The following is a 72,089-nucleotide window of genomic DNA, read 5'->3' on the forward strand; positions in this document are numbered from 1 at the left end:
TGAAGTCAAGAGGCCTGCGCTACCTATCCAGTGAAGAAAGTGGTTACAGCACCCTGCCCGAGGCAGATGGAGAGCTCGGCATTCACTTACCTAAGGTGAGAGCGTTAACCTTTGGGGGTCTACAGGAGAGGAGAAGAGGAAAGAGATAGGGACACCCCAATAACCCCAGTTCATTAACCCCATATTTTCTATCTGCAGACATCTTACTCTACACGTCAGGCATACAGTGCACAGAGGTCCAGCCCAAAGAGCCAACCGGGTGCTACACATCACCTTTGAAGATACGGTAGTCGCCCAGTCAAGACCGGCGCCTCTGCGAGAATCAGGTGAGCGTTACAATCATCTTCGCCCTCTCCGTGGAGCCGTTGGCCCAGAAATTACGACATGATACTGAAGTAGCAGGCATGCATCTGGGGGAAGAGGAATTTAAAGTAGCGCTGTATGCCGATGACCTACTTCTTCATGTGATGAACCCCACCACATCCATTCCCAGAGCATTGTACCTCCTGGACGAATATGGCCAAGTATCCGGGTTCAAGGTCAACAAATCTAAGTCCACACTTTTCCCCCTACAGGGCTCATCGGAATCAAACACTGAAAAATACCAGTCCCTGGGCCTTATGATTGAACATGAAAAAATGAAGTACTTAGGAATACAGGTCACAAGGTTGCTAAAAGATTTATATGAAGCCAATTTCCCAGCGCTTCTCCAAAAATTTCATGCAGACCTCGCCAGATGGGACAACCTAATCATATCCTGGTTGGGGCATTTAAACGCGATAAAAATGACCTGTCTCCCGAGATTCTTATACAACTTTCAAATGCTCCCCATTCAGATGCAACGCCAATTATTTACCGAAGTCAAGAAGGCGATTCTGAAATTTCTATGGCAAGGGAATAAGCCCAGGATTGCTTACTCCAACTTGACATTACCGACAAACAAGGGTGGAGTGGGCCTCCCAGACATCCAAAAATATTACAAGGCGGCTCAATTACGAATCCTTATTCCCCATCTCCGTAACCAAAAATTGCTCCAGTGGATCTCTATGGACAATCATTATCTGTCCCCAGCAACAATCTCTGAATGGCTATGGTCCCCTAGATGGAGAGTACTGAGGAAATCTAAGGCACACCCGATGTTCGCAACCATATGGGATATATGGCGGGAGGGGGGAGATATGGGGAGAATTACATGGCCATCACCATTAAGTCACCTCTGGTCACCGGGCATTAACAACAAGATCCCTAATGTGGAGAGGTTTCAAGCTTGGTATGAGGAAGGCCAGGAGAGGGTGGGACAGCTCCTAAGGAAGGACTCCTTCATCACGCTTCCTGAACTAGAAGAGGCACTCGGAATAGGTACACTTTCAGCATTCCACTTTCTGCAGATTAAGGGAGTTCTGACAAAACCAGAACGGAAGGATAAGCTGAGCAGGGAACTTACCCCATTTGAAATCATACTCGACTCCAGGACAGAAACAAAAGGGTTGATATCTGTTTTGTATAAAACACTAATGGAAGCTGGAAAGGGCACAACAGAACCACTTAGGCTAAAATGGGAAAGGGACATGGGCGAGGATATCGACCCGGAGACATGGGATAAGATATGTAGGATTGCGCCCAAAGCCTCGATCTCATGACAGTATAAGTTGCACTCGATTAAACTGCTGAATAGGTGGCAATATGACCCGTGCAGGCTCCCTAAGATGTACCAGTCGTCTAGTCCAATGTGTTGGCAGGGATGTGGGTCCACAGCGGATTACTGGCACATGTGGTGGGGTTGTCCTCAGATCAAAATTTACTGGAACGAGGTGCTAGGTTAGATTAGGGATCTAGACGGGATCCAGCGAACAGCAGACCCCTACCTGATCTTATTTGGTCTCGAGAAAATCGAGGATGAATTGAGAAGGGTCACAGACATAGCTGCACCACTCTTACTAGCTGCAAGGGCTCTATTGACCACAAAATGGAAATCCCCAGTTACCCCCACAGAAAAAGAATGGGTTAACGTGGCCTCCAATATGTGTGTTATGGAAAAAATCACATTATCTATACATGGGAAAGCCACGCAATGTGATATCTTATGGTTGGAGTTTGTCAATAAATACATCCCCGGAATAGCTCACTAACGCCTAACGGACGATCAGTGCCATGGGTAACGAAACATCATAATGTCCTCCCGAACAAGGTAGGCCTCAAGGCCTGACAGACCTATCAACCAATCTCCCAATTGCTAGACAATACATACCTTGGCAGCAGAGTATAAAGTCTTGTGGAGTAGAGGGAGGGGGGAGAGAGGGGAAACATGGGAGAAGATTAGTCAATGTTTATTGACGCTGTAAAGAGGAGCTACTTATTGATAGGACAGAATACAAGAATTTTGCTGCAATGTAACACTGAATCTTAAACGTGTTCTCTATTTTACTGTAATACCTGCTTCTATGTTATGATGGTTAATTTTGGATGTATATGTTGTAATCTGTTTGATATAAACTCCAATAAAACTAAGTTTAAAAAAAAAAAGGTTGTGTGAATCGAAGCAAAACCATTGCCTGACATACAATTGACTATTGTCCATCATTATAGATTGAAACAAGAGAAAGACAGAAAGAACGCTGAGGAAAGAAAGATAGAGGAAGCAAACTTAGTACAAAAGAAATTATTGAAACAATGTTGTCCAGGAGGCACAGCAAGCACAGCCAGGGTCAAAAGGAAATGTTGCAGGGAGGGGGAAAAGAATGATTACCCCCCAGGGATGAGGGTTTGCACTCAGAGGTAGAGGGTTTGGATTTCAAGTTCAGAAACGAGGAGGGTTTAATGGGAGGCCACCATGATTTGGAGGACCGTCACAATAGTGTTGGACATGCAGGAAAATGGGGCACATCTCACTTGTGTGCAGAGTTTGGGGGAAAATGCAACAGAATTGGTCACAAGTAGACACAAGAAGGGGGCCATCTTACCCCCACCATATAACAACCAACATATTATGCACAGGATCACATGAAATATCAGGCACAAGCCCTGCAAATGCAGCAGATGCACTAGGGGATGTTACACCAAACTCAGCAAACACCAATGCAAACACAGCTAGTGTGATGCAGACCCCAGAAGCATCAATGCCAGCACAGGCACCAGCACAATATAATGCAGTGACAAATTAGCCATACCAAGAGTGAAAAGAGCCAAAGGTGGAGGGGTAAGCTACCCTCGGTCATGGTAAACCAATGGAACACCCTTCCCATGGAGCTCAGAGCACAGGAATCTTACCGGGCCTTCCTGGGCCTTCTGCAAAGCACTGAAAACTTGCTTTTCGTCTAATCCCTGATGAGACACTGACAATCGCCTAACCACCTTTTATAATGCTGGCTGTCTATTTGTCTTATGCATTGAATGAAGCTCTGCATAATGTAACTGGTCTACAAAAGTGCCCCGATGTGTAAGGGCTTAGGCGCTTTACAAATTAAATAAAAAATAAATAGATTGTGGAATGCAAACATAATACCGCAGGTACCTACACGTAGAATAGAGGGTGTGACGGTAGTAGAAGGGAATCCTTTCACTGGCACAGGACTGAACATATACCTGCTATAAAACAGCCCACAGAATGACTTGATGTGTCCCATCTAATCAGTTACACCAGACTCACAAGAGAAACCAAGAGTCGAAGTAATAATAGGGGACAAAACATGTTCCTTTCTAGTAGACACAGGAGCCACCTGATCCTGTGTTAAAGAGCGAAAATTGCCAATGTCAGGTATATCCATGAACGGACAAGGACTTTCAGGGGCAACGACTAAGGTTCCATATAACCACAGGAGCAAATGACATGGCTGTGCCATTTTATGTTCCAGCAAGATTCCAGTTTACATATTGGGGAAAGACTTGATGAGTAAACTAAACATGACAATACCATTTACTGACCAGGGGATATTATGCTCTCTATTATGACAATATACAAGAATTCATAACAGCATTTATGGTCAGAAAGCACAGAGAAGAGTTCCACTGGACCAAGAAGTATTCCTTTATGGGGTACACATATTGCTAGCATGGCTCCCCGAATACAAAACAAATTATTGAGGTTACTTACAGAATTTGTGTTTCAACCAGAAGTTCCCATGGATGTGGAAGAAGGGCATATAATTACCATCGAGCTAGAAGCAGCCACAGCAAGAGAAGACAGAGTGATTTTACACAGAGTAGATGTTGAGGCGGTGAGTTGATGCACAGTGATAGCACTTGACGAAGCGCCAACCAATTACCTATTGTAAATATTGGGCCTCGTTACAAGTCAGGCGGCCTGGTAAAAAAGTGAAAGTATTTGCGGATACTGGCACTTTACCGGACCCCTGGACTACAGGTTTGCCGGTGGGGTGCCTGGGTTACCTCCAGCTAAAGCTAAAGGTAACCCAGGCGCCCTACCGGCAAAAAAAACCCTCATAACCGGTGCTGGTAATGATGGCAAATTCCCTCATGGAGTTCTATCGGATTCCATGAATGGGGATTCACTCCGTCCTTTGGGCACTCGCAATCCGGCATCAATACTACTGGACCGAGTGCTGGAAACAGTAATAGCCTTTGCTGGTATCCTGACAGGTCCACAGCCAGAATACAAGGCTATAGTGAGGCCCAATGTATTTTTACCTTTATCAATTTAGAGGTGGTCCCAGGTGGAGCCCTCAGATTGTTGTAACCCAATGAAATGTTCTACACTTATAGAGTCTATATGTAGAAGCCACCACTAACCTAACCCCGTTCCCCATAAGCTTTTTATAAAATGTTTGAGAGCCTCAAGGTTTCAATGCTTGTATGCTGTCCCTGCTTTATTTGGATGATAATAAAGCTGTATTTTGCCTTGCACTTTGTCTATTCCATTTTTGAGTCTGGTTTGGATTGATTCCAAGTTCTCTCAGTAATTTGGAACTTTCCTTGCCCATCTTAACAGGAACAACTGCAGCTTACATCCTCTGAGCGCTGTAGGAATTGGATAGTCTCAATTTGTGCTCCTGAGTGTAGCAAGCTTCTGAACAGTGGCTGTAATTAACGGTACCTTAAACCTCTCGGCGCAGTAAGAAATAGGTGGTCTCAAAGTATGTTTCTGAGTCTAACAAGCTTTAAGACAGTTACTGGAATCAACAGCAACTTAGACCTCTGTGCGCTGTAAAAAGTAAGAATTCTGTGTGCCGTCAGAGTTAAACAGTCACAATGTGTGCTTCTGAATGCAGCAAGTTTCACACAGTGAGAGGAATTGGCAGCAGGTTAAACCTTTGAAATGTTACAGAAATCAAAGAAAGAAAGCAGTCACTGGCCCTCATTACGACCCTTGCGGAAATCAACCGACCGGACCGCCATAGCGTAAATAGCGTTTCCGCCATTGCACGATGGAGCAAAGTGCGGCTCATTCCGACCCATCGGGCACGAGCACCACGCCATGGCGGAAGTGCAAAGTCCGCGATGGCGGAAATGACCCCAAAACGGCCCACACCGCCGCCGTACGGCGCCCTAGGTGTAATACCACCACCCATCTCAGCGGACACCGCAGTGAGCGCCAACCGCAAAGTACGGTGACCGTAAATATACGGAAACGGAAGTAAAAGCATGGTCCCGGAACGGGAAACATCACGCCGTACACCTATAAAACCACAAAATCCACACAACCATAAAAAATACTACCCTGAGACACATCCCAACCCGTCATCCACCCTAGTGAAACCAAGAAAAATGGGAAAAGTAGCGAAGAAAGCGTGCGACCGCAAGCGGCAGGTCCACTTCTCCCGTGAGGAACTCACCGTGCTCACGGAGACCCTCCAGGAGAATGCTGCCGTCGTCTTCTCCACGCAAATGACCAGGACGACACTTGCGAACAAGAAGGCCATATGGGCCCTGGTGGCACAGCGTGTAAGTGCGGTGGGGACCGCACCCCGCAACCCACAGCAATGCAGAAAGCGATGGGACGACCTGCGGATACGCGTCCGTAGCATACTTTCTGCCAACCGCAACATTGCCACAGCTACCGGGGGAGGATCGGAATCACCCATCAAGTTGACCCCCTGGGAAGAAATCTGTGCCTCCACCATTGGAATGGAGAGCATAGAGGGAGTCGGAGGGATGGAGAAAGGAGTGCAGACATCCGAAGATTCAGGTAGGTGTCCCAAATAAAACAATGCCAAAACCACAATGTCCAATCATGTGAAGTACCACGTGCCCACATAGTGCAACAGGAACACATGTCCAGGAGAACGTCCACATACATAGGCCTGATAGCACACTTTAAAACTCACATCAAATACATAAATAATTAAAAATCCTAAAAACACCCTCTACACGTGCAGCAGGCACACCCTAACTGCAGGCTGCCAAACAACTGTACCCTCACTCCACACACAAATGAAACCACCTCCAAGGCCCCGACCCAAATCACCCTCAGGTACCACCCCAATGCATGTGATACATTGCCATTCCAATTCCCACAGACCCATTAATAACGCTCGCCCTCCTTTACTCCACCACAGGGTCCGATCCAAACGACGAGCTCCAGGACACCCCTACCAGCACACCTGCAAAGAGGGCCAAGACCAACGGCCAAAGACCCTCCACCTCAGCTGCACGCATCAAGACACGGCAGCAGCACAAATCAAGTGACAGCACACAGGAGGGAACTCCAACAGGCACCCCAGCAGCCAGCATGCCCACAACACCACCACCACAGGTCCCCCCAATGGATGCCACAGTAGGCACTGCTTCTGGTGGCAGCAGCACCATAGGTGATACTGCATTAATGGCAGCATGCTCCGACACAGAAAACGGGGATGTCGAAGTTAGATCCATCCATGACCTGTCACAATCCCCCTGTCTGTTCCATCCCGTACACCATGAGGATACCACGCAGGGGCACCCACAAGACGACGACTGGCCATCCCCCACAAGCCCTGTGGCAAGGCAACATGAGGTGATCAGCCCCTCTGTGACACCACCGCAAATGGCCATGGCCCAGCAGAGGCAACAGTCCCTCGACCAGTTAATCGTGCAACAGCAGCAACTGGCCACGCTCCTCAAGGACCATGCCGATGAATGTGGGGGCACTAAGGCAGACATAGAAACATCAACTGAGACACTTAGGGCAGAAATGGATAGAAGTACAGAGACACTAAGGGCACAAATGGAGAGTAGCACCGAGAGCCTGAGAGTACAAATGGAGAGTAGCACCGAGAGCCTGAGAGTACAAATGGAGAGAAGCACCGAGAGCCTGAGGGGGGAACTGCATGCGACGTCCAAAGACGTATGTGCCGAACTTGCCGCAGTGCGCCGTGTGCTCACTGAGCTCTCACAAACCCTTAGGGACATGCATGGACGTGAGCAGGCAGAGACATCATCCGTTGCAAGTTCCGTCCAGGGCAGCCCCCAACGTAGATCTGGGAGGAACCTGCGCTCCACAGGCAGGGGTGCCCCTGATACCCGCAGAGGGGGCTTGCAATAGCGACAGCCCACTGACAATGAGCATCTTTGGACACTGGTGTTCGAGGGGGAGGTAGGAGGGTGGAGGGGGTGTGTTGGGCTCACTTGGGTGGCGGGTCGATAGGGTGTTTAACATGATATCACATATGCCATGAACAATGCACGATCATGCAATGAGATGTGTGGACATTGATCTTTGTGTACGAGGCCATTATAGGCGTACAGTCCATATTGTGCATGTACCAGACACACACAGTGCCACGAGTCCCGTGTCCATGTATCAGCCACCAGGCGTGAGTGCTAGAAGCATGCATCTATGAGATGCTGACGAATGTCACGGCCCTCCTGTGCCTCGCAGACTCCTTGAGGTGCTGCCACATCCCCACCCTCATCATGACCATCATCAGGTGCTTGCAGTTCTGCGTCAGGGGGCATGGGCACATTTCTACGTACGCACATGTTGTGGAGCATGACACATGCCATGACCATCTTTGCAACCTTCACATGGCGGTACAGGAGTGCCCCGCCAGACCTGCTGAGGCAGCGGAAAGGAGTCTTCAGTAGGCCGAATGCCTGTTCTATGACTACACGGGTACGTGAGTGGGCATGGTTGTAGTCCTCCTCATGCTGGTCCCGTGGGTTCCGGACTGGTGTGAGGAGCCTTCTCTTCAGTGGATACCCGGCATCACCTGTATGTGGACAAGAAAGGAATTTTGAGGAATGCCATTGCTACGTACGCACCCCCCTCCCCCTTCCTGCCAGGTCATTGCCGCATCACATACCCCACATCATCATGCATGAAATGAGACTCACCGAGTAGCCAGGATCTGTTCCCTGCGTGTCGCTCCATGTAGCGTGGTATAGTAGAGTTCCTCAAGACCATAGAATCATGGGTTGATCCAGGGAATCTGGCACAACAATGTGTAATGATCCTGTTGGAGTCACACACCATTTGTACATTCGGGAATGAAATTGCTTTCGGTTGCGGTACTGGGCCTCCATGGCATGTGGGACGACCAATTCCACATGGGTGCAGTCCATGGCACCAATGCAACCCGGTATGCCGGCAAGTGCATGGAATCCCACTTTTGTGTTGGTAATTTCCTGCTCCGAGCGTGGTAGAGAGATGTAGTCGTCTGCGTGCTTCAGGAGGGCATCGAGCACTTGCAATAGTGTCCGTGAGAACAGTGGCTGTGATATGCCATGCAACTGTCCGACTGTGTGCTGGTAGGTGCCTGTGGCCAGGAAGTGTAGTACAGACACCACCTTCAGTAGGGGTGGGATGGCGGTTGGGCTATCTATCATGCTGACAAGGTCAGCCTGTGTCATGTCCACAATGGCGGTTATGGTGTCCCGGTCCAAACGGTAGAGGGTGTGGATCTGCTCATCAGTGAGGTTGAACGGATGTGCTCGGAGGCGTGGGATTGCGGGCTGCCTGCGTGGTGGTAGTGGCTGTGCTGGCGGCCCTTGCTGGCCCTGCCTTGGCCTCCTCCTCCTCCTGCGTCTCCGCCGTGCGGCCGGTTGTAGTTGGTGTTCGTCTTCTTCTTGAAGTTGGAGTACTTGCAGTGCTATCAGGTCCCCCAGGGCCAACATGGCTAGTCCTGCCGGTAGCATTTCGGAGTGGGTGTGGTTGTGGGAGGAGACTGGGTGTGCAATTTATGTGTTTTCAGGCTGTATGGCCTCCACCTGTGGTGATTCATTCCACCTGTGCAAGCTGCACTCCCCTTTGGGCGAGCACGTCCCGCACACAACGCTGCAATTCGACGAATGGCATCTTGCTATTGCAATCATGTATTTGTACCCGATGGCAGTGTAACATTGGTTGATATGTTCATTCAGCTATGGTCCCATTGTTTCACATACAATCTTTGCAGTCGCGAACAGACTTGTGAAGGGTCAGTGGAACGTAGTACTCGAGTAACGGTGGACCCTCATGCAACACTGTACCGAGCTTCACCGACGGGCGGGGCGTTCCATTTGTGAGTGAAGGCAGTTGCCATTTTCACACACAGCCGCACTAGATGGATTAATTTGTGGTTTCAAGCGGCCACAGATGCCTTTTCGACTTGATGTTGCAAATGAGGAATTCGAAGGGCCGCGCTTTCGGTTTTCAGCTAGCGGCGAGGAGATGCCCACAGGTCTGACTGCAAATATAACGTTCTATTGTTCAATGTCCTTGGGACAGGAGCCATGGCGAGGATGCAATGATTGATATGAATAGTATGGGATGCGCAATAGCGACGTGGGCGATGAGGCCGGACGTTCCCAAATACATGTTACTTCACAACACTGGAATAACGGGCTGGGGCACAGTGGATTTTGCAGGCTGCATAACGCACAGACTCAATGGAAATTTCACATGTTATGTGAGTATGGAAACAGGCGTTTTCATTACGGGATGAGGGAATGATGTATGGATGCATGGACAGATGATTTGATACAGAGTTTGCCATGTACAGGGCTTCTTGGAATCTATCCGCCTCCCCTGCGCTATGTGATGCAGGGCTGCCATAGTGGGGCCATCGTCTATCTGGCCTTGTTGAGCCCTCCCTGTCTCGACGCGCCTTCAGACACTTGTGTCTATGCACGTTACCAATCCCATCTGATGGATTCTGTTTTAACAGACGCATGCACAGGTACACTCGTTGTGATAGTGTTTTCACCTCGATATAGATAGTTATGATTCGCAAGTGGTTTTTGGGTGGTGATGATCCTTTGGAGTGGGCTAGCATGCATATGGCTGTGGTTTTGGTGTGATCATTGAAGTGAGTAATTCAAATGTAGTTCTGATGGCCATACTATTCTTTTTCATTTCATTTGGTTGACAGGTATCTCCTCCCCTTTTGCCACTGCCATCTGTATGCCACTCCTGCAGATGGATTTTACTCCCGACACCTGCTGCTTCTTGTTAATCAGTGGAGCAGCATTACGATCTTATGGGACGATCGCCAATGGGCCACATGCCCTTACGCAGTACTAGTGGCTAGGAGCAACATTTCGGCCTTTCAGCTGGACTAGTGCCTCCCTATTGGGACGGCCCTGCGGTTCTAGGCGCTTCCATGTTGCCTTTTCGTACGGGAATGTAGCCCCTGTGTACCATGAAGGAACAGGGAGTCACACAAGAAGTAGCTGGTCATTTATTGCGGATGCAGCCCACAATAATGAAATATATTTTGGAGTTCATGGCCTAATGGCTGTATGGGCTTGGTGAATTTGTTGTGCATTAAATTTCTATTCTGATATGAACCGTGTAGCGTTCTTCTTTGCGAGTGATGTGGCATATTCCTATTTGGGGAGCGATGTATTGTGAGGAGATCTGCATTGGGTTCCAGCTTCGGAGTATAGTTGCGTGGTACTGTGCTGGGCGCGTTTGCCTACGGAGCCCAGTGAGGTCAGGGATAAGGGCTGCCATTATGACTGTTTTGATGATGTCATGCTCAGGGGCGGGGGATTAGCTTTTGTGTTTACAGATGCCGGTCAGCCAGTTGGATTGGTGGAATGATGTGATTATCGGAATATTGCTGGTCACAGGTGCCTGTGTTTGCGTGCGTTTCTTGGTGGGAGACTGAGGTCATGTCCATTTGTATAGCTTCTGTATTCGTGCCATCTGTGCCCTGCAGCTCCCATTGGGCCCTCTTGAGATTCATTTGTTCGTTGGCAGGCATGGATGACTAGTACATTTCACTGGTTGCATTGTGTGACTTCATTGCACCTACGGGGGGTTGTACAATGTGGCCAGGGAGCGGTGTACAAGCACTCAGTAGGGCCGTTTACGGTTGGTTCGCGATGCCGTACTTCTCACCATGGCGGAATGGTACTTTCCGCCGTGCTTGATGGCGTTAGGTGCATGTCCGCTAGGGTCGGAATTCGCGTACCGTTGCGCCATGGTGGTAATTACGGTTTGGCATGGCGCGCGCGCGCGTACTTGGTGCAGTTAGCGTTGGCGTTCACTACGGTGTCGCTAATGGCATCGTACTTTGCGGTGACGGGTCATGATCGCACCGAGCGCTATTCGATGGCGGTATTGCATTTCCGCCATCGTTTTTCGATTTCCGCAAGGGTCGTAATGAGGCCCGCTGTGTGCAGCTTTGAGTGTAGCAAGATTGAACCAGTGGCTCGGACCAGCAACAATTTAAACCTTTCAGCGCAACATAACTTAAAAAAGTCACAATGTGTACTTGTGAATTCAGCAAAATGTAAACAGGAAAGAAATCAGCAGCACATTAAACTTTTGAAACATTGCAGAAATTAAAGCAGTCACTGTGTGCAGCTTCGTGAGTTGCAAGATTTAAACAATGGCTGGAACCAACAGCAACTTAAACCATTGTGTTCAGCAAGGATTAAACCAGTCACAATGTGTTCTTCTGAATGCAGCAAGATTTAAACAATGAGAGTAATCAGCAGCAACCTAAGCCTTTGAGCGCAGCAGGATTTGAAGCAGTCACAGTGTCTAATGTTGAGTGTAGCAAGATTCAAGATTCAAACGGTGGCTGAGACCAACAGCAGTAGTAGAAGGGGCCCACTTTTGCAAAATGTTAAATTATGATTGAAGGCCATCACAGGAGCCAGCTGTATGCTGAGCTTAATTTTAGATGTTGGTATAACATATAGGAAGCAGTATGCAGGAAACACCATACTCTGCTTCTGTTTCATAAGAAAAATGGCCTTAGTCCCAGGAAGCATATGCAAGCTGAACTTAATTTTAGATGTTGCTATAAGACATAGGAAACAGTATGCAGGAAATACCGTGCTCTGCTTCTCTTGATAATAAAAATGGCCTTGGTGCCAGGAAGCATATGTAAGCTGAACTTAATTTTAGATGTTGCTATAACACATATAAAGCAGCATGCTGTAAATACCAGGTTCTGTTTCTGTTGATAAGAACAATGGCATTGGTCCCAGGAAGCATCTGCGGGCTGAACTTATTTTAAATGTTACCATAACACATATAAAGCAGTATGCAGGAAATACCATGCTCTGCTTCTGTTGATAAAACAAATGGCATGGGTCCCAGGAAGCATCTACAGGGGTGAGGGTATTTTCTAGATGTTGTTATAACACATAGGAAGTGTTATGCATGAAATAGAATGCCCTGCTTCTGTTGATAAGAACCCAATTTCTACAAACTAAACAGAAATACATTAATCTGTGCATTGTTGATAATTATACAACACTGGGCTTTCTCCCTTTAAAAGGGGTTCTTGGAGGCCACCAGGGGGTGCAGGCAAGATGTCTGCCTGAGCCGACAGCTCCGCACCCAGCCCCGGGAAACTTGCAGAGTTTAGCAGGAAGAAGGAGCCCATCTCTCACAAGTTTCTCATAAAAAGGCCATGTGATCCCCTGCCCACCCAGGGGGTCCAAACCAGGAGTTTCTATGACACCCACGGGCCGAGTTCGGCCGCCCGAGGTCTCCGCGGTCCCTCCCCCCGTGGTCCTGAGCAACACGCAGGCAGTGCGCGCCAAGGCACGCCAAGGCCGCAGCAGAGCACAGGAGTGGGGAAATACCGCGGCCGCCTGCGGTCGGTGTATCCACTTGGAGCGAGGAGAAGTCGGAGGTGGGGGACCCCCGAGGTTCTGCCGTGCCCCGGGGCCTCTGGCGGACCGCACGCAGGCGTGGCAAGGGGGTGCAGGGCCGACGCAAGGCTGCGCTCGACATTGAACGAAGACGCCTGAGGAGATGAACGCGTACCACATCGCCCCGACATTCCACCCACCCACGGGGTTGAACGGGCCCACCCAACTGCACATCAGAACTCCCCAGCCCGGGCCGTCGCGGGAGCGCGCCCACACTACATCCGGCTGGGGGACACTGGAGAAGGCACGTTCCAGGTGAGAGGCCCTCGGGCCAGGACTTCATGAATTGGCCCCCACGAACGCTGCTCGACTGAAGGGGCCCCCCATACCCCTACCACGGGGGTCGCCACTGAACACGACCAGCCATCTAGTGGTCTCCCTAACCACGGGGGGGATAGACCCGCTTTCCCACTGGCGCTGAAACCCTTGAGATATTCGGCTGGCACAACCATAGACAGTCACTCTGAGGGCGCCTCCCCCACCGTGGTTGGCCCCAGACTCTCCCGGCCTCTCCCCATACACGAGTCCTACCGCGGCTGTGGGCCCTGCGGCGGTCAGTTGCCACACTCTGCCGCAACCAGCATCCAATGAGTTGGAAGGAGGCCCTTTCCAGGTACCAGTTTGCGGCCGGAGGGGACAAAATGGCCTTCAGTGCCACCTCCCGACCTGGGAGCCATCCAAAATAACATCCAGATGATCTTGGAGAAGATACGTGGGATTCGAACCGACATGGGTGCTAAATTGGCCGACCTTACCACTAAAGTCACCGCCCTGGAAGACCGCGTGGAGGGAGTCGAGAACAACCAGCTCTCCACGGCGATCCTGGAGAAGCAAATGGAGGCCAGGTTCCAGGAGGTACATCGAAGGGAGGAGGAATTACGGTTCAAGGTGGACGACATGGAGAACAGGGAAAGGAGGAACAACTTGTGTATTTTTAGCCTTGTGGAGTCCGAAGAGGAGAGCCTGCAGGCACTGGAAGGCAAGGTTCACGATATCATAAGAGTCGTCATGGGGGCAGAGGCCGACATCGAGATTAAACTTCACAGGGTGCATCGAGCCGGCGGAGGTGGTAGAGGCCCGAGGTCGGTGCTGGCCTGACTGCATTACTATAAGGTCAAAGCCAGGATCCTGGAGAAGGCGAGGAACTTCGGTGATATCCAATACGGAGACTCTAAGGTGGCAATCTATCAGGACCTCTCGGCTCTCACCCTCGCAATGAGAAAGAAATGCGGAGCCCTTACCAGATGGTTACAGGTTAAGGGGGTCAGATATCGCTGGGGCCACCCCTTCTAACTGGCATTCGAGTGGTCGGGGGAAAGACACCACCCGGTGACGGAGGAGGACATTCTGCGTGCCACTGGCGACCTGGTGGGAGACCGTGCCTGTCCATCCGGCGGATCTGGGGGTGAGGCCAGGAACCCACCGCGGGGCCTCGACAGACTGGGACAACCCAGTGGCAAGACCAAGGTCAAGGGGGCACGCAAGTTCCAAAAAAACAGGCACCCATCGTCGGCCTCTGAGGACCACCTGAAGTGACTGTAACACCACTTCACCATCTGAGCATGAGATTTCCCATTGACCATGGCCGCTGGGGGCTATGTCGCTGGCTCTCTAGGGCCGGGGCCTGCGGGCCACATGGAGGAGCGCCACGTTGGTGCCGAGCTAGGCCCGTGGGGAGTTTTCGGTCTGTCCACTGCTTTTCTTTCCATAATGTTTATTATTTGGTTCGATGGACCTGCGCGTCGGGTCCGCGCCTGGGAACACGGGGGGAGGCGGGGGACCTCGAGAGCAAGGTTACGTCTCACAAGTTTGGTTTAAAGGTTCACACACGTTCATTCTGATTGAAAGAGAATGGGTTATCCACACGTTCACACTACCCGGGGCTTTGGTAGAGTCCTTGGTGGTGCGTTGACCGTCCCCGAAGGAGATCAGGTGACATGGACGAACGCTTCAAGACGGGGAGGAGGGGGGAGGGGGAAAGGGGCAAGGGAGGGGGGAGAATGACCATCATCAAGGTCGAAATGGTAACACTTAGAGGGGTTAACGGGGGGGTGGGGGGACTAGCCAGCCCGAACAGGAATCTTCCATTTTACAGCAGGTCGCACGCAAGCATTATACTACGGTGAAGTTAGAGATTGACTACCTAGACGACAATGGTTGAAGGCAAGATAGGCACACGCAATGTCAACGGCCTCAATTCACAAAACAAGAGGTCTCTGACCAGTAATATGTTCCGCAAACAGCAGCTAATGGTGCTGTTCCTCCAAGAAACCCATTACAGACAGGGGAAGGAATCACCCATCAGGGGGAAGGAAATCGGTGCCAACATCTGGGCCTCCCACAGGAGCTCGAAGAAGGAAGGGGTGGGGATTCTCTTGAGCAAAACACTCCACCTTACTAATACAGAAACCAAGAGAGGCTTTGGGTGGAGGTTCCTGGGGATTAAGGGTACTTACGAAGGAGAACGCATAACCCTAGCCACCCTCTATGCTCCCAACTCAGGCCAGATAGGTTTCCTAACCCAGATCCTAGGGGTAATGGATGAATGGGCTGAAGGGGCCATGATACTGGGGGGCGACTTCAATCTCATAATAGATCCCGGCCTGGACTGGTGGACGGCAAGGGCAGCCGAACCGAAAGGGATAACTAAAGATAACCTAACGTTCCAGACCCTGCTGAGGGAACACTTCTGGGAGGACGTCTGGCAAGTGGCATACTCGGAGCCCGGGGGATACACATTCTTCTCCCCCCACACCACACCTACACCAGAATTGATTTCCTTTTGATTTCTAAAGAGGGGAGTGGGGTAGCTACAGCCCCAAGGGTTGAGGCAATAACGTGGTCCGACCATGAGCTTCTTGTGGCGGACTGGTCGCTCCCCCTGTCCCCCAGATCAGCCCGGTGGAGGTGTAACGACATGCTCCTGAGGGACCCGGTCTTCAGGGAATTCCTGAGAGGCGAAATGGAGGCGTATTTCGAGACAAACAACAATGGGGAGACGGATATGGTGACAGTGTGGGAGGCGGTGAAGGCCACCTTTCGTGGTCTCCTTATAGCCGAGGGTTCTAGGCGTAAGCGGGAAAGAGGGCTCATTGAGGCCAAGATACGGACGGAACTCAAGAGCCTGCAGGGTAGGCTTACCCAAGAGGGGGCTGACAAGGAGTCCCTCCTATCGGAAATGCGCGAGAAACACCAAGCTCTGCACACGGTCCTCATAGGGGAGGTGGTCAAGAAACTGAGATACACGCGACAAAGGTACTACGAAAAGGGGGATAGGGTGGGGGCCCTACTGGCATGTAGAGCCAGGGGTTGTAGACTGGAGAGGAGGGTTGGACCTATTAAAGATGGGGAGGGTATGGTCCTCAATAAAAAGGCAGAGATAGTGGGCTCCTTTGCAACCTTTTATAGGGACCTGTACACAAAACAAGAGGGGGAATCGCCGGAGGAGATCCGGGCCTATCTGGAGGAACACCAGCTACCCCGCTTAATGGAGGCCGAGCTGCAGGGCTTGGAGGGGGACATAGCGGTGGAGGAGGTGGAGGCAGCTATCAAGAGACTTAAAGCAGGGAAGGCCCCCGGGGGAGATGGGTATACGGCTGATTTCTACAAACAATTCCAGCCCATGCTGACAGGACCCTTGGCCAAATTGTTCAACCAAATCCGCAACAAAGAGACGATCCCCCCACATTCCTACAGGCCCTCATCTCGGTAATCCCCAAGCGAGGAAAAGACCCCACAGAATGCGGCTCCTATAGATCCATCTCCCTCTTAAACCTTGATGCTAAAATATTTGCCAGGATCCTGGCCACTCGCCTGGAGAAATGCTTGCCCCGCCTGGTTCACCCAGATCAGACAGGCTTCATATTAAATAGACAAGCCTCGGACAACATGCGCAAAACCCTCCATGTGCTGCACTCAAGGGAAACCCGGGATGAGCGGGTCCTCCTGCTGTCCCTGGACGCAGAAAAGGCCTTCGACCGGGTTAGTTGGGTTTTCATGGGGGAGGTCCTCTCAGCAATAGGGATGGGTCAGAGGTGGTTGGGATGGTTGGCGGCGCTATATTCCACACCCACGGCCAGGCTGGCCACCAATGGGCTGGAATCAGAAGCCTTTCCCCTAGAGCGAGGAACGAGACAAGGTTGTCCACTATCCCCCCTGATATACGCCCTTGTCATGGAACCCTGGGCGATCTCGGTGCGTAACAACGAGGCTATCACTGGAGTACAGATGGGCGGCTCTCACTGTAAGATCAGCCTGTTCGCCGATGACGCTCTCCTTTATGTCACTAAACCGTCACTGACGATCCCTCATGTGTTGCGGGCACTGGAGCGTTATGGGAGCCTCTCGGGGTACAAGGTCAATCTGGGCAAATCTGTGGCTTTTATGGGGGGTCGATTACGGGACACCGAGAGGGAGTATGTGGAGGGTCTTCCATTCCAATTGCAGAGAGAGGGGTTCCGGCACTTGGGAATTCAAATCACACCTGACCCAAAAGACCTCTTCCTGAGCAATTTCACCCCTTTGTGGACTGAGGTCAAGAGAGATGTAGAGAGGTGGGCGGTCTTGGGGTTCTCATGGATGGCACGACTCAACTTGATCAAAATGGTGGTACTTCCCAAATTCCTATTCCTCTTCCAGATGCTCCCCACTCAGGTCCCCGCCGCATTCCTACAGTCAATGAAACGCACCGTGCTCAAGTTCCTCTGGGCGGGGGAAAAACATAGGATCTCCTACAACGTCCTAACGAGGCCCAAGGAAGACGGTGGGGTGGGATTCCCAGATTTTGACACATACTACAGGGCCTCCCAGCTGAGGATTTTGGTCGACCATTTCAACCCTGGGTCAGAAAAGCAATGGGTAGCACTGGATAATAGGCTACTCGCCCCGGTCACGCTCGATGAGTGGTTGTGGTCCCTAGAACACACATCCCCAGGCGGGTTCTGGACCACCCTGTATTGGGCGTTCTGTGGTCTGTCTGGAAAGAGGGGGGTTACTACAGATGGCTCACAACCTGGCCTTCTCCATTAAGTTGTATTTGGGCGCCACCATTCCTAGCCAAGGTGGCGGAGCCGGCTGCGTATCAGAGGTGGTACGAGGCGGGCCTTGTTAGGGCATGCACTTGTGGGTGGGCGGCTCCTTCATGCCCCTTCTGGACCTGGAGGAAGCCCTGGGGCTGGGCAAGCTTTCACCTTTCTGCTACCTTCAACTGAAGGGAGTCCTCTCCAAACCCTCATGGGGGGACACACTCAGGAGGGAACTCACGGACTTCGAGAAAACAATCATCTCCACACGAGGCTCCAGGGGGGTCATATCCCGTTTGTACAAGCTCCTCCTGCTCTCGATACCTAGGGATCCCCCGCCAGCACGGACACAATGGGAAAAAGATTTGGGCACGGCAATAGATGATAAAAGGTGGACTAAAATGTGCATCCGGGCCCACCGCTCAACGACCTCCCCCCAGTACAGACACCAAGCTCTAAAGGTTTTACACAGATGGCACTACCCTCCACAGTTGATAGCCAGAATGAGCCCGGGTTACGACCCACACTGCTGGAAATGCTGAAAGGAAAAAGGGGATTACATGCACATGTGGTGGTTTTGCCCGAGGGTGCAGTCATATTGGGGAGAGGTCCTATCCTGGATCAGGTGGGTGGACGGTGTTTCTAGGCCCCTCTGTCCCTGGTTGCTTCTATTCGGCATCAAGGTGGGTGATGACCAGGAGGACACCCAGGGCCACATGTTACAGGTCATGCTTGTGGCGACCAGGAGCTGCTTGGCCCAGAAGTGGAGGAATCTGCACATGGCTGAAGAGAGGGAATGGGTTGCGAAAGTTCGGACGATATACGATATGGAATTTTTGGCCCATGTCCTGGATGAATCCAGATCTAACATTGAGGAACTCTGGCTCCCCTTCTTTGAAAAGTACGAGCTGCCAACCTGAGGGGTGAGCCCTTGATCTGTTGGCCTGTTTGGGTTTTGAGCCAGGAGGAATTTGGGGACCTCATAGGTATCCAGTGTACGAGGCACGCGCCCCCTCACGGGGTGCTGCTAGGTTGAGCCCTAGACTATGTGTGCATTAATCTATTTGACAACCCGAACTTAAAAAATGCATGATGCGTCCCTGCAAGACAAGTTTGAAATCGGCACCTGTTTACTGGCTAGGGTAGGTTGGGGTGGGGGCAAAGGGTTATTGTTTGAACGTTTTTTCTGGGTATGGTACCGAATTGAAATAACATCTTTGTTGTAATAACCTTAAAAATGTTAATAAGAAATATATTTTTTAAAAAAAAGGGGTTCTCTGATTACAGCAGTGGTACTGTCAACTGCAATGTCAGAACACCTGCCTGATGATATCCTGCACTGGCAACTAATTGACTTGGAAGAGGTGATTGTAGCTCTGCCCATGTGTGCCTTGCTTCTTGGCTGGATTTGATCATGTGTCTATAAACACTGAGAGGACTCCTGCAAAGCCTGCTGATTGGAATCTGGGCCAGCTGTTTATTCAGAGTGTTACTTCAACAGCAGAAAGGTGAGTTTGGGGGTATTTCAATACTTTAATGTATTGTTGTTGTGCTTTTTACAATTTATGTGGATTTATTCAAGCTTAATAAGGCTTTTTTAATGTGTTTATTGAAAGGCCGGCCTTTTTGAGACAGGCCATGAGGCAGGCCCCTTCTAAGACAGGCTGCTCATTTTTAAACTAAACAGCTATGTGCTTTTAATGATGTGTTTGAAAATGTATAGTTTGCTAAGAATGCTCTGTGGTTTTGCATGGCGGCTAGGATAGCACATAGATGTTGGTTGCACCGGATTTTATTTCTATGCATGGAACTTATATTCTAGAACTGTTATTCAACACTTTAATGTTTGTTTGTTTGTTTATTTATTTGTAGAGTGCACCGAGCCCTGCGGCATCTGGGTACTTTTGCTTACATGTTACATAGTTACATACATTTATCATTACAATTTACAAAGTTGGCATGCATGTAGAGAAGAGCAGCAATGGTACAGTGGGTTATATACAATGGTATAGCTGAGTTTGGCATTATCATATACAATGACATATTTTTACAAATAGTTAGGTATAAAAAGAGCTGTACAGATCATGGTTGTCTGCTTACGAGGCAGTTTCAATATAGCCAGTTTCACAGAGAGCTGCAGTATTCTTATTCATGCAGCTATAGCTTTAAATTCTTTCTAAACATGTGGTAAGAGGGTTCATATCATAGTGTTACCGGGAGGGTGTTCCAGCTTTTGGCTCCAAATACCGGGAAGCTAATCCCTCCTGCCCTTTGTAAGTTGTACATCGGGATCTTGAGGCAGTGTGTCTTGGCGGATCTTGTGGGTCAGGCAGATATGTTACATGATATGCTATTGGTCAGATATATGGGTGCCCAGTTGGTGAGGCACTTGTGTGTAAGTGAAAAGGTTTTGAGGATGATTCTTTGCTTGATGGATAGCCAATTCAGAATGCGTCTGATTTCTGAGAGGTGTTGCTATCTTGGGAGGTTCAAAGCTGATCTGATGGCATTATTTTGAATGATTTATATTTTGTTTAGATTCTGTTGGATGGTTCCCAAGTATAGCGCATTGCAGTAGTCAAGTTTTGACATGACTAAAGCTCTGGCTATTGTGATACAGTTGGCGGTGGTGATAAAAGGCCGGCTGGCAGTGATCAATTTACATGTATAGGCTGAGATGGATGCAATTGCATTGGTTTGTCGTGTTAATGTAAGAGCAGAGTCGATGTCGACTCTGAGGGTTTTTACATCCTTGGAAATTTTGATTGTATTACCATCAATGATGAATGAGGTAAATTGGTTGTCTAGTTTGTTAAGATGCGATGGTGACCCTAAGAGGAGCAAATGTGTCTTATTGCCATTAAGACAGAGTCCATGGTTGGCCATCCAGGCTTGTATGATGAGATAGATGTTATTGAGTGTATTGCTGTCAGTTGCATAGTCTCCAGGGATGGGGATAAGTATCTGGGTGTCATCGGCGTAGATGGTGTAGGTGACACCCAGATAGTCAAGATCGTCAAACAGAGGCTTTGTGAACACATTATATAAGGTGGGAGACACACAAGAGCCCTGGGGGACTCTGCAGGTGACAGGTGAAGGCTGTGCTGACTCTGACGGTGCAAGGATCCTCATAGATCTGTTATTTAGGAATGACTGGATCCAAGCATTGCCTTTGTCTGAAAAGAGCACTGCAGACTTTAAGTGGTTACATAGGACTTTGTGATTTACTAGGTCAAACGCTACAGACAGATCTAGTAGTAGGAGAAGGGCTAGTTTGCCTTTGTCCTTTAAGTCTTGTATTTGGGTCTCGAGGTCAATTAGTGCGGTTTTGGTCCCATGTCTGGGTCTGAACCCTGATTGTCTGATGCCAAGAAGGTTATTCCTTTCTAGGTGATGTGGAATCTGCAGGTATGCTGCTCTAGCCAGGACTTTTAATAGGAATGGTACTGTGGTGATGGGTCTGGAGTTTGATGGATTATTTGGATCTAGAGTGGGCTTTATTAGTAGTGGAAGTACCCAAGCATTCTTTAGATTATTAGGTACAGTGCTGCAGCTGAATATTGCATTGATAAGGGATGTGATGAAAGGGCGAGTTCCTTAGCTGCTTCCTTAATGATGGGAGCAGGGCAGATATCTCCCTGGCATTTGGAAGGTTTTAATTTCATGGTGATGTCCTCAACCTCTTTGATAGAGAGGGGGAAGAAATTAAATAGATTGTGAGGTTTTGCGTCTGGAATGTGAGGTGTCGGGGGAGAAGGTTTATGAGAGGCTGTAGCAGTAGTGATGTTGAGTTTGTTTGCTTCTATTTTACTTTGAAGCATGGAGTTTTTGTCTTGTAGAGCATTCTGAATATTGGTGCACCAAGAGATATCTTTGGTGCATGAGTCTGGTGGCGGGGCGGGTGATTCTAACTCTCTGAGAATTTTAAAATGTTCCTTGGTACTGGAATTGGCTTTGGTAATGCGGTCGTTGTAGTTATCTTTTTTGGCCAGGATAATAGCTTCTTTGTAATTGAGGGATGCTAGAAAGAAGTTATCCTTGTTGGCACTTGACAGTAGGCTTTTCCAGAGGGTTTCTGCATTTCTTTTTATTTTACGTGGGGTTCTAAGGTGCGGATTGAACCAAGAGTCTAGGTGCGCTTGCAGTTTAGATTTACGCAATTTTAATGGTGCTAGGGTATTGACAGCATTAAGTAATGTGTGATTCTAAAGGTTCACTAAGGCACATGGGTCGTTGAGTGTCGTAGAGGGGTTGATGATAGGCTGGAGTAAGGGTAGTAGTTTCTCTAGCGTAATGTAACATTTGTTTCTAGTATTCATAGGTGGAGCAATGGTTTGTTGGTTAGGCTGAAAATCATCTTTTATGATGAAAGAAATCATGTGATGGTCTGACCAAGCACAAAGAGAATTGGAAATGATCGTGGCATTACAATTGAGGTCAGCAAGTCAATCTAAGGTTCTACCTTTATTATGAGTTGGTTCTGATATGCAGTGTAGGAAACCTAATTGATAGTGTTGGCGCGGGCAAGTGCCTTGGCATCTTTGGGGTCCTGAAAGCCTAGATTCATATCACCCATGAGGATGACTTGTGAGTTAGTCCTAGTGTTGGATGAAAGGAGGAGAGAGATGTTGTCTTCAAACATGGTGTGGGACCGGAAGGTCTATAGATGAGGTGGTTGGTGATTGTACGGGAGGGTGCTGTCGGTAACTTAATGGATAATAGTTCAGCTGTAGGGGGGGGTTTGACTGGTAGCAATTCTTAGGCTTAGTGATGTTTTAGAGATGAAGGCGATACCGCCGCCTTTGGTTAGATTGGATTCTCTATCTCAGCGGATGATGCAATATTTGTCTGGGACAGCAAGATAGAGTGAGGGCCCTGAGGCAGTATGGGGCCAGGTCTCTATGACAGCTAGGAAGTCAAGGTCATGTGTAGCTATGTAGTCAGCGATGTCAAGGGCATGGGCTGGCAATGACCTGGCATTGATGAGAGCCCCTTTGATTGATGAGTGGGTGTTGTTCAATTTGGGTTTGGATTGTGTGGTGGGGTGTTTAGGTGAGGGTGCATTGTTTGCTGGTTTATTTGAGAGGTTGACTGAGTTGGTGGAGTATATGTAGTTATGGGGAGAGTGTCACAATGTGAATCTTGAGCCTAGTCTAGTATTTCTACTTGTTATTTGACATGGAGCGTTGGAGCTGGGTACAGTGGTTGAATGAGTATGCCTGGGTTTATCAGATGGAGTTGGAGATCTGGGTGGGTATTTAGATATTATCAGTGGACCATGTTGAGGGGGTCCTGTCGTGGGTGTGCACATCGTGGAATGTGGACTCAGAGATGTGAGCGGTGTGGCTGCAGGTGCTGCATAGCAACAAGGTGGCAGGAATCCTGATGGAGGTATGTGGTCCGATGGTGGTGAGCTCAAGGACATGAAGAAGCGGATGCACGGTGGCCCAAGATTAGTTTTGCAGTGCATGTCTGGTGGCACAGGGTTGCTGCTACTATTGGTAGACATGAATGAGGACATGTTGGCGATTTGGATGTATGCTGTGAAGGGGAGGCACATGGCTAAGCACTTTGTGAATTAAACTAGGGTTCAAAGTATGATCAGAATTCTGATGCGTATGACCATGTTAGAGTGATGACTGCATAGGGACCACTCATAGCTGCTATGCAGGAGTGGCTGGGATTTGAAGGCCACATAGGTTAAAGATTAGTTTGGGATTGCACTAATTTACAGGTATGAAAGGCAAGGTGCTGGGTATGCACTACTGGGCACGTATATGACACTCTGCAGACTACTCAATGCAGGGCATACCTATGACACAATAAGGAACACTCAGAGTGGATATGTCTCTGTTAGAGCATACGTGTTTTCGAAATGCAAGGTACATGGTGGAGGGCATACATATGACATGGAGCACTCAGTACGGAACATTCAGAGCGGGGACTCAATGCCGTGCAGACATATGGCACAATGTGGGCACAATAGGGAGCACTCAGAGCGGGTACTCCATGCAGGGCGAGCGTATTGCACATTGCAGAACACTCAAAATGGAAACATCTAAGTTAGAGCATAAATATTTCAAAATACAAGGCACTCAATGCAGGGCATGACACAGTATGAACACTCAGAGCGGGAATATGTACGTTGGTGTATGTTTCTTGATAAGGCTTGTTTTCGCTGTATTTATCGATAGACAGGTATTTTTATAAAAATGATGTAATTTTCAGCTTTCTGTAAGGTGTTCATAAAATGTATTGGGGTTCAATAAAATTGCTATCAAAAACTTTGGGGGGCTTATCAATTTGATATAAAATGTATATCGGCTTCCTATCACCCCGGGGTGGAACCCCTCTGTGACATCATCACTGTATCACTCTGCGAAACCCTGGATTCACAGTCCCTCTTTTCAGAGCTCACTTCGCTCTTCGCACTCGATCGAGCAACATCGGCAAGCACTGCTCCCAGCCGCTCGCATCCATATATACATTTTATATTAAATGTATGTTCATTTTATATCAAAACTTATATAAAATAGAAACACTTTGCAGCCAATATACATTTGATATAAAATGGATATTAAACATTTTTTATATCATGTTTATATCAAATTTATATTAATTTTATATCAAAGCACATCAAAAGTGGGAGGTACTAAGACAGGAAGCTGGGGGCATGACTACCTGTCAAAATTTTACTTTGTGTAAAAGGGACCCCCTTTTACGCCTGACAACAACTTAAACCTTTGTGTTCTCCAAGAATTAAACAGTCGCAGTGTGTACTTCTGAATGTAGTGACATTTAAACAATGAGCAGCACGTTGAACCCTTGAGCGCAGCTGAGTTTAAGCAGTCACAGTGTGCACTTCAGAGTGTGGCGAGAATCAACATTGAAAGGGGTCAACGGTAGCTTAAAACTCTGAATACAGTAACAATCAGAATAGCCCCAATGTATAACTATTGAGTGCCATAGGATTTAAGGTGTGCAGTCATAATGTCGACACTCAAAATGTCGACATTTTTTTTTCTCGAAAAAATGACTTTTTACATTATAAGTATAGGATGTCGACATTATTATTTTCGACATTTTTTTTTCGACATTTTTGTCTGTCGACATTTTTTTTTCGACATTATGACTATAAACCGGATTTAATAGTGATGGGAGAGAGTGGCAACTTAAAGATTTGAGTGCAATAGAATTTAAAGCAGTCACTATGTAACCTCGGCACCCTGCAACGTTGAGACAGAGGTAGGGTCAAGTACCCTATGAGCGTATTACGATTTTGAGGAGTGGCAAGATTCTACACCAGCCAGACCTCTGGTGCTGCAAGCTTTAAAGCGGGCTACAGTGTGTGCCTTTGAGTGTGGCAAGAAATGAGTGTTAGCGGATTATGGTAGGGAGAGTAGTAATGACTAGCTAGACAGTGCAACAAGGTTCTGTTCTGGGCTGACCAGTGGTTGCAGTGTAGCTCAATACTATTTTAGAAGCTGGTCGTAGTAATGTAGAAGTAGCAGTGTTTTACCAGAGCACAGTGATGGCTGTGCTCCTGCCCGTACCACCTTACCTGGTTGTAGCTGCAGGTTGTCCTGTCAGGCATCCATGGCGAACAGGGCAAACAGGGAATGGGAGCTGTCCTATGGAGCTACCCTTTGATTCTGGCCCTTTGTCAGTTGCCTGGGCAAGGCTGCCCTCGGAGGACCTGCAAAGAAGTTGTTTTCCAGTCACATGGCTCTGGCCTGGACCAATCAAGGGATAAAGGAGGAATGCAAGGCGGCGTGAGGAAGGAGGATTCGGGAGGGGCTGGAGGTGGATACGGGACTGCAAGCGAGAAAGGGGGAAAGGAAAGCAAAATGGATGAAAAGGCACTGGGCCTGTAGCAACGCAAAATGGATGCAGTACCCACCAATGAAAAGAGAGAGGGTACGAGGTCAGTAGAGTAAAAGGATATGGCAGAGTCTGGAGCAATAATTGGGGCATGGAGAAAGTCTTTATAAGTTGTGAGAAGAACAGGGGGACTGTTTATTACACCAGTGGGGTAGGTGGAAGCGCGTGGGTGTCTTCAGCTGGTGAATGGGTTGGGCATTTATTTTTGGGGGCTGGGGGCTTTGCTCTACATTTGGGGCTATGGCAGCAGGTCTGGATTTCCTTTTGATAATAACTGTAGGGTGGGTGAGAGTGATTGAAGTTAGACTGCAGATGGCAAAGCGGATAAGTAGACAATCAGAGGGAGAGGGGCTGATGGAGAAGTTGAGTGGAGGATGGAGGTTATGGTTAGGAAGATGAGATCAAGGAATTTCCAACGGGTGTTGGCAGATGGTGATGTAAGCTGAGCAGGGATTGCTCAGAGAGAGTACAGCCAGGTTCTTGTTGGTGGGCTTTAGGGATGTTTGTGGTTGGTTGAAATTTCACATTATGACCTTGAGGACATTGGTTGTGAGAAACTCAAGTTGTAAGTCTAGTTCTAGAATAAGAGAGCGAGGCTGAGAGATGGTGGAAACATGACAGGGATTATGAGTGCTGGGCAAGAACTTGGACAGAGATGTGTTCAAAAGGAAGAAGGTGTAAAAGTCAGCGGGGGTGGGGGGCTGATGGTGTGTCCTTACTGATTACAAGGGCAACATCACCACATTTTTCATTAAGTGGAGGCGAGAGAAAAAACGGGGTAAATTTGGTGTGGAGGGCAGCCATAGCTTGAGAGTCAGAGATGGCCACCACAGAGAGTCTTTGGTGAAGGGAGTGAAAATGGTCAGTGATAAAAGAGGTTTTGTTGCAGAAAGATTGTGAGTTTCAGGGGGCCAGAGTGTTGTCAGTAGGGTGATATGGGGTGAAGCGGCGGCAGGGGGAAATGTTAGGGGAAGGTAATTAGGAGTGGAAAAAGGAGAGATCGGAGCATGGCCAGGCAAGGGAGTAGGAGTGTGGCAGGGAGGGGGAGTGTGTGGATGGGTCAGAGGAAGCACAGGGCATGATGGTAACTTAGCTGATCTGGGCTGGTAGTGAGCAAAATACACATTTAGTTTGCTGGTAGAAATCAGAGTACAAAGGTCCGCGACTAGTAGAAAACACCGGAGATCAGATAGGCCGATAATCGTCATGCAACACATTTGATTGGTTTGTAGTGACTAAAGGGTGCATGTACAATGACACAAAGATGCGAACAAGTGGTGAGACAGTGTAGGAGTGGGACATATACCAGGGACAAAACAAAACAAACACAAAAAAATGTACATAAGAAAACAGGTGACTTACAAAGCTACCATTCACCTAAGGGGCAAGTGCCTCCAACTAAACAAAATAAATTAATATTAATATGAATTAAATACACAAAGCAACATTATTAAGCGTCACTGGAGGCAGTGGTGGGGTCAGGTAGGGAGGATGGGGAGAGGGCATGAGGAGCTCCCTCTTCAGCAACTATGTGAAGTTTAAGCCAATGTTTTAAGAGATGCAGAGTTGGGTTGGCTTTGATTGTTATGGGCAGTGGGTTCCACTGGAGCTGGGTGAGTAGGGAGAAAGAACAGGAAGTGAGAATAGACACACGGAGGGAATGAGACAGTGAGGTTGAGTGCAGAAGATGGTTGGAGGGAACGAGAAGGTGAGTACATTTAGATACAGACAGTCAGGCACTGAGGCACAATTGCTAGCTTTGTTGACTAGAAGAAGGAACTTGAAAACAGGTGGTTTTGTGGTGAGGAGAGCAGACTGGGGAGGTTTTTCACAATAACAGTAGCTCCTTGAGAGTGGGGGCCACATCTCTGACCTGGGCTGTGGTCTCACAAGAGGGCTTCTCGACACACTTGTGCCCACTGTCTACTAATTGGGAGATATTCCAGGACCAAATCCATTCTAGAAGATTCACTTTTGAGCCATTTAGGGAACATTGCAAATGTTAATGCAGAAGAGGTTGAACAAGCAGATTCATGCATAACTCCTCATTTCCTACAGGCTGTTCCTTTCCTGGCTTGGCACAAAAAACAGATGTCCTTTCACTCAAAAACTCCTCCTAGAGTTAGCTTTCCAAAGGCTGATTTCCATGCAACATGGAAACCTTCCACTTTTGTTTCTGTTTATTAAAAGAACACCACACTTTATAAAACATCAGACTTCGGAAAAGGTGCATTTTATGCTTCTTTGCTCTGCAAAAAGAAAAGGAGCTATTTTAAATTTACTGAACATAGTTATATAATAAAAAATAATAATAATAATAATATTAATGTGTTCTTAAAAAGCGCTTCATGGCGGACTTCTAAGCGCTGTAATGAGACAGATAATCATTTTGCATGTTATTATGAACTGAGAAAGGGGTGCAGCACAGTGGCAAATGTATGTCTCTCTTCATTACTCAACAGAATCTCTACCGGCACTCTCCCGTAGAGTATATCACTTCAAAGGGGCAATTCTACGTTAAGAATATCAAAGCTGGGGCAAATCTTCCTTAAAGGTGGGTGCTCATGCTCTCTAAATGAGGGCTCAAGTTTGGAAAGGGAGCTGCTCCTGATTGCAAAGGAAGGTGATCCTGTTTGCAAAGGCAGGTGATCCTTTTTGCAAAGGGAGGTGATCCACTTTGCAAGGGGAGGTGACCCAGTTTGAAAAGGGAGATGCTCTTGATTGCAAAGGGAGGTGATCCTGCTTGCAAAGGGAGGCAATCCAGTTTGCAAAGGGAGCTGTGCTTGAAAGCAAAGAAAGGTGATCCTGTTTGCAAAGGGAGCTGATCTTGATTGCAAAGGAGGTTGGTCCTGTTCACAAAGGTAGGTGATCCTGTTTGTAAAGCGAGGCAAACCAGTTTGCGAAGGGAGCTGCTCCTGATTGCAAAGGAAGGTGATCCTTTTTGCAAAGGGAGGTGATCCTCTTTGCAAGGGGAGGTGACCCAGTTTGAAAAGGGTGATGCTCTTGGTTGCAAAGGGAGGTGATCCTGCTTGCAAAGGGAGGCAATCTAGTTTGCAAAGGGAGCTGCTCTTGATTGCAATGGGACGTGATCCTGTTTGCAAAGGGAAGTGCACGTGAAGCAAAGAAAGGTGATCCTGTTTGCAAAGGGAGGTGATCCTGAGGGAGGTGTTCCTGTTTGTAAAGGGAGCTGCTCTTGATGGCAAAGGAAGGTGATCCAGTTTTCAAAAGGAGTGATTCTCTTTGCAAAGAGAGGTGCTCTTGAAAGCAAAGTAAGGTGATCCTGTTTGCAAAGGATGGTGAACCAGTTTGCAAATGGAGCTGCTCTTGATTGCAAAGGAAGGTGATACTGTTTGCAATGTAAGGGGGTCCAGTTTGCAAAGGAAGCTGCTCTTGATTGCAAAGTGAGGCGATCCTGTTTGCTAAGGGGGGTGATCTTGTTTGTAAAGGAAGCTGCTCTTGATTGCAAAGGAAGGTGATCCTGTTTGCAAAGGGAGGTGATCCAGTTTGCAAAGGTAGCTGATCTTGATCGCAAAGGGAGCAGATCCTGTTTGCAAAGGGAGGTGATCCAGTTTGCAAAGGGAGATGCACTTGATTGCAAAGGGAGGTGATCCTGTTTGCAAAGGGAGGCGATCCAATTTGCAAAGGGAGCTGTGCTTGAAAGCAAAGAAAGGTGATCCTGTTTTCAAAGGGAGCTGATCTTGATTGCAAAGGAGGTTGGTCCTGTTCACAAAGGTAGGTGATCCTGTTTGTAAAGCGAGGCAAACCAGTTTGCAAAGGGAGCTGCTCCTGATTGCAAAGGAAGGTGATCCTGTTTGCAAAGGGAGGTGATCCTTTTTGCAAAGGGAGGTGATCCTCTTTGCAAGGGGAGGTGACCCAGTTTGAAAAGGGTGATGCTCTTGGTTGCAAAGGGAGGTGATCCTGCTTGCAAAGGGAGGCAATCTAGTTTGCAAAGGGAGCTGCTCTTGATTGCAATGGGACGTGATCCTGTTTGCAAAGGGAAGTGCACGTGAAGCAAAGAAAGGTGATCCTGTTTGCAAAGGGAGGTGATCCTGAGGGAGGTGTTCCTGTTTGTAAAGGGAGCTGCTCTTGATGGCAAAGGAAGGTGATCCAGTTTTCAAAAGGAGTGATTCTCTTTGCAAAGAGAGGTGCTCTTGAAAGCAAAGTAAGGTGATCCTGTTTGCAAAGGATGGTGAACCAGTTTGCAAATGGAGCTGCTCTTGATTGCAAAGGAAGGTGATCCTGTTTGCAATGTAAGGGGGTCCAGTTTGCAAAGGAAGCTGCTCTTGATTGCAAAGTGAGGCGATCCTGTTTGCTAAGGGGTGTGATCTTGTTTGTAAAGGAAGCTGCTCTTGATTGCAAAGGAAGGTGATCCTGTTTGCAAAGGGAGGTGATCCAGTTTGCAAAGGTAGCTGATCTTGATCGCAAAGGGAGCTGATCCAGTTTGCAAAGGGAGATGCACTTGATTGCAAAGAAATGTGATCCTTTTTGAAAAGGTAGGTGATCCTGTTTGCAATGGGAGCTGCTCTTGAAAGCAAAGAACAGTGATCCTGTTTTCAAAGGGAGGTGAACCAGTTTGCAAAGAGAGCTGCTCCTAATTGCAAAGGAAGGTGATCCTGTTTGCAAAGGGAGGTGATCTTGTTTGCAAAGGATTGTGATCCTGTTTGCAAAGGGAGCTGCTCTTGATTGGAAAGGAAGGTGATCCTGTTTGCAAAGGGAGGTGATCCACTGTCGCAGAGACCCTGAACCCAGTGAGCTCCCTGTATGCTGACTGAGCACCCAGGAGCTATACCTTGCCTAACAGCATGGTCTTTGAAGTTCCCGATGAACATTTCCTGACAGCCAACAAACCATGTCTTGATGTGGCTGGAATCTTTTCGCCCACACACGCGCCAGCTAACATGACCGCTGCTGAACACAAATGCATTAATTTATGCACGCCTGCTTGCCAAAATAAATGAAATACTGCCATATTAATTTGCTCCACCGGCCCTGATACAATGTATGTTCATGCCAACAATTGCCTGCCTTTGTACCCAAATGCTATAGCTATGGATTCTGTAAAATGCTTGCATTTGTGCAGGGATTTACCTAATGATGGTGCTCCGAGAGCCACATGCATTGCTGAATGGGTGCCCACATACATTTCTGCTCCAGATGTTACCTATGTAGAGTGTCTCTGCACAATAGCCCTAGCAGTCCTGGCGAACTGTGCACCCACTTATGCCCTGGAGGCCTCGGTGCCGGCAACTTGCCCGGTGACACCCAAATCCTCTAGCATAACTACTACTTCCAACTACCACTCACACAGCCCAAACCATTTGGGTACCTACCTACTCCGTTGGGCCACACCATTCCTACCATTCCTGCCACTCCTCCAACTCATCTCTCACATTCATCCTCTGTGACAGCCTTCCTCACACCTGGGAGTAACCCAACCCTGCCTGGGTGTCTCCTGTCTTGAGAGGCTTAGATGCAGAATAGCCCTTCAGTCTCACAGCCAGTCTTCACTCCTCCCCCTGCGACCTTCAAGGTGTAACTCAACCCTACTTGGGTGAACCTGGACTGATAAGACTCAGAGTTAGAACAACCCCACCATTAAATGACCAATGGGGGACCAAAGCCCCTCCACACTTCCCACCACCATAAAACATCACTCATCCTTGCCCACATAGGAACTGCAACACGCCCTCAAATAACTACAACCTGAACAATTGAACCGTCTCAATGGTGCCCTGCTGAATGTTCATTCATTGGGAGCCCATACCATAGACATCCACAACCTTATGCTCCAAAACCAACTTGACTTCCTTGAGATCACAGAATCCTGGATCCACGAGGCCTCAGGCCCACTTGTTTCTGTGGCCATCCTGCCCAACGTCACCATCCTCAGGGCTGATCCCCTCAATGCCAGTGGCGGTGGATTGCCGAATCCTCACTTCAATTTGCCCCATCCACAGCATGCCGGGCTAAGACATACTCCTAATGAAACTGCCAATCAACCCAAAGACTACTATCAACCTATTACTTAGCTATTGTCAACCCAACAATACCTGTCACCCCGGCCTGGACATACTCTTACTAATCACCCCTCTCCTAAAACCTGCTGCCAAATGCATTATCCTAGGCAATATCAACTTGGGATTTAAGGACATGGCTGCCATTAAAGCAACTGCTCTCACTCTTGCTGTGGAAGACATGACCTTCTCCCAATTCATAGACTCCCTCACCCATACTAGACTCCGCCGCCCATACCAAAGGCCGTACACTTGACTGGCTTCTCACATCCAATGTCACTGTGAACATCACTGCCATCAATGAAATCATGTGGGCAGGCTCTAATATTAAAGAGCTCGTCATCGTCCTAAGAGAGCCCTATTCCCACCCCACCCCCCCAACCTTGCTAACAAATCACGGTGTACCACGATCCAAGATGCGCCAGCTCACATAAACACCACCCTGCAAGTTAGAATATGTACCAAGAAAGTGAATCTGTCAACCAAGCATCCTCTGCCATCTCCTCCAACCCACCACCGAAAGGCCAACCCTGCCAACATTCCCCCTTTCAAGTTTAAGTGTCTCACTAGATGAAGTACTGGCAGCGAACCTTGCTCTAAAACCATCCAACTGCAAGGGGGCGCCTGCCCAGCACACATAGTTAAACTGTGCTCCCACCCTGGCACCAACTGTTACAAGCTTTGTCAATGCCTCTTTCCTAACCAATGAAGTCTCGCCCCACAATATTAAATCCGCATGGATCACCCCACTGCTTAAAAAAACCCACCCTCGATCCTATCATCCGTACCAACTACCGGCCAATCACTGCAGTCCCCTTTCATCGTAAGATCTTGTACTGGATGGCCAACATATGAGTGCAGAATATCCTAGAGCTCAACCATCTGCTTGCTAAGAGACAATGGGCCTCATTAGGACCCAGGCGGTAAGGGGTTTACGGCGGCGTAAACAGCGCCGACCCTTACCGCCTGATTCCGAGGTCCCTTAGCGCCATGGAGGATTTAACACCTGCTTTTAGCAGGTGTTAAAATCCATGGCGCTAAGGGACCTTGTTGTTAATTACGCCACCGTAATTTACGGTGGCGTAATTAACGCCTTCCCCACTCCCATTATGCCCTATGGGGCAAAAATGGGAATGGGGAAGGGTAAATGGGGATTGGGGACTTACCGCCCCGCCAACCTCGGAATGGGGCGGTAAGTCTGCCAACCACCATGGCGTAAACGTAGTTTACGCCATGGTGGTAAAGGTACGACCCAGGCGGTAACTTACCGCCTGGGTCGTAATGAGGCCCAATCAGGCGTCTGTCCAAAACACAGCACTGAGACTGCATTTCTGGACCCCAAAAATCAAATGGACATCATCAGGGACTCAGGCCATCTCGGCATACTCCTTCTCTTAGACCTATCCGAGGCCTTTGACTCAGTTGTCCACGGCACATTCTGCCAGCATCTAAGCCAGCACTTCCACTTTTCCCTAGAAGCCACTGCCTGGATACAATCCTTGCTCAGTGATGGGACCACTAGAGTGTTCATAGGGGAAGCGGCCTCCGACCCCATGGCAGCCCCCATTGGTGTACCGCAGGGATCCTGTCTCGCACACACGCTCTTCAACACTTACACCAAGCCTCTCTTCGGCCTCTTGGACTCCTTGGGTGTCATCTACACCAACTTTGCAGATGACACCCAAATACTCATTCCCATCACAGGCAACTTCTCATGACACCAATACCATCAACTCGGTCTACAGTACTATACAAACTGGATGGCCACACACAATTTTGCTTGAATGATGAGAAAATGCAGCCCCTCATTGTTGGCTCTGCCTAATGCTTAAAAAACCTAGACCCTTCCTTCACCTGCATATGCATAGATGGGACCACCATCCCTGTCCGGGAACAGGTGAAAACCCTGGGAGTACATCTTGAAGCCGAGCTGACCATGACGGAACACAAAAACACGCTGTCATCTTCCACAACCTATACTGTGTGACTCATCTCACTGAGCAGACAATCTCTGACTCCAGCTAACGGCCTCACCCTAGCACATGCCCTAATCCTATCAAATGTGGACTACTGCACCGTGCACCTTATGGGCACGTTGGCCACTAACGAGGCGCTGTGAGCTGCTCTGGGGCTCAGCGTAGTGACCACATCTCGGCCATCAGAAAAACTCTCTTCTCACGCACAAATGAATCTACAAAGTAACACCCACTTACCTCAATGACACGCTTATCCAACAATACGCAAGTAGAGTCGTCAGATCAAACGCCAGTGTCGCCCTGGTCACCCCCCACTTTAGAAACAAAAGGGCTGGCGGCTGTAGCTCTGGGGTCACTGCACCCACCCTATGGAACACCCTCCAGATGAACAGCAGAAATGAGCAATTGTACCTTGTGTTAAAAAAACGTGTAAAAACATGGCTCTTCAATAAGTATGATATGATATGATAGTTTATTTATATAGCGCCTATACACAATGTGTTTCAAAGCGCTATGAATACGAATGTCTGTGTATAACCAAATCCTGCATATGTAACGAATGCTGTGATATCCCAGGGTTTGGGCGTTATATAAATGTCATAAATAAATAAAAATAAATTAAAATAGATGCTTATGTCTGCAAAGAAAGGTTCTCATCTTTGCAAATAAGGGTATTTTGTACCCAATCTTAGGTGGTCATGTTTACAAGCAAAGATGCTAATGTTTGCAAAAGAAGGGAACTTGAACCTTGCTCGCACTGTTGTTGATTTTTTTTTCTGCAACTGCACGTGGCACAGACTGCTTAATTTATTATCTTCTAATCTGTTTATTTTATCGGTTTATTGGGAGCTAAAGAGCTGTCCATGTTTGTTAATTATGAAAGTAAGCAAGTAAGGCAAGCAAGAACGCCCAAGAAGGAAAACAAAGGATCAAGCGAGATTGCTGGTAAAATCCATTGTTTTTTACTTGTTATACGTCCAAGGCGGAAAGCATCAGATAATCCCTGGGAGCAGGAATGCCTCCTAGGCACCAGATGGGGAAATGTGAAAGCAAATACCAGACACATATGCCTCAGCGTTTGCTAATCCCTCTCTTTCCTGACTATGGCGACAGTGTGGCGGCGCGCGCTCTGCTGCAGCAGTCTTCTGCAGGAGATGTTGCTAAAGGGGGTCACATGGGAGGAAATGTGTACTGATGCATCAGTGTGTTTGTACAACGTGTAGAAAACACTGATTGGTTGGGAAACAGGTGAGTACTAGGCACGTGCTGTATCACACATTTAAATACTAACTTTGTCTACTTAGGGTCCCGCGTAACATAGGCCTTGGAGCAACTCAGAGAATTACCTCAGATTTTTCTGGATGCACTTATTCCTACAGTGGAGCATTGTCGTTTTTTAAGCCAAACTATTGCACTGGACTACATCTGGGAGGGAGATGGTACACACAGATGTGGCTGTTATTTGGTTATTTGCCCACCCATTGACTGCCATGGCCATGCTTATCCGCATAGCCATTCCCACCCACTTCCTGCCCCTCTCGGCCTGAAACACATCCTCTGAGAATCTCTTTGAGCCAGCGCTATCAAACAGCAACATCAAATATTGTGCTTGAAGTGCCTGCCATTTTTATTTCTTAACAGTCTTCTGAGAGTTAACCCCTTAATTGGAGTTGTAAATCCGCTAGTGGGGTAATAAAAATGCCTTAACCAAGTGCGCCTTCATCCACATTAGTGAGCAGTATTGTGTCCTTCACTTAAGTCTTGTTAAAAATGAGCCATTTGCAAAGCCAACATTTGTGGCTTGTGTATGGACACTAGATAAGTATTTACAAGGCACTGTTATTATATGACCAGGTGCTCACAGCATTGATGACCAGTTAGTAACATTATGGCAGTGTCTGGAAAATGCCTATCCTGTGCCTACACAATAGCTATAACTGTTATCATTGCCAGTGCTTTCTTAATTATGGCTCAAAAGTGGCAGACTACCAATACCCATCTGTTGTCATGTGCTTTGCAAGAGTGATCATGCTAGTAACACAGACTAAGGGCCCGATTCATGGAATTATCTGTGCAGAAAAGACTGCCCGATTCATGGAACCGAATGCGCGGCACTTTCCCTGGATTTGAGTGCAGCTCTTCCAAAACTGCCCCAACACCAAAGACAGACACTGGGAATCTACATCTACAGGCACCGATGAAGCCCAAAAGTGTCAAATGCAGAATACGACGAGAATCCTTGAATTTACGGCAATCAGACTTTCAAATTTGAAGACATGAGCTAAGATATGGATCCAGTGGATAAAATATGAGTCCAGCGGATAAGCTATGTGTCCAGCGGATAACATATGGGTTCAGTGCATAAAATATGTGTGCAGTGGATACGATATGTGTCCAGCGGATAACATATGGGATCAGTGGATACAATATGTGTAGAGTGGATAAAGTATGGGTCCAGTGGATAAAATATGGGTCAAGTGGATAAGATATGTGTCCAGTGGATAAGATATGGGTCCAGTGGATAAAATATGTGTCCAGTAAATAGGATATGGGCCCAGTGGATAAGATATGTGTCCAGTGGATACAATATGTGTGCAGGGGATACAATATGGTTCCAGTGGATAAAGTCTGTGCCCAGTAGATAAAGTATGGGTCCAGTGGATAAGATATGTGTCCAGTGGATACAATATGTGTGCAGGGGATACAATATGGTTCCAGTGGATAAAGTCTGTGCCCAGTAGATAAAGTATGGGTCCAGTGGATAAGATATGTGTCCAGTTTATAAGATATGGGTCCAGTGGATACAATATGTGTCCAGTAAATAAGATGTGGGTTCAGTGGATAAGATATGGGCCCATTGGATAAGATATGGGTCCAGTGGATAAAATATGAGTCCAGTGGATACAATATGAGTCCAGTGGATAAGCTATGTGTCCAGCGGATAACATATGGGTCCAGTGGATAAGCTATGGGTCCAGTGCGTGCAATATGTGTCCAGTAAATAAGATATGGGTTCAGTGGATAAGATATGGGCCCAGTGGATACGATGTGTGCAGTGGATAAGATATGGGCCCAGTGGATAAGATATAGGTCCAGTGGATACAATGTGTGCAGTGGATAAGATATGAGCCCAGTGGATAAGATATAGGTCCAGTGGATACGATGTGTGCAGTGGATAAGACATGGGTCCAGTGGATAAAATATGTGTCCAGTGGATAACATATGTGTCCAGTGAATAAAGTATGTGTGCAGTGGATAAGATATTTTTCCAGTGGATAAAATATGGGTCCAGTGGATATAATATATGTGCAGTGAAAAGGATATGGCTCCAGTGGATACAAGATGTATCCAGAGGATAAAGTATGGGCCCAGTGCAGTGGATAAGATATGGGTCCAGTGGATAAGATATGGGTCCAGTGGATACGATGTGTGCAGTGGATAAGATATGGGTCCAGTGGATAAGATATAGGTCCTGTGGGTACGGTGTGTGCAGTGGATAAGATATGGGTCCAGTGGATAAAATATGTGTCCAGTGGATAGAATATGTGTCCAGTGGATAAAGTATGTGTGCAGTGGATAAGATATGTTTCCAGTGGATAAGATATGGGTCCAGTGGATATAATATATGTGCAGTGAAAAGGATATGGCTCCAGTGGATACAAGATGTATCCAGAGGATAAAGTATGGGTCCAGTGCAGTGGATAAGATATGGGTCCAGTGGATAAGATAAGGGTCCAGTGGATCTGCCGTCCAATGACTGTCATTGCACATGCAGCCCCAGAAGCAATCAAGCTGGGTTCTGCTATGGCGAAGGTTCCAGTGGGACACCATCCTCAGACGGGCCGACAGAGGGACCGAGAAAGTTGGGGCATATTGGAACATACTGCAAGTGTAATGAAACATTGCTGCAGAGTTCATCGACGACTCTGGGACACCCGTTTCACCCATTGAATCTCACGTCCAGTCTAACTCTGTGAGTCTATATCCAACATGGCTCAGAATAAAAATAAGGACCTGCTGCTGGTCACTATATCCTCGGATCTGTAGTGGTCCTCATGTTTGTGATGATGCAGCTGTTTGCACAGTGTCAATGTATGTGGATTTCTGACCATACACTATAGGTATGCGCACATCACAAGCTTCATAAACTTCAAAGTAAATAGGAGAAAGAAGGAAAGAAAGAAAGAAAGAAAGAAAGAAAGAAAGAAAGAAAGAAAGAAAGAAAGAAAGAAAGAAAGAAAGAAAGAAAGGAAATGATGGGGAGAGAAAAACATAGAAACCGAGAAAATAAGAAAGCAAGAATGAAAGCAATAAAAAGAAAGAAAGGCCAAAATTAACAAGAAGGGGAAAAAAAGAGAATGGTGGCAAGAGAAGGGGAGGAAAAGCAAAAAAAGAAACAAGCAAATCAAGAAACAAAGAAGAAAGAAAGAAAAAGTTCAAATGATGAAGGCGGAAAGCAAGGAAAGCAATAAAATCAGAAATAAGGAATAACAGGAAGAAGAAAGAAAGAAAGAAAGAAAGAAAGAAAGAAAGAAAGAAAGAAAGAAAGAAAGAAAGAAAGAAAGAAAGAAAGAAGGAGAACAATGAAAGAGAAAAGGCAGGAAAATGAGAAAAAGATAAAGAATGAAAGAAACAAACAAAGAAAGAAATAGCAAAATAAAGAATGAAAAAGGAAGGAAAGAAAGTAATAAAGAAAAATAGAAAGAAAAAAGAAAGAAAGAACAATGACAGACACTGAAAGAGAAAAGCAAGAAAATGAGAAAGAAAGAAAGAATGAAAAAAGAAACATACAGAAAAAAGAAAGTCAAAAGCAGAAAGATGAAATAGAAAACAAGAAATGTGAGAAAATGAGAAAGAAAGGAAAAAGAAGGAAAGAAAGAAAGAAAGAAAGAAAGAAAGAAAGAAAGAAAGAAAGAAAGAAAGAAAACATACTGTAAAAAATAAAGAAAGAGAAGAGAAGAATGTTGAAAAGAGAAATGCAGGGAAAGTGAGAAAATGAGAAAGAAAGAATGAAAGAAAGAAATTCACAAGAAGGGGGAAACAGAGAGAAAGAAAGAATGGTGCAAAGATAAGGGCAAGGAAAGCTAAAAAAGAAAGAAAGAGGGAAAGAAAAAAGCAAGCAAGAAAGGAAGAAAGACTGAAAGAAAGAAAGAAAAAAGGAGAAGAATGGGAATAGAAAATCAAGAAAAAAAGAGAAAAAGAGAAAGAAAGAGAGAATGAGAAAAAGAAATGAACAAGAAAAGCAAGCAAGAGAGAAAGAAGAAAAAGAAAGACAGAGAAAGAAGCGAAGGAGAGAATGGTACAAAGAGACAAAGGAAAAAGGAAAGAAAGAGAAAGTAGGAAGGAGGGAAGGAAAGAAAGAAACAAAGGAAAATAAAAAGGTTGAAAGAAAGAAATACAGAAAAAAACCTAGAAACACGTTTTTCCTGCTATGCATCCTGTCGCTGGAACAAGCTACCAGTGTAGATAGGACTTCCTCCTCCATCCTGCACTTCAAGAGGGGCCTGAAACCCCTACTCCTCAAACAACACCGGTTGGATCCTCGCGCCCGCGCTTAGAAACCTCGGGTTGTTTAAGCGCGTTATAAATATGCAAATAAGACAATAAAAAAAACAATTATGCAACTAAGAAAAAAGAACATTTCCTGTAGAGTGCTTTATAAATATATATAAATAAATGGTCTGGCTTGACCCTGCTCTTTAAAAGAGGTACCTTGTATCTGTCTCGGTTTAAGGGTGAAAGGGGCCCTAGAGGGGTACATATTGACCTCAAAGATAGTCTATCTCTAAGGAGCATGAGGTAGCTGGTTGCCCAAGGGAAACTAAACATTCCCATGAGCTAGGGCCACGCATCAGCCCAGGTGCGCGACCCATGGACCAGCATGGTGGGCCAGGCCAACAGTGGATTGCCCGGGGCCCTCCAAGAGGGTCAATGTGTCCCCTGTGCCTAGCCATAGGCCAGGACCATAACACAATGTCTGTGTCTTGTTATGCCCTGATCAAAGGGGCCACTTGCCACGGCCGTTAAACAAGGACATGATTCCATTGCAAATGAGCTCTTGTAAAATGTCCCTGTCTAATGACCACTTCCAGGACATGTCTTAGCCATGAATGTTACACTTGTCTTACTGAGCATAGCACAATATCAGGACCTAGAACTGTGGAAACTATTCTGATATAAAGTTATAATTTCAAGATGGATAGTCTGAAACACTTCATTCATACTCTTTCGAATTACACCTACTAGAAAGTGGACCAATAGCATCAAGGAAGGTTCCTGGCTAGTTTGCATAAAAACAAAGAGCGTTTTTGAAGACTATAGGCTTAGCCACAGATGTTTATTTTTGGCAAGCGTATCTTTGATTAACGTTCTCGATGCTTGAATCCCTAAACACATAATGCATATTGCGTTTAGGGATCTCTTCATTTTTCACGACTCTCACCCTAACGTTAAAGTGTTCGTAACCATGAACCAAAAAAAATCTATTGGCCAATCGTAGAATGACCCTCCATGAGGATCAGAGGGCTGCACTGCTTCTAGATTGAAGCAGGATTTTTGCTCAGGGCAAAGCGTTTGTCTTGGAAGCAGCGCAACACAGGTTTGAATCCCGATCCTGAGCTTAGAAACCACTTGCTGGTATTATAAATATATATATAGGATTTTAAACTGCGACGGGATGGCTCAATCCCGTCCATAGTCCCCCCTTGTCACCCACAACTCCTTTTAGTCTCTTGGTGTCGAAGGTTACTGGATAATCTAGAAGCATGATTGTCTGGCATATCCCTAATCCAGAATTCTCACCCAGTCATCTTTAACATGATCTAGTGTGGCCCCAGTTCCTTGGCGGGTGAGGGGAGGGCGGGGGGCAGAAACCGGCTTTCAGTCTTCCAGCAGACCATGGGCCTCATTATGAGTAGTGCGGAATGGGTTTAACGGCGCCGGTAATGGTGATGGTTCCGTTAAACCCACTCCGCATGATTAGGAGGATCCTCGCGGGACCCGCTCTGGACGTCTGGTTTTTCCAGACATCCATAGCGGGTCCCGCGAGGGGACCAGGGAGCTAACAACGGGCCTTTCGTAATGGGCCCGTTGTTAGCTCCCGCACCATTCCCATGAGCCCTATGAGGGCTCGAATGCGAATGGGGAAGGACCGGGCCCGGATTCCCTGAAGGAGGAATTACCGGGCCCTCCGTACCCAGAATGGCCCGGTATTTCCCCATTCAGGGAACCTGGACCCGGACACAATTTTGGAGGCAGCCATGCCCTTATCAAGGGCATGGCTGCCTCCAAAGTCGTAATGAGGCCCCATGTTTCTTAATAAATGCCAGCGTCTCGACGGCAGAAGACTCACCCAGGATTTTCAGGAGCAAAGACATTCTGCAAATTGGCAAGTAACTGGAGTTGATGCAGCAACCAAGTAACAGCGTCTTAAGCAGAGAAGTGACACAAGCTTGCTTTAAGCTTTGTGGGAACATGCCTTCAACAATATCACTGTTTCTGGTTACATGTCTTTATAACGACCCCTTTATTGTGGAATGCACATTTACTGAAACTTTTATAACGAAAAAAAAAGGACAATTTTTTTGGGGGGGTGGTCAACCCCCAAATCCCTGTTTCACTAAAAACCCACCCCCACCTTTTTCTGAAAACATTTAACCCTTTACCCCACCCATACATATATTCTCAATATGTGTTTTCGTTATAAAAGTTTCGGTATAAAAGAATGGGCCTCATTACACGGACGGCGGTAAGGGTTAACGGTCAACGTTAATGGCAACGGTGACCGTTAACCCTTACCGCCGTACTACGAGGTCCCTTTGCGGGTTGGAGGAATCAACGCCTGCTTCTTGCAGGCGTTAAGTACCAACCCGCTAAGGGACCTCGGAGCTAATTACGGCACCGCAAAATTGCGGTGCCGTAATTAGCGCCTTCCCCATTCCCATAGAGCCCTATGGGGCAGAAATGGGAATGGGGAAGGGCAATGGCGGAAGGGGGATTTACCGCCCCTCCAACCTTGGAATGGGGCGGTAAATCCCCTTTCCGCCAAGGCGGTGCCGGTAATTTACCGGCATGGTCCAGGGTGCTAATAGCACCCTGGATTACCGCCTTCCGTGTAATGAGGCCCAATGTCTTCATAAAAGATGCGTTATAAAGATTCCATGGGCCTCATTACGAGTCAGGCGTTAAGGGGTTAACGGCGCCGTAAACGGCGCTGACCCTTAACGCCTGATTAGGTCCCTTAGCGCCATGGTGATTTTAACGCCTGCTTTTTGCAGGCGTCAAAAGCCATGGCCCTAAGGGACCATGGTGCTAATTACGCCACCGTAATTTACGGTGGCGTAATTAGCGCCTTCCCCACTCCCATTATGCCCTATGGGGCAAAAATGGGAATGGGGAAGGGTAAAATGGGAAATGGGGATTTACCGCCCCACTCACCTTGGAATGGGGCGGTAAATCCGTCATCCACCATGGTGTGAACGTAGTTTACACCATGGTGGTAAGGGTACGACCCAGGCGGTAACTTACCGCCTGGGTCGTAATGAGGCCCCATACCATTGTTTCCACGATGCATGAAGAGGGGGTGCCAGACTGGTAGCACACTCCCTGAACACAAACAATGGGGTATGTGCCCCAAGACTTCCATATGCACAGGTCTCCGAGAGAGCACATCTTTTCCAGGACCTTTTTAAGTGAAGGGTTTATTACGAGGTTGGTGGGAGCCCTACATCCAGCGGTATATGACAAACACTGTCAGACTTCCGTGTGCCAAATACCACCAGCTGTATTCTATTGATGCACTGCAGTGCTATTCCAGATGGAATTTCAGCTAAAAATAAGAATTCCAAAGTGGACACAATTTTTCATTCTCTTTATTACTGTACAGAAGTGAAGCAGAGCCACGTTACTTCAATAAAATAAAACAAGTATTTACTTGGGCGGTAAGTCTGCTGGAAATTCCGCCAGACAGAAATACTGCCGAAAAGCAAGTCCAGACAGTAATTCCTCCACATTTCGTCGGAATTACCATTACCTCTGCAAAGGTTGGTGGAATTACAGAGCGGTAATCACGCCAGTGGAATTAGCGTCAAGCAGAACATTATCGTGCCACAAATGGGAAGTTCAGTGGTGGCCATCTTTAAAAATACAATGCATCCCGAATCACCCATTTCCTGCTGCAATCCGAAGGCAGAACTAGTGGCAAAAATGTCTCAGGGCAAAGGCAAGGGAAAAGTCCCGGAAATGTGGCTTTAAGCCAACATTCAGCCGGGTGGAGCTGCCGGTCTTTGCTGATGAGGTTGTGAGCTTTGCGGAGGAGTTGTTCAGGGTAAACGAGTGCACATCTGCAGGCCAGAGGAACAATTCAATTACAGTCTGACTTTAGGGATAAGGTGTTGGAGGCTGGCGCAGTATCTCGTGACAGTGAGGGCTGCCAGAAGAGGTGGCATGAACTCGAGGCCTGTATCTGCAGCTTGTGGTCCATCCGCCGGCGCGCGACAGCTGCCACAGGAGGCAGCACCATGGAGCCACTCAACCTCACGCCACCGGAGGAAAAGACAAGCAGCAGCCTCTCTTCCACATGGAAGGCATTGCGGGCATGGGAAGAGCTGAAGGTGGAGCAACCAGTCAACTTGAGGCTGGTGCGTACGGATGCCACCGCTCCAATGACAATGCAGGACCTGACCCCCTAGCTTATGCAGGTGGCTGACAGAGTAATCAGATGTGCGCAATCTCCAGGCCAGCAGCCTACCAAATGGCACTTTGACCAATGCACAGCAGCAACATGCATGTGCAGGGAAGGTGTGAGCTCGTGCAATCAGCAGATGCACCCATCAGTGCAGGCCATAGCCACGTGCCAACAGCAACCTCCTGAACTCACATCCATCCCGGAAACACCTAAACGCCAATCTCCAACACCAATGACTGGCCCAGAACATCTAAATGCCATGTGATCAAGCCATCTGCCAGCGTGGGCCTGTATACGTGTTGGGGGAAAGTCCCCATGCCACCTCACCGTAGTCCAACCTTGCAGGGGCACTGTATGCTACTTGACAAACTACCCCTCCTATGTCCCCTGATGACCCCACTGAGCAATGCACACATGAGACTTTACAAAATCAGCTCTCACCTCTTGCAAGGTGTGGGTGCCTCAGAGGCCGTTTGCTGAAATAATACGCAGCACATCCTCCAGTATGTTACCCCACGTGCTTCAGTCACAGTGCATCGCAGTGCAAGTGTCTTGCAATTCCTAGTACAAGGCCACATGGTGACTGACTGCATGTCATGCATAATGCAACAGGTGCACAGGCCACCATAGGGGACTGCACTGGCCTGTGTACATCTGAGGGCACTTCTACAGGCACAAGCAGCTCTGCCTCTACCCCTGAACCCCGCCTCCATGGCACACACAGGAAGACACTTGGAAATAAATCTTGCCACAAGCAGAAGCAGCAGCATGCCAGCTTCACAAAGCAGCCACACTGCCACCATTGCACCAAGTGAGGCTACGGACCCCACTGACAGCCGGCACAGCTGTCGGTGCTGCACACCCACCTTCAGCCAAGGCCACTGCTCTGCCACCCCTGTCGAGATACATGATGACTCAAATAACACCACAGCCAAACATGAGATGGCACAGGCAACCACTCACCCGGCCCCTGACTACCCCTCCTCACCTGTGTTAACAATCCATTGCCATAAGCAACAGAACTCTGACACGGGGAGCAATGGAGATGGCATTGGACCAGTGGATGCAGGTGGTTGCAGAGACAGATCTCCTAGTGATTGCCTCAGCCCTGCACGCCCCTGTGAGAGCGTGTCACAGCATTCCTTTGATGGGATGTGGAGGAGACTCAGCACGATAGAGCAACACCAGGAGAACATTGCTCAGCTGCAACTCCATCACTTGCAGGTGATCAGGGATTCAGTGAAGGGCTCATCCTGCAGAAGTGCAAGTGCTGTGGACCGGCAGTGCCGCCACCTTGCTGCTGCAACTGCAGCTAATATTGTAGTGAGCCAGAGGGTCAGAGAGCCGACAGAGACATTCTCTGCAGGTACAGAAACCATGCAGAGTGCCTTGCTCCTCACGCTGCAACACATCCAGCTCTGTCACCCTCACAGAGGGCTCACTGGCTGGCAGCCCCCATCGGCGCTCTCTAAGGAATGTGGCACGCATACAGGCAAAGCAAGCTGCCATGCCCAAGGGGGCTTGGAAACGAGACTGTAATAGATGTTGAAGTTGTACCATGCACAAGGGAGGTGGGAGGGTATGGGGATTGGAGTTTGAAGAAGGTGAGATGACATGGGTGTTTGGGGATTGTGGGGGGTGGTGGGGACTTCCGGGTGTTGGGGATAGAGGGAGGTGGGAGGGAATGGGTGTTTGGGATTGAGGCAGGTGGGATTGTTTATTGGTGTTGAGGATAGAGGGTTGTGGGAGAGCATTGGTGTTCAGGATTGAAGGAGGCTGGAGGGCATGGGTGTTGGGGATTGAGGCAGGTGGGAGGGTTTATGGGTGTTAAGGATAGAGGGAGGTGGGAGAGCCTGGGTATTGGGGTTTGAAGGAGGTTGGAGGGCATGGGTGTTGGGGATTGAGGCAGGTGGGAGGGTTTATGGGTGTTAAGGATAGAGGGAGGTGGGAGAGCATGGGTGTTGGGGTTTGAAGGAGGTTGGAGGGCATGGGTGTTGGGGATTGAGGCAGGTGGGAGGGTTTATGGGTGTTAAGGATAGAGGGATGTGGGAGAGCATGGGTGTTTGGGATTGAAGGAGGCTGGAGGGCATGGGTGTTGGGGATTGAGGGAGGTGGGAGGGTTTATTGGTGTTGAGAATAGAGGGTTGTGGGAGAGCATTGGTGTTCGGGATTGAAGGAGGCTGGAGGGCATGGGTGTTGGGGATTAAGGCAGGTGGGAGGGTTTATGGGTGTTAAGGATAGAGGGAGGTGGGAGAGCATGGGTGTTCGGGATTGAAGGAGGCTGGAGGACATGGATGTTGGGGATTGAGGCAGGTGGGAGGGTTTATGGGTGTGAAGGATAGAGGGAGGTGGGAGAGCATGGGTGTTGGGGTTTGAAGGAGGTTGGAGGGCATGGGTGTTGGGGATTGAGGCAGGTGGGAGGGTTTATGGGTGTTAAGGATAGAGGGTTGTGGGAGAGCATTGGTGTTCGGGATTGAAGGAGGCTGGAGGGCATGGGTGTTGGGGATTGAGGGAGGTGGGACGGTTTATTGGTGTTGAGGATAGAGGGTTGTGGGAGAGCATTGGTGTTCGGGATTGAAGGAGGCTGGAGGGCATGGGTGTTGGGGATTGAGGCAGGTGGGAGGGTTTATGGGTGTTAAGGATAGAGGGAGGTGGGAGAGCATGGGTGTTCGGGATTGAAGGAGGCTGGAGGGCATGGGTGTTGGGGATTGAGGCAGGTGGGAGGGTTTATGGGTGTGAAGGATAGAGGGAGGTGGGAGAGCATGGGTGTTGGGGTTTGAAGGAGGCTGGAGGGCATGGGTGTTGGGGATTGAGGCAGGTGGGAGGGTTTATGGGTGTTAAGGATAGAGGGAGGTGGGAGAGCATGGGTGTTGGGGTTTGAAGGAGGTTGGAGGGCATGGGTGTTTCTTTGTGTACAAAATAATTCTCATTTACACTTGAACAGATGGACAGTCTTTTGTGAGTGTTTGTGACAAATGTGACATGTGACTCTACAGAACTGCACGATGTATGTGTAACAAATGTACTCAAAATAAATTGTCAGTGAGTTCTCGGTCCACCTCTGCCTTTTATAAGGTCGCTGCATGGCTGCAAGTGGTTCCCAGCATGTGTGCCATCATCGTCCGGGGGAGCCGCGTCAACATCAAGGGGCAGGACACATGTCACCTGATGCACATGCTATGCAGGATGGCACACACTAGAACTACTTAGCTGACCATGTCTGACGTATACATCAGGGCACCTCAGTAAGCCAAGGTTTGCTCTGTGCACAGCCTGGTCCAAGCGTGTACCTTGTTGTAGGCCTGCTATGGTGTGCGTGGGTTCTGTGCAGGTGACATCATCCACGACAACTGATAATATCCAGAGTCACCTGCGAAGGCAATGGGCATAGGTGTTGGTCGCAGAAAATTAGCCAGTGTCACAATTGGTCATGATGCATTGGTCAACAGTCTCTTAAGATACTTATGGGGCATTTGGGATCACTATGGATGTCTATCCCTGCATTATTTGATGTCTCATGTACTATGGGGGGAAATGGGTAATGCGACATGGGGAATCCCCCATTTCACACATCACTGAACCCACCAAACTTAAGAGTCATACACTCTTACTCCAATTGCAACGTACATGTTGTCTGTGGATGTCCAGTACTTGGCTCTCATGCATGTGCCCTGAGAAGCGTACCGGTTATCTTGTGCACTTTGTGTTAGCCTTCCTGCTCTTAGGAAATGACATTCATGGTTTGCGAGCTTACATGATAACACTGCGTGTCATTGTGCGCTGGAAAACTGTGCTGGTGGGTGCCTGTCTAAGTATGATTTCCCTATGCATTGTGGTGTGGTACCTGTAGTTCACACTCAGTGGATATCGTTTTACACTTTGGGTCATGCATTGCTGTCCTGCTACAACTTTATCCTATTGGGAATGTTTTGTAGGGTGGTGCTTCTTATGTGTTGTGTCAGAGGGCAGGTACTTCCTGAACAGGGCTGTGATGAATTAAGTGGAGTTTCCCTTCCCTCCAACCCCTCGTCAGGACCATTTTTACTTGTGAAGCATGCATGTTTTGTGTGGCAATGCTTGTAGTTACCCAGTATGCCGGTCCGTTGCCGCCCTGTGTGGGTCTCCATGCAGGCAGGCAGTGTGCTGTTTCGTGGGGACCATGTCATCATGGGTGGAACCTGGGAAGCGGGCACATCAGTGTGTCACAGCGAGCTCTGGGCCACAGGTGACCTGTATATTCAGAGAATGGTGCTTTCTGTTTCTGTACACCTCTTCTGAAGCCTGCGGGGGGCCTCCAATGTGATGTGCTTGCAACCTCGAGCTGTAATGATGTTAGGGAAGTGGGCGGCTGCATAGAAGTGGGCCTTTGTTGGATTTACCTGTGCCGGGGTGGTAGACAGGTAGATGTGCTGAGGTGCATGCTGCATGAGTCTGTCCAGCTCCTGAGTAAGCACAATAGCAAGCCTGGGCTGTGACAGGCCATGCAGCATGCCCACAGTGTGCTGGAAGGTGACCCTAGCGAGGAAGTCCAGCAGCGGCACAAGCTTCTCCAGCGGTGGTATTGCCGTTCTTGTGTTCATCCTGCTTTGTAGATCGTCCTGTATCAGGGTGGGTGGCCCTGCTATAGCCTCCCTGTTAAGGCGGTATGGTGTTACTAGATGCCCTTCACTAAGTGCCCAGGACGATGGCCTGGCCTGGGGAATGGGCGCTCTTCTTGCCATGCCTCTTGCGCACCTTTCTGCCACTTGCGCTCTGTGGTGCACACCTCTGCAGCTCAATATAGAGCAGGGGGTCCTGGATCTCGAGGTTTGCAACAGCCAGTCATGCAGGGGTCCCCAAACATTTGTACAGAATGAGCAAAATGGGCACATCAAAGGAAACGGCAAGCGTCATCATTTCCTCAGAATAAATCTGCACTCACTTGTTGGAAAAATGATTGAAACACAATTTATGAATGTAATAAACTTAAGATTGTCAATAGAACATATTAAATTGCAGTAATTAGCAATTATAAAGGGCATGTGCAATTCTACTCTAGGGAATGTGCAATGTCATTTTACATCATTTGACATTATGCAAAGTATTTAATTAAAGTAACGTTGGGTATGCATGTCACTTATTTGCCCATTATGCACTCGGCCCGATTCTGAAGTTGGCGCAGTGAGCGTGCTAAAGTGCACGAATCACTGCACCAAATCTGGACGCTCAGGCTCCACCACTATTCTCAAGTGGGCCTGGGCGTCCTTTTTGTGCACGATAGTGCACCACCCTCAATGCACCTGTTTTTGGGTATAACGGATGCAATGGAAAAATCTTGGCAGCACTTTCCTTAAATAACAACATAATGGTTATTTTTTACAAAAGTGCGGCCAAGATCCCTTCATATTCAACATGCAAAGTAGCAGTTAATGTTTTCAAATGTGTATGTCTCCATAAGGATATTGGTGACATTTACAAGCGCATTGAACCCTGTCTCTCACCTGCATACCAGCACTACCTCATACACTGCACTTTAAAAAAGAAATCCTGCTAAAACACAGCACAAAGAAAGAGGTTTTGTGCTTCAAAATGACCTTCTTTACACCACACACTGTCCCATTCCATGAAGAAGTACTCTGGTAGCAGGAGGGATCTGTTCCCTCCTTCCAGCAGAGTACTGCAGCATGAAATGGGAAATTTCTCTGTGCGGTATTTGCGCAGCACATTTTTTTTAAAGTTTCAGATAGTGCTAATATGCAGGTGAGACACAGGGTTCAATGAAACCAGTGTCTCACGAATCCCACCCCTCCTCAAACACTAAGGTTTGGCCACCCACCTGCACTGCGACCGGCTTCCTGTGGCACTCCTCCACAATACCGGCACCAAAATGGCACCGTATATGTGCACCACTTTAACGCACATTTAAAAGTAGAGGAGTGCCACAAGAATACCCATCTTAAATGGTAGGTAACGAATGTGGCGGTTGCTGGGTTGGTTTCCCACCCATCCTAGCAACCACCACATATATTCCGAAAGTGGCGCATGCATACGTACTTCGGAAGAATGTGCCACCTTCAGAATAGGTCTGAAGTACCGAAAAGGATGTTAACGCTTTTTACGACCTTTTCGGTACTTAACACCCACATGAGAATTGGGCACTCACAAGCTGTACAAAGGAACAGAAAATGACCATTTTCTCCAGCACACAATCATGGGCTCATGGTTCAATTATTATGCACATTAATGCATTTGTAATTCTGTCGGTGGTAATTACTTCAGTGCTAAATCCATCAGTGGAATTACCGCCAGGGTAATTTTGCCAGTGGTAATTCCTTCAGTGCTAAATCCGTCAGTGGAATTAGCGCCAGGGTCATTCTGCCAGTGGTAATTCCTTCAGTGCTAAATCCGTCAGTGGAATTACCGCCAGGGTCATTCTGCCAGTGGTAATTCCTTCAGTGCTAAGTCTGCCAGTGGAATTACCGCCAGGGTAATTCTGCCAGTGGTAATTCCTTCAGTGATAATTCCGCCAGTGGAATTTGCACCCATTTTCTGGGAATCCCTAATTCGGCAGAGTGATAAAAGTGGTAATAATGTAATAATGTAACTGATGATGTATTATCAAGTAAAACAATTTGATCAATAAATAAACAAAAAAAAGTGGTGGTAATGCTGTTACAGACCCTTTTCCCGTTTACCTCCAAACTCGTTATGTGCCATGATACAGGGTGAAAAGGTGGGCATTTTGGATTCCCCCATCACACAGACTTACCCATGTCGTGCATAAAAGGGTCCGTACTGACCCTTTTCAGCATAAATAAAATGTATAGAAGTTGTTTGGCCCACTACTGTCCATTACATTTTTGCACCTCTAGATGGACTGTGGGAATGGGCAGAAAACATGTTTTTAAGACAAATCTTTTAAGGTTACCACCACTGGCTGCAGTGGCATTTCTGGACTACCTCTGAAGGTATTCCAGCGCTAGACTGTGGGCCTCATTACGACCCTGCAGGTCCGGAAAGAACGGTGGCAGTAAAATTGCTGCCACAATTGTTTTCGGACTGGCTGATTCAGGGTTATGCAGGAAGGAGGTGTCACTCCCGCCAGGTCTGACCTGGCAGGATTAACACCACCTGCCTGCAGGCGGACATGGAAACATAGACGGAACCGATGTTACCATGGTCCCCATCCCCATGGAGTCCTATGCGACTCCATGGGAATGGGGATTTACAGAATTCCGCCTCTGGAATTACCGGGTCACTGGGGTTGTAATGCCCCAGTGATTCCGGCAATCATGGAAGCGGAATGGTATTACAGGTCCAGCGGCAGCCTGCCAGTTTTTCCGGCTCGGTTACCGCCGGACTCGTAATGAGGCCCTCTGAATTGGGCAGAGCCTGGGAAATAGCAGTGGCCGAGGTGGTAACTACTGATGGCAGTATTTCTCACACATAATCCAGCTAACTCTAAATGAAGCCCTTATGCATTATAAGTGGCTGGAGGGCACGGTTGCAGTGGGGCAGGGCTACCCTCTTTGGGGGCCTTTGGGGATTGGAGATGAATGTTAGCTCAGACATAAGAGCTGGACTTGAAGGTCGTTGCAACAGGAGGTAGATGTCACAGGAGGTCTGTTGACCAGGTGAGGGGTTTCTAGTTGCTTTCCTGATGTTATAGAGGGCTCTGGTTACAGTTGTCTGCTGCATTCATTTGCCTGGAATAACCTTTCTTTTCCCTCTGTGACACAGCTTCTATGAATTACAGATGGTCCTAATTTCATTGCAGTCCAATTTTTTCTGTCAGTCTATTCGGGTGCAAATGTCTAATGAAAACCAACTATTTTGCCTCTCAAAACATCTGACCCATTTACTGATTGCAGGCACTGCTGTGCCTGCTGCAGCGTCGAGGGAGCAGCTGCACAACCGAATCAGGTCATCGATTTTAAGAGGAGACCAATCAGCAGCCATGGTCCAAAAAACGAAGGGTGCGCGTGAGTTCTCAGCCTGTTCGCCTGCCGCGAAGGGCAATCGAGAATCTGCTTGAGAGATGCTCAGGGCGAGGAGATCCACAGTGCAAGATCAGGAGAATGGCCCTGTGATCAATCCAAAAAAGGGAGAAATAGCCTGTTAGAACTGGAGTGACATTGCTGCTAATTACACAAGCTAGGATACAACCTTTTTTGTGCAAGAATGATCTCACTCGCTCGTGCACAATTGTAAACGCACCCAGTCATGGGCCACACTGGAACCACCCCACCATCCTGCACCAGCAGGTAAGGTGAGGGCCTGAGCAACCCGCAATTTTAAAGTTGTTAGTCCAGGAGATGGGCGACAAACCTGGGTTCCTGACATTGAATAAGTCACAGTACACCTACACCGGAGGGTGGAGTTTTTGAACCTTATGGGCTTTTATATGGAAAACAATGCAAACCTATGAGCAGGCAGACTCTCTGTCATTCAGTGCTGCCCCCGCTCCCTACTCCCATTCAGTGTTTCTTATTCCATTGTTTGGAGTAAAAGAAACCCTTCATAGCAGGCCCACCTGTCTGTGAACTTTAAGCACATTTCTCTGGGCTCCATCCCTTCATTCAACCCCCAACGCCTCCATTTTTTCCAATACACTTTGTTGCAATCACTTAAATGACATTGGGCCTCGTTAGGAGGCTGGCGGCCACGTAATGAAGGGTGCCGGTACGGGACAGGCACCATTGATTACGGACTGCCCTATTACGAGGACTGCTGCGGTACCGGCTAAGGTATGCCTGGTCAGACCAGGCGTCCTTAGCAGGTCCCGCGAGCCGACCAGGATGCTAACAACTGGCCCGTCATTAACAGGTTCGTTGTTAGCATCCTCCCCATTCCCATTGAGCCCTATGGGGGCTCAAATGGGAATAGGGACGTACCGGGTCCAGGTCGCGTGAAAGGGATTTACCGGGACCTCCAAGGTCAGAATGGCCCGGTAAGTCCCCTTTTGCGGGATTCAGACCTGGAACCCGGTATGGAGGTAGCCATGCCGCTCTTAGCAGCATGGCTACCTCCATACTCGTTATGAGGCCCATTGACAGGTGCTGGCAGCCCTTGATCTTGATTCCAATGTCCCCATTTGCAAGTCACATTATAGATAAAGAAACAGCCACAGGGTTACAGTACCTTGTTTGTGCTATCCTTCCCCACTTGTCTGTGTGATGGTCCTTCCACCTACAGCTTCGCACCCCCCACTCTGCCACCGTCAGCTGCCACCTTGCTGTTCAATGCAAGGCTCTATAAAGGATACCCCCTATGTATGGTGGTGATAAACTTATTAGTAGATACTCTGCTTTGTTAGGGCTTGTAAAGACCCTTAATTTCCTCTGTGACGGTCTTCACGTTGATGGGGCTTGTAAGAATCTGTAATTTCCTCCATGGCGGTGCTTTGCTATATTCCAGGACTTATGGAGCCCTGTATTTATTACCTGCACGGCGGTGCTTTGCTATATTCCAGGATTTATGGAGCCCTCTGTTTATTTCCTCCATTGCGGTGCTTTGCTATATTTCAAGGCTCATGGAGCCCTATGTTTATTTCCTCCATGGCAGTGCTTTGCTATATTCCAGGGCTTATGGAGCCCTGTGTATATTTCCTCGATGGCGGTGCTTTGCTATATTCCAGGATTTATGGAGCCCTGTGTTTATTACCTGCACGGCGGTGCTTTGCTATATTCCAGGACTTATGGAGCCCTCTGTTTATTTCCTCCATTGTGGTGCTTTGCTATATTTCAAGGCTCATGGAGCCCTATGTTTATTTCCTCCATGGCAGTGCTTTGCTATATTCCAGGGCTTATGGAGCCCTGTGTATATTTCCTCGATGGCGGTGCTTTGCTATATTCCAGGACTTATGGAGCCCTGTGTTTATTACCTGCACGGCGGTGCTTTGCTATATTCCAGGACTTATGGAGCCCTCTGTTTATTTCCTCCATTGCGGTGCTTTGCTATATTTCAAGGCTCATGGAGCCCTATGTTTATTTCCTCCATGGCAGTGCTTTGCTGTATTCCAGGGCTTATGGAGCCCTGTGTATATTTCCTCGATGGCGGTGCTTTGCTGTATTCCAGCGCGTATGGAGCCCTATGTTTATTTCCTCCATGGCAGTGCTTTGATGTATTCCAGGGCTCATGGAGCCCTGTGTTTATTTCCTGCACGGCGGTGCTTTGCTGCATTCCAGTGCTTATTGAGCCCTGTGTATATTTCCTCAATGGTGGTGCTTTGCTGCATTCCAAGGCTCATGGAGCCCTATGTTTATTTCCTCCATGGCAGTGCTTTGATGTATTCCAGGGCTCATGGAGCCCTATGTTTATTTCCTCCATGGCAGTGCTTTGCTGTATTCAAGGGCTCGTGGAGCCCTGTCTTTATTTCCTGCACAGCGGTGCTTTGCTGCATTCGAGGGCTTATAGAGCCCTGTGTTTATTTCCTCGATGGCGGTGCTTTTCCGTATTCCAGGTCTCATGGAGCTCTATGTTTATTTCCTCCATGGCAGTGCTTTTCTGTATTCCAGGATTTATGGAGCCCTATATTTTATTGCTCCATGGCAGTGCTTTGATGTATTCCAGGGCTCATGGAGCCCTGTGTTTATTTCCTCCATGGCAGTGCTTTGCTGTATTCCCGGGCTCGTGGAGCCCTGTGTTTATTTCCTTGATGGCGGTGCTTTGCGGTATTCCAGGGCTCATGGAGCCCTATGTTTATTTCCTCCATGGCAGTGCTTTGCTGTATTCCAGGATTTATGGAGCCATATGTTTATTACATGCATGGCAGTGCTTTTCTGTATTCCAGGATTTATGGAGCCCTATGTTTATTACCTGCATGGCGGTGCTTTGCTGTATTCCAGGGCTCATGGAGCCCTATGTTTATTTCCTCCATGGCAGTGCTTTGCTGTATTCCCGGGCTCGTGGAGCCCTGTGTTTATTTCCTTGATGGCGGTGCTTTGCGGTATTCCAGGGCTCATGGAGCCCTATGTTTATTTCCTCCATGGCAGTGCTTTTCTGTATTCCAGGATTTATGGAGCCCTATGTTTATTACCTGCATGGCGGTGCTTTGCTGTATTCCAGGGCTCATGAAGCCCTATGTTCATTTCTTCCATGGCAGTGCTTTACTGTATTTGAGAGCATATGGAGCCGTATGTTTTTTTCTCTTTGGCGGTGCCTGCGATGGGAAAAGTCCTTTTTGGAGTCCACCAAGGTCTTGACCACCTTAGCAGTGCCAGCGATGAGCAGCCGCAATTTGCGCTGACCCCCAGTTGTTTAGAACACAGCGGCCATGGCTCCAGCTAAGTACTTCATTGTCCACGCATGTCACCCCTACCTGTCTGACCTCTGAAGGGCGGATGCTTCTTAGGCCCCTCAGTGTCTCACAGGGCCCCAACGCATGCCTCTCAGCCACTGAGGTACTCTATCTTCACGGCTCTCCCCGGCTGGTCCAAGGGCAGGCGGGCTTGCCTCCCATGGCCTACGATCTTCAGAAAGGCTGCATCTGGCTCTCATTTGGTCTGTCCAGTCTGGCCCCTGGGTATACAGTAGCCTCACAGGCCATGCCCCGGTTCAGGGACACCTGCTATGTGGCCCAAGCCGGGGGGATATCTCTTGGGATTTCTCTTGATCCCTGGCCTGTCAGGACTTGTCCCTGGGTTGGCCGTTGCTTCCTAGGCCGCACCAAAAGTCTTACGATCACCCAGCACATGAAACCTGGGGTTGGGAAGTCATATTCATCTGGGCTGCACCTCACACATGTCACAGGGCTTTGAATCCATGACAGGCTGCAGCTGGCGTACGCAGCTCGAACAGATACCTCCGTGATGGCCCGGGGATCCGCTTGAGGCCGCTTCCTCCCAGCGAGTTCTAACCTCCTTTCTTATTTTCTTTTTTCTCTTTGTCTGTCTCCTTCTGGTTATTCCTTCTTCCAATTGAGACTTCCAACTGTCTTTCCCTTCTTTTTCATTCCCTTCTGGTGTCCTTTAGCAGGTAAGTGCATTGTTGTTGGCAGGGGAGACCTGTCCATTCTACATTGTCCCAGTGTTCCACAGTGGGGAACGTGGTCCATTCAGGTAAATCCAGTTAAGTACACACACATTCAGATATAGACTTTTAAAAAGGCTGTGTCTGTGTCTTAGTGCTTTATTTAACTCCCTACATGGACCTGCCTATAACCCCCTATCTGAAAGCCCATTTGGGCTGGGGGCCACACACTTCCCCATTGCACGAATATTCCCCACCTGGGAATGTACTGGCCAGGCACCCTGGGGTTCTTAATTTGGTGTGCATATACCCTGGGGACCCTAGGGGCCTGGCCCATCTCAGCCGATTCTTCTTCAATCATTTTTGGTGTCAGCACAACCTCATCCCTGACTGATATGATGTGGACGGTCTTGATGTTCCTTCGTCATACCTTCTCTCACATTCATTAGACAGGGATCTCCCTGAGCGGATGATTAATGATGAGTGGTCAGTCACCCAGCTTGTTATGTCCCCACTTTCCCAGGCTGCAGCTCAACACAGGATCGTCAGGTTGAAGTGCATGAAACCTGACTGTGGCGTCGTGCAAGCCTTTGTTTCCTTAAGCTGTCTTTTCCGCGGCAGCTTGGACAATCTGATGTGCTATGGTTTTGGCTAAATACGTTTATTGATAGATAAAAAAAGGGTTGGGAAAATACCTCACTGTCCCTGCACTAAAGGTGTTTCCCGAACTAAACTCAAAAACCTAAACTAAGGATCTGTCAGTGTCAGAATGTCCAAAGCAAGGAGATTGAAACTGCTGCTCTATGCACCGATTCACCACATATATCCCGAAGGGCTGTCCCTCGGTTAGACACTGTAGTATATATTTTGAAGCACCCAAAATAAGAAACTACCATTTTTTTTAAATATGTGATGCATATTACATTCCAAAGAAGTGTAGATGTTAACCATCCAGACATCAATGTATTATTATACTGTTTACTTTGGGTGCAGATGTGAATACCACATCTCCAACGCTGCAGGCACACATTTGTAAACTCCATCAATCATAAAAGTACTAGCCCCATATATCTCCACAGGCCACTTCCAAAGAGGCGGCCCATCTCCTTACAAAGAAGGACCATCTTAATGCACCATTGGCAAAAATTTGAAAACATCGCCATCACTATGATCAAAATGGGATACTTTCCCATTTTAGAGGTGCACTAAATAGAACTTCATAGTGTATATGGACAAACCTGTATATGGTAGTCCAAATTAGGACCATTCAATGTGGGTGTTCAAACCCTTGTCCACTAAGTCCAAACGGCGGATCATTTTCGTTCCACTCTATCGAATCTATATAGGCAAAACATGCCTTGATCTTTCTTCTGCCTTTGACACGGTAAACCATGCCATCCTGCTCAACCGTCTGTGTGATAACCTGGTTATCACCGGTCAGACCCTGGCGTGGCTGACTCCTTTCCTCTCTGATCGACCCTCCCAGGTCCAACTTGGGTCCTTCTTCTCCTCTAGCTCTATCTCTACCTGTGGTGTTCCCCAGGGGTCTAACCTCTCTCCCTGGCTGTTCAACCAATACCTGGCACATCTTTCCCACCATATTGCCGCTCTCTGCCCCAACTTCCAGTGCTATGTGGATGACACTCAGCTCATTTTCAGGCTACCTTCAGCCACCTCTTCTCCTTCACTAATTTCTGACTGTCTGTCTACTATCCAGGAGTGGTGTGCCGCTAATGATCTCTGCCCTAATGCCAGTAAGACTGAGATTCTCCTCATCGACACACCCGCTCCCTCCTTTCCTGTCACTCTCTGGCTGGTCTCACTTGCCCTCTTCCTGCTCCTACCTGCGAGGCTAAAAACCTTGGGGTCATCTTCGACTCAACACTCTCCTTCTCTCCTCACATCTCTGACTTCTCTAAAAAGTCACACTACCAGCTGCACCTCCTCAGAGGTATTCTTCCTTTCCTCTCCTTCCCCCAGAAGCTCACTGTTTCCAAAGCTCTGGTTCCCTTTAGGCTGGACTATTGCAATAGCCTCTTTCTAAATCTGCCTGCTTCTACTCTCCGCCCTTGCAACTCATCCAGAACAGGACTGCAAGACTTGTCCTTGGACTCAAGCCCAGGGATTGTATCTCTCCAGGACTGAAATCTCTGCACTTGTGCCTGGTGGCTGCAAGGATTAAGTTCAAAACCCTCTGTATTGTCCACAAGGCCTTCTGTGGCCTGGGGCCTCAATACCTTCAACTCTCTCTTCCTAAATATCTTCATTCTCAAGCTCTTCGCTCATCCGTCTCCAACTGCCACAGGGTCATTTGCTTATCCAAGCAACGAGTTGGTGGAAGATCTCTTTTTTCGGCTGGGGCTTCCCTCTGGAACAGCCTCCCTGCCCCCCTGAAACTTGAGGAGAACCATCTCCGGTTCCGGAATCACCTCAAAACCTTCCTCTTTGCTTCTGCTTTCTCTCCTCCTCTCCCATGCTGAATTCCTGCTGAAACTGAAACTGCACTGGTTACCTGGCCACCCTCTGATCTCGGGCCCAGGTCCCCTCCCTCGCCAGTTGCACACGTGCCTACCTCCCTGGCAACCCCGCACTTGAGGACTGTTATCTGTATCCCTACAGTTCCCTCCCCTACCAGCACAATCTGAATGACAGCTGGCCTAGTAAGATCGTTGTCTCTGTCTTCCATGTATTCCACCTCCCTTGCCTCATCGCGCCTTGAAACACTTGTGTATAGGCGCGTTATTAATGACTTATCAGATCATATCATGCAGTGAGATAAGACAAAGGAACTGCGAAAATCGATTATGCATCAAAACAAAGTTGCTGATAAACCGCTTGTTGATCATTTTGTTGGTACGAGTCATAAGCATAGAGATCTGTTGTGGTTCATTAGTCAGGTTGTTAGAGCACACCTGAGAGGTGGTGAAAGAGACAAAGCATTCGTGCATTTCTCAACTGTCACAGTAATAAGTGAAACAGTAACAAATCCATTCCAAATAGTAGCTACACAGATTAAGAGACTGAAAAGACATGTGTCAGATGACTTTGGGTACATTAATAAATATATAACCAATTCCGCTCAAGTCACTGATATTTTGTGGTACCAACACATGAGAGTAACATTTTGTGGTACCAACACAAGAGCAAGGTGGGGCAGCTGTTATGTGTGTTCCTTCATCCCCTACGCCATGACCGCTTCCAGGACATTTGTAGCCACAGAAATACCAGCAAATAGAGCACACTGTCTAATGCACCTAGCACTTTGCAACACTACTAGACAATTCCAATGGAAATGGGCTACCTTGCGATGGATGCTATGATATGATATGAAAGTTTATTGATATAGCACCTATACACAATTTGTTTCAAAGCTCTTCAAGGCAAGGGAGGGAACAAGGGAAAATACAATGACATTCTTACAGGCCATGAACAGTAAGGATGTGAAATTAACTATCCTACTAGGTCTGACGACATTTCAGATAGTGCAAGAGCTAAAATATAGATAAGGAAGGGAGAGGGAGAGTGGGAAGGAAATGGAAACAGACAGGCGACTACAGTACTAGGCCTGACAACATTTCTGGTAGAGCCAGAGAAAAACAAAGGGTGAGGGAGAGGGGTGCAGAAAGGGAGGGGAGGAACAAAACAAGCGACTATCGTACTAGGCCTGACAACGTTTCAGATAGTGCTGTAGGGAGGGGGAGGGAACAGTAAGGGGATGGGGCAGCGACAGACGAGGTTGCTATCATACTAGGTCCAGGGACAATTCTGATAGAGTAAGTGCATAGAAGAACGTAAGGGGAGGAGAAGTCAAAAAAGACATTTCCTTATGAAGATAGCTACATAAAAGAAAAAGCTATGATAGATGATCCTTGGAGAAAAAATAAGGTGATTCAATACATATCAGAGTGCCCAAATAAAGGAGAGGTTAGAGTAACAGACCATAAGCCACGTTATAAATGACTTATCATATCAGATCATAAGCTATTACAGTGCACAAATGCTGCAGAAAGAAAGAGGCCTGGGACCAGGGACGTCATTTAGGGGTCACCAGGGGTCGCACATGCGACCCCTGAGGTCACCCTTGCTACCTCTGTGGTCTCCCTTGCCACCCCTAAAAAAAGAAGAAAAAATAAAACATCTTTTTATTTTGTTTAAATGGAAGGTACTGGGCTCAGGCCAGCACCATGTGGCTCTTTGTTTCTGGAGTGGCTGGCTTTCTCAAGATCATCACAAGACATCTCATCTCAGTTTTCTCAGTCACTTGACATAATCCTTGTGCCTAACTGCTTTTGTACAGTGTAGAAATGTTTGACCATAGCATATAAAGAGGCCCTTGATTTCATTGTGCCAAAATAAGTGCCATGTTGTAATGCCTCTATCTTTCCTATCTCCATGTCATGCTGTTCAGGATGTTTGTTTGCATGTATAAGGTAACGAGTGCCCAGAGTACGGGATGCCATGTGAGTTCAACCTCTGAAGCGTGAAAAGGAGATCCACACAAGCTTGACATGTGGTCAACTTTGCACCAGACCTGCAGATGTTCTGGCCTGCTGTTAAATCTGTTACCAGTTTAATGATAGCCACTACAGAGTGTAATTTCCATTCTGACTTTGATAACATTCAGACATGAGCAATCATTTTACTATAGCTGGTGAGATAGCTATATAGCCGGTAAAATAGCTCTGTAGGTTGATTGCTCACTGCAGCGATGTGTGTGTGATCTGCAGGTTTGAATCCCGCTGAGGCCAACTCAGCCTTTCCTCCTTCTGAGGTTGATAAATGAGTACCAACACAGGTTGGGTGATATTGCATGTATATTTGTTCTATATAAAGCAGAAACGTGTAAGAGCTATGTAATTACACATCATTATCATTTGGCCTCGGAAGTCTGCTTGCATTTTCCAGTAATTTGGTAATATGGGCCCGTACACACTGATATTAATGATACATATGGTGATCCATTCTTGCATGAAATGTATATCGCATTACAGTGATATCGTGACATATTGCCACTTTCTGTTTTGTCAAGGGTTGAAAGGTCATGTTCCACTGCTTCCCGTTATGTCACTTCAGGGTGAGGTCAAATGACATCATTTCCTGTGATGTCATCAGAGGTCAGGGTCGTGTGATGTCACTTCCGCTACCCCTGGAATTTTGGTGAAATGACAACTGGGTGCTGAGAGACCCCAATTATTATTATATGGACATGTATTTACCTCAGCAGGTGGGGTTGAAGGAATGATGGCGTGCTAATCACTCCTGACAGTACCAGTTGAGGTGGTGAAAACTGCAAACAATATATGTCTTAAAAGATGCATTGAATATTCCAGCTTGCTCACATGTGTGGCGAATGAATCAGGCCAACTACCCATAATACCTATATAAAGACCAATTATGTTTTGAGAATACTGGCCCAGTGAACGTTGGTGAGAATAAGAGATTCAAATGCATAATGGATCTACCAGGTATGAAAATTGGCACACCAGTGCTCAATGACCACTATTGGGTTTGTGGTTCAAAAGGTTACATGCAATGACCTCTGAACTGGGGAGGCCTATGTTCGATAGTGCTAAAAAGTACACCAGCTCTAGTAGTACCTCGGAGTGAACTACAAATTAGCGACTTCGCCCGAGTGGATGCACACCTAAGATACTAAAGATCCCTTATACCTAGTAAAAGGAAAAACCCATTTCCGGCTAAATAAATAGAGGTTTATGATGACATAAGCTGTTTGGTATTAATTATTGTATTTATTTGTTTATTTATTGTATAGTTATAAGGTGCTTATACAACAAGACAGTGTTTCAAAGCACCACAAGGCAAGGGGGAGGGAACAAGGGAGAAAATAAACAATGAAAAAGACAATCAAAAAAGAAAGTTAAATGAACAGCGGTCCTACTAGGCCTTGTGACATTTAGATCATGCAAGTGCAGAGAAAAGAAAAAGGAAAAAGGGGGTGGTGTGGGGGTAAAAGTGCAATAAGGGGCCTCTAAGGGGAGGAAGTGCCAGTGGTGCCCGTTGGTGATGCAACAAGGAAGTGCATGGGTGGAGATGTCCCAGGTGAAGAGGAAGGTCTACTGCCCAACAGGTAAGTGCAGGGTGGAGGCAAACCACCCGACAGGCAGGTGCGGCAGGGGTTGGTACTGGTGCCAATTGGGCAGATAATAGGGCCCTATTGGCCTCTTGACAGACCAGGCCGCCAATCTCAGTGACAGAGGGGATGGTTAGCACGGGGGGGGGAAGCAGGAGGAGTAAAGAAAGGTCTTGAGTTGTTTGCGGAACGTGAGTTGGTTTGGTTCAAGATGGAGAGAGAGAGGGAGACTGTTCCATAGGAGGGAGCTAGCTGAGTTGAGAGATTTGCCTCTGCTTGTAGAAACGTTTGATCATCAGAAAGTTGGAGCAAGAAGATTGAAGGGATCTGGAAGGAGAGTATTTAGTAAGAAAGAGGTGCAGGCAGCGTTGTCCCAGGCCCCAGACAGCCTTGTGGATGATGCAAAGGGTCTTGAATTTGACCCTTGAGAGCTGGAGAGATACGGTCCCGGGGCTTGAGGCCAGAATGGCAATGTTCTTTATGCCCCTCTTCACTCCTGCTTTGCAGGAAGCCGCAAATTCAAAATGGTTACAAATAAGCAGATGGGAGTTTTTGCAAACAATAAATGCAACTGGGAAAGGCTAAATGCCATAAAGAAGAGCTAGGGACCACAAGGCGTATGACCCTCCAGAAAAGGCATGTCCTCGATTAAATAATGGCCATGGGGGGTGGTGTGTGTGCAAAAATTGGGCCTTCTTGCTGCATGTCCAAACCCTCCCATGATGGAGAGAATGAAACCCTCACAGAGGCCATAGCCACCTTAACAGAATTACACACAAAAATGGTGGAGGAGGTGGAAGATATTGAAATCCACTGTTCTTTTGGATATCCACCTGGCTAGCCAATGCATTCAAGATACTAATATCCATAGTGGTATTCACACTACTGGCTTTCTGCGTTCAACGGTTAGTTGTAAAAGGTCTGCCAAAGGGGAAGTTGGAATGGAAATAGTGATAAACCTGAATGCTCACTTGCATGAGTATACCCAAAGAGATGACTGACCTGGTGCACAGGCAATGGGAAGCACTGCCACCCCTCCAGGGTCAATGTCTACTTGTCCTCGGGACCCTCACAACTATACTGAGCACTGGGTTTATTTTGACTTTAATGGTGTAAAAGCAAGGAAATATCGAGGCTGAGTACCACAAAAGGAAATACACCAAACACGGGCTATAAAGATTCATAGATATTTAATACTGCGCAGTTACAAAGCAACACAGATCTGATACAGATAGCTATCTGGCTCTCGACACCCTGCAATGAGTACCAGCCTGTCAGAGTGAGGAGGGAGAGTGCTGGACATCTAAACATTCGCATTTTTATACATTTCCTAAAAATTGTCCAGCCCCTCTACAGGTTAATAATCTGCGGTCTAGAGTTTGTGCCGAGTTCACATATAGCTTATACAATAATATGCACACGGATTACATAGGTTTGTGTTTCCAACAAGTTACAATGGCGAAGTGTATTCCTGGATTTAGCAGTGAGCCTTAGTACATATCCCTTCACAATGTAGTTCTGCCAGTGTCCACGCTCGGCATTTACATAACATTGTCCTCGATGTGTATTCGTGGATGAGGCTTGTTAGTGCAGACAATCCTAGGACAACAAGTCATGCTTAGTGCAAGGTCTCATTACCCAGTCTAAACAGTCGGTCCTCGGACAGTCTAACCATTAACAGAACTCAAAGGTCGGGAAGGCTTGGTTGCAAGTTAGAAATACAGTCCACCATTTTAGAACAGATAATCACATACAAACAGAAATCAAAATGGCGGATGATTCTAAAATGGCGGCGAAGTCGATCTAAAATCTGAACTTTGCAACGCGGTTTTCTTCGTAGAGCGACAAGGCTTAGGCCAATATAAATCAAAAGGAGGCACAATATGATTTCCCGTTTAGCAATGGGGAATGCTGCTATATGACCTGGTGTGTAGATGTACATGTTAGACATACAGGTACCTTGAGGGGGGTGGACAAAGTATGGATACCCAAAGACCACTTTACGGGGGAGGGCATGAAAGAGGATGTGGTCGAGGACTCGACCAGAGGGGGAAATGTTAGGGACAGATGAATTTGTCGTGCATAGTTACAGCCCCTCCCCCGATCCAATACCCCCAGGTGAGAAATGTTACTCACTAAGACCACTGTACCACCCATGTCCTATGCAGGTACAGCAAAAGATAAACATAATTTAAGCTTAGGATGCAACATCACATGTGCATGCTCTAGACACGGAGCAAAAGTGTACACAACACGAAGAAGGAAAACACTGGGTCAAATATGAATTTATACACAAAGACTATTAACATTGCATCTATAAGACATGAAGAATACATAAATAAGCAATATATAAGCAGAATGCAACATGAATAACATGCGTATTTAGCTCACTAACATAGAAAAAGAACATTAATGGGCAGCCATCTTTTCCAAAATGGAAGTTTCAGTACGCTTCTAAGCAAATGAAAGGCCTCAAGGCTTCATGAGAACTCAACATGCTGAATTTACGGAAATACAGATCTGTGCAGAGCTCAGACAGTAGCTGTGTAGACCATGCCACGTTTACTAAGAAATTAAGGAGGGTCCGAATGGCTCAGAGAGAGCATGAGATAACAATTCCCAGATGATCAAGAGAGTCCCCCAGTGTTAGAGTAAAGCATAATACTCACCCTAATTATTAGCTAAAGTCCCAATAAATGCGAGGAGAAATAATTCCAAACGCGTTCTCACCAAATGTGACCCATATTTGAAGAACACTATCTATTCATTAGCAACGGACACAGATAGGACCCCTGCCATACTCCTCACTCATATTCCCAGACACAAAACGCTGCATAAGGCCAACTACAGAGTAAACACCCTGGCTCATGGCGCGGGAATAAGAATAAGGGATGGTATTTTTTCAAGTGAAAGGAAAGCAGTCCATCAACCTCCCTCCCTCATGTCTTGACAACATGTCAGTTGTCCAAGGCTGGCCAGCAGAAAGCCAACGAATCAAAACACTGCATGCTTGGCTGCCCAGTATGTGTTGTGCCAACCAATAAGGTATTGTAGAAATGATGTGTATTCACAATTATCAATTTAGAGGTCATCTCATGAGGAGTCATCAGATTGTGATTATTCAATTAGAAGTTAACCCCTATAGTACACATATTAGTTATCCTTACTATGCGATCCCTTCACCGCGTGGGTTCTGTCAACCAAGATTTGCTATGTGACATCTGTTATGATGCTTGTTCATCTTGAAAGCTGTTGTTTGTCATGGCAGCTCTGAGAGCTGCAGCTTTCTTTGCTTGTATGCTGCCCCTGATTTATTTGGATGTTAGTAAAGCTGAGTTTTGTCTGGCACTCTGTCTACTTACAGTTTTGAGTGCGGTTTCTCTGACTCCTGACCCTCTGTGTAATTTTCGGGGGTTTTCCCATGCCATCATTACATCCCCTCATCCCACTTCTTTTTACACATATTAATTTGTGTATTGGATAATTCCTCGTTTCTATCTCCTCTGCTCCTCCACAAACACTCTTCTATCTATCCACAGACTAAAGTCTGACTTGGCGGGGTCAAATACCCCACCTTTCGGACAAGGTGCAGGCACCCTAACACCACTACCGCAGTGATGGGGGGAGCATAAATATTGGATAACATCACTCCTGTCGCCAACATCTTCACAACCCTCCAGGCCATTGTACCAGAAAGGGGCAGAAACTGCTGAGCGGGCAGGAGAAAGAACTCTGGCGGTTCGCACTACTGCCCACTCTATGGAACACTAGACTCTAGGGGGAGGGCGGTCGGGATGGGGGCGCTTGCCCGTTCCTTATAAGATAAGCAGAAAGATCCATGTTTGGTAGGCTGCAGTCTGTAAAATCCCCCTTTAATAGCCAGGAAGTGCCTAGAAACGTGTCAGTTATTGGTGGGTGCTACTCTCTACCAGTTTCTGTTATTGGTGGGTGCTATTCTCTACCCGTCTCTGTTATTGGTGGGTGCTACTCTCTACCAGTCTCTGTTATTGGTGGGTGCTACTCTTTAGCAGTCTCTGTTATTGGTGGGTGCTACTCTTTAGCAGTCTCTGTTATTGGTGGGTGCTACTCTTTACCAGTCTCTGTACTCATTGAATGCACTCTGCTTAATGGGCTGTGAAATGACTCTCTGCTTTTAGAGTGACTTCAAGTGGCCAGTGACCCTAACAGAGGGCCACATGGGACTTACTTTCATGGTATACGTTTACCAGAGCCATAGACTTGGCGGGTACATTTGTAGTCTGTGGAGTCGACACCACGGGATCCGCCGGCGAAGCGCATTTGGAAACCAGTGCCCAGTAATCTGTTCTGACAGTAGACAATTAGGCTGAGCACAGACTCTGCCACCTTGGAATAACAAACAGATATCGACTTCTCTCTGGGATTTATTGGCAGAAGTTTTAAATATTGACCAATGCAAATTCAAGGTCGGCGTTGCCCTTGAGGGACATCGTCCATCTTTGTACAGATGAGAAACATCTGCCAGCTGTACAAGATGTGGGTCAGGATGCTCCACACAGAGCTCTCTGTTTAGTATCAGAGCGACATTGCTATGAAGGAGCCTCAGAGGCACAATGGAAAGATAGGAGGGGGGCCCATTTCCACCCCAATGATCCTGTCCCTCACCCACCAGAATTGAAAGGGAACTAGGAGGTTATTCTTTTGAAGGTAACATACAGTCTTACAATAAAACCTCTGTGTTCTGAACTGTTGAGGATAAGACCATTTATTGAGTGTTTACTTAGTTTTCATTTGTTACCTTTTAAGACAAATTTGAAGCACTGTATACATATAGAAACATAAAAGTGCTCAACAGAATTATGGTAAAAGAGTTGTTGCAACCAGAGGGAATCTCCTCTATCTGGGCTGGGAAGTGGGGTTCTCCCTCCTATGGTCCTCGAAAATGCTCTCAATTTGGCAGGATTCATAGAAAACACCGGGGCAAATAGAGCAACAAGTCCATCTGATCTGCCCATTTTGACATCTCCTACAGCGCCTAGAAGACTTCTTAATCTCCGGAAACCCCCTGAACACCCTCAACACTTCCTGTCTATTGTGAATCTCAGGCCATTTGCAAACCTGCTTCTTTCCACTGCACGCACATACTGACATTCTATTATGATATGACATGTCATTTATAACACGCCTATACACAAGTGTTTCAAGGCGCGACAAGGAATGGGAGGGGCAACAGAGGGAGGACAAAAAATGATCTTACTAGGCTTAGTGACATTCAGACATCGCGCAAGTGCAGGGAAGCGGGGAGGGAAGAAGTGCCGGGGTGGGAGGGTGGGAGGATGGACAAGTTCAGCACAAGGCAAGGAAACAATGAATAGTGCAGCCAACGGGTAGCAAGTGTGAGTGTTAGGAGTGCAGACAGCAAATGTCTTATAAGTGCAGGAGAGGTGACTGTAGGGTTACAAATACAGACCACAAGTGCAGGGGGTGCCAAGAGGCAGTGCGGGTATGCAGCTGGACAGGCAGGGCCCTGGGCAGGAGTTCGGAGGATTGCCAGGTGACCAGTGCATATAACATGCAAGAGATCAGTAAGGGAAAGGAAGAGAGAAGGCAGAAGCAAAGAGGAAGGTCTTGAGGTGCTTCCGGAACCAGAGATGGTTCTGCTCAAGATTGAGAAAGGCAGGGAAGGCTGTTCCAGAGGGAGGCCCCAGCCGAAGATGGCGATCGGCCCCCAACTCTCTGCTTGGAAAAGTGACTGACCCGCAGAGAGTTGGAGGTTGTTGAGCAGAGAGCTCGAGAAGGGAGATGTTTATGAAGAGAGAGTTGGAGGTAGTGCAGTGCCCGGCCCCAAAAAGCCTTGTGGACAATGCAGATGGTCTTGAACTTGACCCTTGCCGCACCTGGGAGCCAATGAAGAGATTTCAGTGCTGGAGAGATACGATCCCTGGGCTTGACACCAAGGACAAATCTTGCAGTCCTGTTCTGGATGAGTTGTAGAGGACAGAGAGTAGAGGCAGGTACATTTAGAAAGAGGCTGTTGCAGTAGTCCAGCCCAGAGAGAACAAGACTCTGGATACAGTGCGGTTCTGGGGGAAAGTAAGGAAGGGAAGAATACCTCTGAGGAGGAGGTGCAGCATCGTCAGAGATGTGATGAGAGAAGGAGTGGGAGGAGTAAACCATCGGGCGAGGGTTCCAGTGCTACACTGCAGACTGAATAATCCTTAGGTGCTTTCCGGCTTTTGAGAGAGCGTTACAAAGGCCAGAGGAGAGGAGTTTTCAGTCTGATTGTGAAGGGCCAGTATTTGGCCTGTGTGCTGACGCTTTTGGGCAGCACATCACATAGCACTCTTTTCAGGCTCTATCTTCTGGTTTCTAATAAGAGTTTGGTTTGTGGGGAGACAACCCCTGGTGCGGTGTCATTGTAATGTTCGGTATGTGGAAGTGTTTCTCTGGTTGTCATTGTGGGTGGCAGTGGCATTGAGTAGATTCCAGGCACACAGGAGTGCCCGGTAGGTGTCATTGCTTTTGGAGTTACTGGGTTAGCGACGTTTACTGTGGCAGCAGGTTTGGGGGTTAGGGCAGGACATCTTTCAGGTCTTGATGTTGCTGGTACTTGTTAATGATGGGCTGTTTCGGGAGGATAGCTCAGGGGCAATGCGCTCACCTTGGAAGGAAGACGACACGGAGCACCACAGGTTTGATCCCTGGGTCCGTGCTTAGAAACCTCTGGGTATTAAGCGCGTTATAAATATCCTGTTATTATTATTATTATGCTAGCGCTTTGTGCCGTTTTCACAGCACAAAAAGTAGTGTGTGTGTGTATGTGTGTGTCTGTGTGTGAGGGGGAGGGGTAAAGGGAGCTGTGACTCCCAATGATCTTGAGGGGTTGGGAGAAGCAGGCGTGGATATTAAAATAGGCTGGGCAACCCTAGGGGGACACCACAGAGGTCTTTGCAGAGGTTTAAAAGGCTGACTTCCAGTTTTGAGTAGGCGTGAGTGGTGCGTCCTGATTAAACACCACCTGATGACATGCAAACCCAGCATTCACACTGGTTGCGTTACTTTTATAATGTAACTTGAAGTGGAAGCAGGGCTCAAGTCGAGGGTACACGCGGGTGGACCGAGTCCACTCACTTTTTTTTAGAGGGTGGACTCAGTACACCCCTAGCTAAAATGAGAAGCATTGAACGTCATCTTGGGCGACCTCAGGGATCGAACCTGCGGTTGTCAGGTTTGCAGGCTGGACACTTCACCGCTGCACTACAAAACCTGATGAAAAATAGCAAACAACTAAAGGTGAACTGTCACTTACGTTACTGCCAGTTCGAGGGAAAACATTTGTATTGGTTCTTGAAGTTTAAAACATACACACCTTATAACGTTATCAAAAACACTATTATAAGCAAATATCCTCTCTTGGTTTTGTGTGTGTATTGATTTATGAAAGGCACATGCCATTCGTCCTGTGCAATTTGGATGGTTATGGAAAGCCAATTTAATGAAATGAGCATATTTCACCTTGATATGCCAGTTTCTGGTGACCTCACATCTCATTGCGTTTGTTGATGAGTCCCCCACATTAATATCTAGGATTTGACCCCTGAGTGGCAGCAGCATTTCCTTTTAATGATGTATGCAGTGAAGAATATTTTGCTCAGGGACATTTGCACATGAAATCTAGTAGGACATTGCTTTTTAGTCAGATGTTAGGTGAGGTCAAAGTATTACCTGCAGTGACTCTTTGAAACTAGAAATGTATTTTTTTTATTTATTTTTTTACTTGAATTTTTAATTAAAAAGAAATTTTTAATTTTTACAAGGGTTTTCCCAACTTAGAGAATCCTGAAGCGAAAAACGAGTGCTTCTGAGTCCGGATTCCTTTCCTCACAGTCTCTTTTCTTGTTTGGTTTTTAAGCGATGCAGATGCCTCCCTCTTTGCCTTTGAGCTTTAGTCTCCTGATTTCAGTGACTCTCTCGCTGAACCTAGCTGGTTTGGTTGAAATGTATTTATAGTTATTCATTTATTTACATTCTCATAAGGCGCTGCATGCCCGTAGGCCTCAGAAACTCACAGCGACAATGCAAACAGTTCTTTGCATTCTCTCCTGTTGAAAGGATCGCGAAACCCATGTGTGCATCATGCAGACATCATGAGCCAGAGTCATGAAGGATCACGGCAGAACACGCCTTAAGGGATCCTTAAGCCTCAGCTGGGAGCTGCTCACGCCGAACAGTCTTTTTCACCCCACCCCAAAGGATGAAACAGGCACCTGTGACACCAGCTGGAGAATGTCCATGAAGAACAGAACCATATTGACACTTGCATTAGAGGACATCTCTCTGAAGATGGCGGTGCATGCCCGCTGACTTCTCCTCTCAAAGCCTCTTATTGTAAAATTCTGGGAGGAGAATGGAGACATTGGGCCTCGTTACACGGATGGCGCAGAACCATGGCGCTATTAGCGCCATGGTTCATGCCGGTAAAATACCGGCACCGCCTTGGCGGAAAGGGGAATTACCGCCCCATTCCAAGGTTAGCAGGGCGGTAATTCCCCCTTCCACCATTGCCCTTCCCCATTCCCATTTTTGGCCCATAGGGCTCAATGGGAATGGGGAAGGCGCTAATTACGGTACCGCAAATTGCGGTACCGTAATTAGCTCCCTGGGTCCCTTTGCAGGTTGTTTTTTAACGCCTGTAAAAAGCAGGCGTTAAATCCCCCAACCCGCAAAGGGACCTCGTAGTAAGGCGGTAAGGATTTACCGGTACCGGTATTTTACTGGTACCGTTAAATCCTTACCGCCATCTGTGTAATGAGGCCCATTATCCCCAAAACAAGACAACCTTCAGACCCCAACAGACGACAGTTCTCACAGCCATTTTATCTTCGTATCTAAATCCCGAGGCTGTCCGAATGAGGAAGCATGGTGCAGAGTTACAAGCATTTTAATGTTAGTGTGACATTTGTAAACAAAAAATGAAATGAGCACCAGTGATTCAAGCTCACAAACATGTTGTCACAGTCATATTTGTTTAATATAAAGATCTGTGATTGTTCTTATGTTCCCAAAATATTCTTTAAGTTTATGCAAAGTAGCCATATGCCTTTGTTGGTGCTATTTGTCTCCTTCCCTTTTTTATAGGGGTGTTTGTATAATGTACAATTGGTGTGACTGTCCATCTTGGAATGATAACTTATAGCAGAAAATAATCTATTTGGTTATTCAAGGTTTTTATAGTGTGCTTTGCTCAGTAAGACACATGTATAATTCTAATTATGATTCCAGTGTATGCCGGAAGTTATCATTACAAATCAACATTCTGCAATTTTAAAAAGAGACAGTTTGCAATGTTGGGACAGTTAAATCATTACTTTTTCACTGCTTCTTTTCCAATAATACATACTATTTTGTCTCTCAAAATTCCCTTCCTTCTAGGAAAGGGTCATGCTCAAATTAAAAGCAACGATCTGTTTCTTTTGTAAGCACCAAAGTGATTAATTTTGCCACTGGTTGCCGGGTAGTTCTACTGAACCTGTTAATTTCTTACATTATGCGCAAACACGAATATTTAACAAAAACACCCAAAAAAACAGAAGGCAGTTGAAGATTCATCAGCCCAGTCCTTTGGCTCCGTTCAAGGTCTGTTGGAAACCCAACACCCCCAGCATAGCCGATCCACTTTCCACTCTCCTGCCCTGTACTGACCATATACCCTTACTCTGACAGCCACATTCCTGGAGGCCACGCACATTAACAATATAAGTCTTCAAGTGCAAGGCCATGCCCACCTCATGGGAGGGCACTGTCACTGCTGGTGCTCTTATTGTGCTTTGAATATGGAATAAGGTGGGCACTACCGACTCATAGTAATTACAATTTCTAAACAGATGAGGTCTATTCTATTAACAAAATCAATAGGTTAAATGGAGCTACTCTGCAAGTAGCATCCTATGGCACAAAGTTCAAAATCTGCAGTAGGAAACTGGGCGTTGCCACTCCGTTGGCCGGGTGCTCTCTGTACGCTCTATACATGCGCTACAACTCTGTATCATGCCTTTCAAAACAACTTTCCTAATATTATAGGTTCATTAAGATCAATGCTCAGTTTCTTACAGCTTAGTCTACTTTTAACCATATAAAAAATAGTATATCTTTAAAGATACCTGTGTCTTTTGTCTGGTGGTGCTGCTGTCAGCAACAGCTGGGGTGGCTCTAGCAAAGGTAGAACTGACAACTCGACTCTCGCCCTCAGAGAGTGATACAGTGACATAGAGAGAGCGAGAGAGAGAGGGGGAGAAAGAGACTGAGATGTAAAAAGCAGGAGAGAGCGAGAGAGAGAGGGGGACCGGCAAACAATCCTTCACTTGCCATGCACCCACCCTCTGGCACACGATCCCGGTGTCGGCTCGGAATGCCCCCTCAATTCTCCAATTTAGCAAATCTCTAAAAACAACACTTTGTCAACAG

Source organism: Ambystoma mexicanum, chromosome 10 (genome assembly GCF_040938575.1).
Source record: "Ambystoma mexicanum isolate Mex_15411 chromosome 10, UKY_AmexF1_1, whole genome shotgun sequence".
Classification (NCBI taxonomy): Eukaryota; Metazoa; Chordata; class Amphibia; order Caudata; family Ambystomatidae; genus Ambystoma; species Ambystoma mexicanum.